Here is a 72,089-nt window from a genome sequence, read left to right as displayed (position 1 = left end):
AAAAACGACGAGTTGAGACATGTAACACGTGTATACTTCGAGAGTGACATGACCTATGAAGAGCTTCGAAATAAAATTAGGGCTGAAGAATATAAAATCAAGCTAGAACGAAAAAAAACGTCTAACAGGAATAACAGGAACATAACTGTTAAATTGCATCAGACATCAGTAGAGTCACACGAGAAAGAAATGGTGATGAAATGGATGCAACGACTGGAAGACCCAGGTAGAAAACTTTACGAATTAACTAATTTACAGCCTGAGTATGATGCCAGCGAGTAAAGATCTCAAAGAGGTGAAATGCGACAGAACACGAGACATCGAAGTGGTTATAGAAACCGCGGGAGATGCTATTATCAACGTAACAGAATTGAAGAAGAAAGATCACAACCCGACGCTACCAACTCGGAAACCTTTTAACTAGAAAGTGTAACCATTAAGTGTCAAATGCGTCACAACAGTATTAAAGACCCCAAACTAATACCATCCTAATTTGAGAGACCAGTCGGCCATGCAAATGCGCATGAGATTGAATTAATGGTATGTAAACTATGACTCTAATTGACAGTGGAGCCATTCTTTAAAGAGTTAGTACTGCACCAAGTGTTTCATACCATAGAAGAGCTAAATCTCTCCGTTAAAGCGGCATGCAATAAAGAGATTCCTTAAATAGGTTACATCGAAGCCTTTATACGGGTCCCAAAACTAACAAATGAATCATTCCCGGTTCCTGTTCTTGTAGTATGTAATACTGATTTCAATATAGAGACGTAACTGTCATCACAGGGACGAATGTTATACGATATATGTTAGGTGTTGGCAAATCTTATTTGCCGGACGAGTGGAAAGCTGCTCTTATGACAATATCAACACAGGAATCTGTTGGTACGATCAAAAGTACCGGAAAATATGTAAGTATCCAGCCTTTCGCAACAATAACTGTTTCAGGTATAATAAGAGAAACCTCTAACTGTAATAGCACTGTCACAGAACAGTCACCGCTCGCACCGATTAGGCTTTAAATATGCCCTAGGGTAATACATTAAAATATCCCCGATAAAACATTTAGGGTTCCCGCCGCATTTTTAAATATGTCTGCGAAAAACACTAGGCCTACCTTCAAACTCGGTTGTCTGTGAATTGTATGACGTTACAGCATTAAGATCATGGACGCCCGAAAACTCTTAGACAACATAAAATCCACTTCTATCCGATAATAATGAAAATCAGTTAAAGGAAAAATGTCTTCAAATATAAAAGTAAATCTTTATCATCTAGATCCTGGTAAACGGTCGCTTGAGAGAACTTCTTTTGGAAGTGACGAAACATGTTTTCGCTGGGACCACTTGATATAGGCGAGACCAATCTGGTTAAACATTAAACAAAACTGGATAATCCATAGCCATTTAAATAGCCATATCGACGAGTACCCCCAGGCCTTATTGATGAAGTTCGGGAACATTTAAATGAAATGTTGTCAATGGGTGCCATCAAGCATTCTCAGAAATTTTTTTCGTCCTAAGGAGTCATTTTGCGTAAAAAGGACGCTTTTGTATTGACTATAGAAAATTAAGCTCACGAACGAATAAAGATGCATATCCAATACCTAGAATTGACGACACTCTCCTCCTGCTTTCCGGGTCTAAATATGTCAGCAAACTTGACCTGAAACCCGGATACTGACAGGTGGAGATGGTAGAATACGGCTTTTCAAGTGGGTAACTTGGGTTTTTAGCAGAAACCTTTGAAAGGCTGATGGAATGTTGCATTGGTAACTTTAACCTCAAGGAGTGCCTCATCTATTCCGATGAGATTATTTTGTTTTATCACACGTTTTGAACTCATACACAGACTGGAATCTGTGTTTTATCGTTTAACGGTTCATAACATAAAGCGTTAAACTTCTTAATGTGAGTTTTTGTTAGAAGCGATGAGCTGTCTTGGTCACATTTTGTCCAAAGATGGTATCAAAACTGATCCCGCCAAAACAGAAGTAATTAAAAGTGGCCTGTTCCTAAATCAGTAAAAGAAGTTTGGAACTTCTTAAACTTTGTTGGTAACTACCGGAAATTCATTGAACATTTTGCACAGGTTGCACACCCATTAAACAATTTTCTTATTTGCAGTTCTTGATCAAAATCCAAGAAAATAGTCACGTCCACGTTTATGTGGGCAGAACCACAGTAACGTGCATTTAACATTCTTATCGTGAAGTTGAGCAAGACAATGGTGTTAGCCTATGCTGACTACAACAAACTGTTTAATGTGCACACTTATGCCTCCACCGCTGGGCTTGATTCAGTTTTGAACTAAAACCAGGGTTGGGTTGACAGGGTAGTTGCATTCGCGAGATTTAGTCTGAGGATATCCGCGCGGAATAACCATTCAGGTAAACTTGAATTTTAAGCTTTAAAATGGGCGGTCAAGGAGAAATTCCACGATTACTTGCATGGTTTTCCGTTCGATGTCTTTACAAACAATAACCCACTAACCTATGTCTTGACGACTGCGAAACTGGACGCTTGTAGACACAGGTGGTTAGCTGCGCTGGAAAACTACAACTTTAAGATTCAGTATAGGTCTGGAAAATTAAATATCGAAGCCAACGCCCTACCACGACTTAATACATGTTAACATACATCCACCCTGAACAATGTTCTGTACGATAGGACGTTGAGCAGAATGTGTTAGCAGGCAGAACTGATAAAAATCAAGAAGATCAGTATGAAGAAAAAGATGTGTTTCGGGCCGTCTTGGTATTTCACACTGAAAACAAACCAAGCAGCATTCTGTTTACCAGGATGTTGTTGAGGCTCTGTTGACAATCCATTCCGAGACCAAGCCAGAACTCATACAGCATGACATTTATTTGATAATTTTCAAATTGCAGTCATTACGACTAAAGAATTGGGAAATGGGCAAGAATCTGACCCAGTTTATCAAAATTGCGGCAGTTTGTGTCTTTGGGATGTGTACCTAATCCAGCTCAAAAACGATCTCTTAGACCCACATGTTCAGAAGTTCGTCAACATATTCCATAAACTAAAACTGCATGATGGTATACTTTACCGATCATGTGTAGTTAATTGTGATGTTAAAAATCAACTTGCGTCAGCACAATTTACAATATTCAAGGCCTTATATGATGGCCTTGGACATAAGGTCGTGACCGATCATACAGTCTCATTCGAAATAGATTTTATTGGCTAGGAATTGTCGAAGATGTCACACAGTGGTTGAAGGGATGCCATACTTACTTCTGGCGTAAAACTGTACCGCAACGAGCAACAGGTTTAGTTAACATTTGCTAGTCTTCCTCAATGGAATTGGTGTAATTGATGATCTTTCCTAAGAAGGGAGGATTTGAAAAAAAAATGGTTTTGCCGACCATTTTTCTCGGTTCGCACAGGCAATCCCGACGCAATACCGAACCGCCCGAACCACGGAACATGCACTTTTTACAACTGTTTTGTGAATTATGTATTCCCCAAAAAATGTTGCACAGTGATCGTGGTCCAAGTTACCTTTCTACGGTCGTACACCGACTCTGTAAAAATGCAGACGTCCGGCGAACACACACAACACCTTACCACCCGCAGGGTAATGGTCAGTGTGAAGGCTTCAGCCAAACCCTTCTTCTAATGCTTGGAACGCTGCCCAATCAAATAAAGAGTGACTGTCAATCAGTCATTCCTTCCTTAGTGCATGCGTAAACTTGTACAGCGCAAGAATCCACGGGCTTTCTTCCGTGTATGCTCATGTTTGGTAGAATGCCACGTGAAGCTTTAGATGCAGTTTTAGGCCTGAAAAGGCAATCTGTAAGTGACTCTTGTCTAACAGACTATACGCGGCAGATAGACTGATCCCGGAAAAGCACGAGTTTAGAAAAACCCACTAATCACCCCGGTACAAACATTGCTGGTCCATTATATCAACCAATGATAGGTTCCTTTAAATAATAACGGTTGATACGGTGTGTGATTTTGAAAGGATTACAAATGGGTCATGTGTATTTGTACCAGCAGATTAATGGGTATTTCTAAAAAGTTGCTTTTTTCCGGGATACATATATTAAAACAACACTGAAGGAATTGTTGCGTTTGGGTAAACAAACGAAGTTTAACGCATAGCTTCATTGGCTACTTTGTTATTATAGAACGATAGAAGCAATCAATGGCTAACAGCTAACTAACCAAGATCAGAGGTCAACATCCAATTATATAGAACTTGAGGCGGGGCGTTGCTACGCTGGGCGTGGCGTAGAGGCATTTTCTAAATACACAACACTTATCATAACACGGTTCTTACAAAGTCGATTTACGCGGTGACAACAAAGCAAAATATTACTACAACCGTTAAGTGCGGGTAATGAAAATTGGTTAAGCAGACAGAGTCCTAATGAGAAATTTGGGATTGAAAGGGAAACATAAGCTTTCTGATATCTGGAGCGAACATGTGCATCGTATAATCGATCAACATGACATGCTTATACTGTTTTAAGGTGCTCAAATAAGACAAATCCTGGGTAATCAAAACGCTACACCTACACAATTTGTTACCATTGAAAAACCTACATATAACAGATGCAATATTATCTCTTATTAATCTTACATGAATTGCAATATATAAGCAGAATCTGTAATATCGGGAGTATATAAACAATCGCACAGGCGAGCACCTGGCTAAATTGGTGTACTCAAATCGCTCACGAAAACCGCCAGCGTGACAGGTTTCCGACTTTTTGTAACATGGGCATTGTTTTTGCCTTGTGATTTTATTTAGCCATATAGCAAGTGTTTTAAGCATTATTAACTCGTATGTACTGTGTATTTTCCTTGTTTATGGTACATCTATTGTACACATTTGTTGACGTTTATTGATATGTTTTGTTAATATACGTGAGTCCATAATATGAAATAGCATATGTATTGACTCAAATATAAACAAACAAAAAACGTTGAGTGGTGTAAAACTTAATTTTTTTTCATGAGATCTCGAGGACGACATTAATCGGACGAGGAAATTGTGTCACCGGACGGACATACATTTATATAATATATGGTAGATTTACGTGTAGATTTATATTAAATATTTAATAATTACAATTCTTTGTTATGGTAACGGTATTTCAATTAGCAATACTTATCGTATAACTAAACATTTAGTAGTAACTTTAAGTTAGATACAGTTAGATTTAGTAGATAACAAAAATAACTAATACAAATCCCAATGTTTCACTTTAACTAATACTCACAAATTACTCGTGCATCATATTAACCAGTTCTGAGTTGATTTTACAGTTTACCAATCAATTTAAATGAATTATAAATCGAATGTGTCCGTCCGACATGGAAGTGCCAATAGGCGCATTCGGTCATCAGTTTGTGATAAGCTATATAACGAGAACGTTAATAATATATATTTAAACTATATTTGCTTCTTTACGGGGTTGTTTTTTGTTAACACCTTGGTTTTCACGTTTTGGGGATTGTTAGCAACCCAACGCCAATATATAATAACCTAATATGGTGACAAATCCCAGAACGTTTTATTTTGGGTAAACGCCGTCAAATGGTCAATGTTTAAGACTTTCTAAAACCTTTTGCATGTAATCATGAAACGCATAGTTAGTGCAGAATAAATTGATGAACGCATACATTAAAATTTATATTACCATTATTGCATTGACATTGAAATTAAAACTAATTAAATATATTCAACATTAATAAGCATTGCATCATAGTGTATTGTTTTGCGTTTTCAAAAATTCATCTTATAGTGTGTTCATAATTTATATATAATCATGGTATTGTATTGAGTTGTGCATAAGCCGTCGTTCCAGTTGCGCGATTGTGACATCTCTTCAAATGCATTGCCTTCCATCTCGCACTTTATAAAGGTCATTGAACGGCCAGCATGTCTGGACATACTAATGCGAAAATAGAATTCAACCATTAAAACATGTACCGTAATTACTCTATGTTTTCGGACACTACATTTTCGGACACCCCTTTTTTAGCAAAAAAAATTATTTTTCGTGATTCTTAATTTTCGGACACACGAGTTTTCGTCCATAATTAATGTCTCTACATTTTCGGACAGTATATTTTACAGCGCTATTTTTCCAAATTTCGGTCCTGTTTTCGATATCCTATGACATTTCGATCATGGGGGTTTACAACCAGATTAACATCATAAAACATGGCAGATGCATTCCTGAGGGCAACGGACCATTACATTTGCGTTATTGGGTAAATACATACATTATGGGGTTGTTTACCCTCGGGACTTCGGTTAGAAACCATTGCCCGAGCACACTGCTTAACATAAAACTCTACGTTTAAGAAGCCGAAAACGGCTATAATATGGTCAACCCGATTTTACTGGGCTGTACCATTTATAATACAACAATACATTGCAGTGTTGATGCGGTGCTACAATAAAAATCTATTGGTTTAAAATATATATACTTTACTTATTCAAAAAGCTTTAAAAACGCAGTACTCAATAAATTTAATAAGCAATGTCTTGCCTAAAGCTCTTAGAAAGCGGTGTTTTCATTGGTTGACAGTATTTAAAAGCATGGCTCTGATTGGTTATTTCTGTCACGTCCACGCAAATGCAAGTAGGTCAATGCGTTTTAGGATGAAAATTTCACACAAAGAACGACCTTGACATGGCGTCTGCTCTTGCACGGACGTGACAGAGATAACCAATCATAATGTTTGCGTCTGCTCTTTTGCACTTTTAAAATGTAAACAAAGCAGAGTTTCATTAGGAAATGTATGAAACAAGAAGGAATAATTACATCCATTAATACTACTATGTTGATGTTGATTTATTGTTATTATTCTTATTATTATTACTATTATGATATTGTTGTTTTATGCTTTAAAATTAAAGAAAAAGAGAGAGAATAGCCCAATTTTAATAAGTAAGGATGGTGAAAAAACATACTGTTATATGAGCATCATCTTTACTAGACCCATTGTTAAGATATACTGCAATGGGGTTGTTGGAGTCTTTTAGACTTTGTGATCGGTGATTTGATTGTTGTAATTAACATAATTATTCTTTAATTTTATGTTTCTTTGAAAGAAAAGGATTACACGTACGTGTAATATGTATGAAATAGGAGATAATTATTAATATAATAGTATTTTACAGATCACAAAGTGGTTTAAACTTGCCACTATGTAGTAAATTTATGGATGGATGGGAAGTTGTTGTTGGAGTTATATGCTATACAAGGAACTCTTAGTTATAGGAGGATATAAAGATTTATGAACATTAACTAATAGAAAAAGAAGAGCCTGATTTAATAGCTCTGGCAAGAGAAGGCGGATTTGCATGTAAACATGCAATTATATATAACTATAACAAAAAAATTGTAATTGGTAATTGTACTTTAGTTTTAGTTTATATATATTTTGTATTGTAACTAGTATGTATTAGTATATGTGGCACAATGTTGAACACTTGCAGACAGGGAATATAGCCGTAATGCTCCAACATAAGACCCTGTCTGTAGGAACTTAAAGAGTATTGGGCTATGAAGAAGAAATGTCCCCAAGAGTGGCGTTAAGACAATATTTAAAAGAAAGTCAATAGTAATATTAAAATATTACAATTAATAACTTACTTGTCGCCAAAAACGGTAACCTTTATAGGGCCACTTAAGAATTATGAGGTAAAACAATGTATTTTACAGTTAAAAATTAAACAAAGCAAAGAGGTTTCTATATAACTAAGATAGCAAGTATGTACAATATGTACAAAAACTGCAAGCATTTATTAATAAGTAAAATATATGATGCCACCCTGGGGGGTTTAAAATAAGGAGAGTATTGGAAGCGTAGGCTGGTGTGGACGGTATGAGCCAGCATGGGTACAAATGAATAAATGAATACATGGGAGGTAATTGTGTTGGAGAAGTTGTACGAAGGTTGTATTAATGTTGTATCCCCGAGACCAGGGGGAGTGCACGGTAAATAGAATTTATAAATGGTGAAACATAGCTAAAAATTTAAAACAATACGATAATGTAATACTGAAGTTATCCTGTAAAAGGAATTGGTAAAAGGGGTACCAAGTCACATAAGAATGCAGAGAAAACCCACAAGATGCCCTTATCCAACCTATAATAGTGTAATACCCTGTATCCGAATACTATATACGTCCGAAATATGTACACTTAAGAATGCCTTACCTGTTTAATTTTAATAATCCAAATTTTCCTTGTTGTTATCTGGTTTAACAACCATTATCAAATGTTTGTTAAATCCAGTTAATGCTTTCTCCATTATTGAATATCCATTACTTGTAATTTGAATCGCCAGCATTGAATCGAACGCGGGTTAAATGTTCCAAAATGTCCGCCATTTGCAATGTCGAAGGTTATGACATAGCAAGTTAATTCTACGCGAATAAGTTATATCTTATCGAAGAAATGTGTTTTCCCAATGTTTATGTGTAGTATTATGACCTGTTAACTGTTTTATTGTTACAATGTTACTTATACAGTTAGTAGTCCTGTCAGATATTAATGCTGGTGGGGAACTATTTCAAGTATTTTCGCGCAATGCTTTCGCATTGCTTTCACTATGTGTTAGATGAAATATTATTATTATGATTGAGAAATGTAATGAAAGCATTGTATAGTTATGCATAATATTTTCTGAGCTTTTTATTGATGTAATGCTTTCTTGTTAGACTTGCAATGCTGTTAATGCAAATGTTGTTAATGTTGCTTAAACCGTTTTACATAGTTAAATACTTTCATGAAAGTCTGGCTCTGATTGGTCGCCAGCAACGCCCAGCCTCAGCAACTGCTTATAAATAGAGCTGTGGTTGATGATGAAGTCAGTCGTAACTCACTAGTCAGTAGTGACTTGACCCAGAATAGTCGCTCATTACTTAACAACCCATTTAAGATGTCGAAAGCCAACAAAGGTAAACACTAACATATACGACTCACTTACCTACGTTTAATCTACATCTGTACGTCATAGTTCTGACTAGTTCTAACTGACATTTTGCATCTGCATTAAATACTATTTAGAATAACTATAAAGAGTGACGACTGATTTCATCGCTTTATTTAATCTGAACTGCTGTTCAAATAGTTAATATCATACTTGTTGTTTAATTAACCACTCATAGTACTGTTTATATGGCAAACGTTAAGCTTCTGCCCTAATAAATAAATAGTTACAGAAACCATCCCGACTTCTTTTTAATGCGTTTGAGTTCTGAATAAATAAAATGCAACATCATCGATACCGCTCGGCTTACAATTTTGGTGTCAGAAGTGGGATACGGATAGATTTTTAGCATCTGTCCACGGCTCACACCTTGTATTTTTTTTTTTCACTGTCATATAATAAGTGAACAACAGTAATTAAATAATAGTTTATTGACAATAAGATTAATAACCTTCTGGTCTCTCAAGACACAATACAATTTTTTTATCATGGCCTCTTCGCCAGATCCCGATATATCTTTTGATATTCAACGCACACATGGGTCCGCACACGAGGAGTCTTTACTAAGGGAAAATGATATTAATGAATGTAGACCGATATTTCGACGTGAATGCAGGGGTGATCAACCAATAATCACGGGCATCGTGCATGAAAGCACTCCGTATACCGGAAGTGTAGAGACCCGCGACGCGTCAAATAACAACAGGCACGCAGCGCAACAGAACGCCCCCTATACCAGAGACACTCCCGTCACATATCAAAATGATAGACGATTTGGGCACGGCGACAATGTTCCACACGCCTACATGTCATCACCACACCACATGCACGTTAAACCAGACACTTACGAAGGCTCTGGCCCCTTTGAGTCTTACGTGTCACACTTTGAGGACTGCGCTGAATTGAGTGGGTGGGACATGCGAACTAAAGTGTTGATGCTTTCCTCCAGTTTACGTGGCACTGCCAGAACGTATTACATGTCTCTCCCAGAACAGGAACGCCGCGATTACCGCATATTGTCTTCACGACTTAACAATAGATTTGGCACCGCAGGAAAACATCAATATATGTGGTTAACAAAATTCGAGGAACGCAGGCGTGTGAAGGACGAGAGCATTTCGTCGCTAGCACATGATATACGTCAGCTCGCACAAAAAGCATACAGTGAATTTGATCACCGCTCACAAGAGCAGTTAGCGTTACACCAACTGTACAAGCTGATCCCCAATGACATGAAATGCAGATGCATTGACCGTAACTGCAATAACATATTTGAGGCCGTAGCCGTCATTGAGCGCTACGAGTCCATCCTCGGAACGTCAACAACTAATATTAGGGCATGCAATGTTGACACTAGTGTCGAATCGGCGTTAAAACAAATAACCGATAGACTTAGCAACCTCGAGTCCCGCAACTCTCCACAATCAGTACCAAAGAAGTGTTATGGGTGCAATTCTACTGAACACTTCTGGAAATCGTGCCCACAAAACATGAATCACACAAGACGCCAAAGCCCACGTTTTAGACACCCATCTGGTCGACCACAGCCGCAGTCTAGACCACAGAACAATCATATGAACATGTCATATAACACCAACCGATCGCACTACGGGGGTCCATATCCGCATGTTCATCAACACGGACGGCAACAGAATGCCCAACCGCCACAAGAATACGTGAATGAGCGACTGCTACATGCAAATCGTTCACGCAATGAAGACCGACAAGACTCCAACGTCCCGAGCACCAACACCATTGATACCCACACTTACACAAGGAATGCCACTCCCAACGACCAGGAAAACTAGTTGCCGTCGGCTCCACGGGCCAGGAGTCGACGAAGTCATTTCAACGGCCTAAAGATAATATTCCTTCCAATAATGTGCACACTGCAAGATCGGGATCTCAATTCAACAAACTTGACAACGGATTTTACCTGACGACTCATGTTGGGTCGGTGGAAATCAACTTTTTAATAGATTGTGGTGCTACAACTTCTCTCTTGTCTGAGAAAAGCTTAAAGAAATTTGATCCTAAGAACATTTTTCACGTCCGTCCCCAATTAAACGTGCTTAAGACAGTAAACGGTGAGGCCATGAGAGTTGTTGGAAATGTTGATCTATTAGTTCCTATAGGAAACGAGTGTTTTGATGTGTCATTTGTGGTCTGTGACATAGAGGCTGATGGGATATTAGGTCAAGATTTTCTGAGGGCTAATGTTGATAGCATCAACTACAAACGTCCATGTCTCATGATGGGTGGTGATGTAGTACCATTGTGGACTGGTGGTCAGGCTTTGCATATCTGTAGAGTGGAATTACAGCAAACAGTTGAGATTCCTGCGAACAGCACGATGATGGTTCCTATTAAAATTCCACAAAAAGAGCATTTATCCGAGCTTGGTTTGGTTGAACCATCTTTTCATTTGATGGCTACAAAAGAGATAAGCTTGATGGGTGGTGTTGTGAGCATCTCTTCTGATCCAGTAATGACTGTACTTAACTATGGCAATTCATCTGTCAGACTGTATAAAAATACAAACCTGGGGACATGTGAGTCTTATTTTGAACCTCCTATGCAGCCTATTGAGAGGGTTGCCTGTGTCCAAGAACAACATAATGAAGAATTTTTGCCAGACCATCTTGTTGACCTCTATGAGAGGAGCTCTCAGCACTTAAATGATCAGGAAAAATCCGAAGTTGTTGATCTTCTGTGTAAATATCAAAACGTATTTTCTCAGTCATCAGAGGATATTGGCCTCACTAATCTGGTCAAGCATAGAATTAACACAGGTGATGCCGTCCCAATCAGACAACCACCTAGGCGTCTTCCTTTTGGCAAGAGGGCCATAGAAAAACAAGAAATTGAGACAATGCTTGACAGAGGCGTCATTGAACAATCCTCTAGCCCATGGGCATCGCCTATCGTATTGGTCACAAAGAAAGATGGCAGTTGTAGGTTCTGTGTTGACTATCGCAAACTCAATGAAGTCACCATAAAGGATGCCTATCCTCTACCTCGTGTTGACGACTGCATTGATGCCCTCTCTGGTTCTCGTTTCTTCTCCTCATTAGATCTTAACTCAGGATATTGGCAGGTGGCTATGGATGAGAAAGATAAAGAGAAAACTGCTTTCACAACCACAATGGGATTGTATCAATTTACATTAATGTCGTTTGGTCTGGTAAATGCCCCGGCTACTTTTGAGCGCCTCATGGAAAATGTTCTGAGGGGTTTGCAATGGGTTGAATGCTTATTGTATATGGACGATATCATTGTCCCATCCAAGTCAGTCCATCAGGGCCTTGAGCGACTGGAAAAAATCTTTCAACGGCTCAAAAATGCAGGCTTGAAATGTAAACCCTCAAAATGTATCTTTTTTCAGAAGCAAGTTAAATTTCTTGGGCACTTAGTTTCGGAAGAAGGTGTTGCCACCGATCCAGCAAAGATATCAGCTGTGAGAGATTGGTCAACTCCAAGAAATGTCAAGGAGGTCAAATCTTTTCTTGGACTATGCTCATACTACCGTCGATTTGTGTCTGGTTTTGCACAAATTGCAAGGCCCCTGCATAAAATATCTGACAAGGGTACTGCTTTTCATTGGACTGAGGAATGCGAGCGTGCTTTTCGGCACCTCAAAACCTCACTGACGACATCACCCATTCTCGGATATCCAGTCCATGACGCCCCGTTTGTCCTCGACACTGACGCAAGCGACTTTGCAACGGGTGCTGTCTTGTCACAACTGCAAAATGACAAGGAGGTTGTGATTGCCTATCACAGCAAAAGCCTCAACATACATGAGCAACAGTACTGTGTGACTCGAAAAGAACTTCTCGCTGTATTAAACGCCTTCAACGCCTTTCATCATTTTCTCTATGGGCAGTCTGTTCTTGTAAGGACTGACAATGCAGCTGTGTCTTGGATGCGCAACCTAAAACAGCCAACAGGTCAGGTCGCCAGATGGTTACAGATCTTGGGAACATACGATTTCACTGTTGTACATCGGCCAGGGACACAACATAGGAATGCAGATGCCTTGTCACGAGCTCCATGCAGTAGGTGTGCCAAACAACAAGGGATCACGGAGACTTTCACACATGAAAACTTGATAAATGACGACACTCCATGTGGAGAAGAAACATCTCCAGTGGTTAACACTGACATTGTGCGAATGATCACAAGAAGTCAGAATGATCCATTGATTGTCTTCAAACAGACATCCTACCCAGTTCAACAGTGGTCCTTGGGTGATATCAATTCACAACAAAAGTTAGATCCTTCGCTGCTCTTCATAATACAGTCACTAGAAAGGTCATCTATCCGCCCTTCTTGGCAACAAATCTCAACTCAGAGTGAGTGTGTCAAAAGTCTCTGGCGAATGTGGGACCGGCTTTCTATCACTGATGGATGTCTAATGCGTTCTTGGTTTGAGAAGAACAAATCTTCACGCCAGGTCATTGTACCTGCAATAAGGCGCCAGGAGTTGATGAGGTACATGCACGACATTCCTTCCTCAGCACATTTGGGTACTGACAAGATGCTTGATAAACTCCGTCAGACTTTTTATTGGCCTGGTATGACTACCGATGTGGAAAAATATTGCAGTCAATGTCACAGCTGTGGCGCCCGAAAACCACCTAAGCCAAAGAAGGCTCCACTTGGTTCTCAGCCTGTCCTCGCCCCTCTAGAAAGAGTCGCTCTTGACATTCTAGGTCCTCTGCCTCGCAGCGAAAAAGGCAACACGTATGTTCTAGTGATCTCTGATTTGTTCACTCATTGGACAGAGGCCATAGCCATCCCGGATCAGCTTGCTGAAACAGTAGCAAAAACGTTTGTGAATAATTATGTCAGCAGATTTGGTGTCCCATTACAAATTCACACAGACAGAGGCACAAACTTTGTGTCCAAATTATTTGCAGAAATGTGCAAGTTACTTCAAATGCATCACACTTTTTCAACTCCTATGCATCCACAGTCAAATGCTTCAGTGGAAAGATTCAATCGCACACTAGGGACCATGCTTAGCATGTATTGTCAAACAAATCAAAAACTATGGGATGAGTATTTGCCTCAAGTTATGATGGCTTACAGATCAAGTACCCATAAAACAACTGGTCAAACCCCAAACAAAATGGTTTATGGAAGGGATGTCGTATTACCTGTTCAGGCATTCATCGGTCTTCCACCGCAAGACTCGGGCAACACTGACTTGGAGGCCACAGATGACTACGTGAAAGAGCTTCGTGAACCGCTTGAAGAAATCCACTCGCTTGCTCGGGTCAGCCTGAAACAGAAACAAGAGTATCGGAAACGCCATTATGACCTTACAGCCAAGAGTAGAGCTTTCAAAACAGGTGATGCTGTATGGGTTCATGACACCTCTCGGAAACCTGGAGTCTGTACTAAACTGGGAGCTAATTGGAAGGGCCCATACATGATAGTCAAAAGGATAGATGACCTCGTTTATCTAATCAAGTCTTCTGCCAACGGACCAATTAAGTCAATTCACATTGACCGTCTAACGGCATACAAGTGCACAAACCTACCAAGTTGGTTAATTGACCAAAGAAAAACACAATAGATGTTCACATGACAACCAAGAATTATTATAATATTATTTATTAGCACAATCAGGCCTCTTTAACAGTTTTAAACCACAATATTTTTTTTTTAATCCATAATCCATGTTTACAAATGACTGATGTTCATCATAGATGCATACAACATATCCTTATATCCAGGAACTCTTTAAAGTTGTTAGAGATGAGTCGATCTAAACTCTAATGTATTTTCATTGAATATTGTGTGTTGTTGATTCCTGTAGGAGAATAATTTTTTTATGCTTGTGTAAAGTTACCTGATAGTCCGGACGACAATTCAGTGGCCTGATCAACCACAGGAGATTTGTCTTAAGTTTTGTACGAGGCTTTTCATTTTTGCAATGAGATTGCGTAGACGTGAGGTCCGCAATGCGTTTTATTTCCTGGAATCAACAATAGATAGAAAACAATGTTAATACAAGATCTGGGGTTTAAGAACAGATTTTTTTTATTATAAGGAAAGAGTCCTCTGGATGGATACAATAAAGCTAGGAAAGCTTTTAAAACAGGGATAGTTGTACATAACAGCATTCATATTTAATGGCGATGGATTCAGTTGTTTTTGTTTAATACAACCAATTTAGGATTAAAATTTGGTAGTCTATTATTTACATATAAATATATAACAATGTTATGTTGGTATCATATATCACACTACAGGCAACACCATATTAGAAACCTTGAATGTTTTGTATATTGCAGGCAAGACCATCCACAAATGTAGTTACTGCTACGAAATATTTACTTGTCACCGGGATGTGGTGCACCACACCATCAAAGCGCACCAGTCCTGCGAATTGCTGTGTCCATGGTGCATTAAGGCTGAGCATCTCTTCCGTTATCCCGCGGATCTCAGCAGGCATACCCAACATCAGCATCTTGAAGTCTACCACTCCTTGCCCCCACGAACCCTGACAGCAGCCAACTGTTTCTACTTCTCCAAGGTGCCAGCACAGTACATGGAACTTTTTGTTGCTGTGTCTGTATTCACGTCCCTAGAAGCCCAGTTCGCCATGAAGAGTGTTGCCCATTGGTGCACTGGTCGCACTCCTGGGGCCTCACATTGGATGACAGGTTGGCAGCTTGCCAAGTCCACCTCCACCAATCCCCAGATTTCATCATCATCAGTGATCGCCTCTTCATCTCAGAAAACCACTGACCACTCCAAGACTCCTTCATCCACCACTTTACCACCGTCCTTCCCCCTCATCTTGAAATCTATCGACATTTCGAATGGGGCCGTCAAGATTTTCGTTTCATCGGAAACCCACCTCTATCAGGTCAGGCTGCTTCAGCAGGCTCGTAGTAGACCCGAGGTGATAGGGAGAATTGTGACCCTCTCCGCTACAACCGTAGAACTGTTTATCGCCCCACCTGCTGCAAAGTTTGAATTGTGTCCTGATGACGAAGCACGGAAACACATCTCCAAACTGCTTGCCATCGACGCAAATGATCTAACCACAGTCCGTCAGATGCCCTACACATTGAAGAGGTCCCTCCCAATCCATACAACCCACATAGCCAAGAAGATTTGTGCCAGTCCACTGCCGCCTTCTCACCCACCTACACATCCATCGAAGACCCCATCCATCACCCCTATTCCGCAACCTGTCTCACCTGTTTCAGATCGTAGTCAATCATCAACATCATCCTTGCATGATCTGAAAACACCATCACCTTGTTCTCTAGGATCTCCTTCACCAATCGACCTTGAGAATACTACCCCTTCAACAAATGTCCATGCAGCCTCCAGCACTCACACAACTACAACAGACTCCAGTACAACTGCTGCTGCGACCATTCCCCAAGTATCTCCGTTGTTTTACAGACCACCTCCAGACTGCAGTACTCCCTTACTCTACGTCCCATCATCATGTGCAACGCCAAGTTATCATCCTACAACGATGACATCCTTCAGGCCCGTACAAGCAAGAGTCCGCTTCGCACCACCAACTGTTCCTTCCTCTCCTTCAGCCCCCATCTACATCCCCACTCCTAAAAATAACGACCTGCAACAAATGGCTCGAAGCCTCTTGTCTACTGGAAATATGCCAGTCCTCCCTCCAGCACCCAGAGAATGGAGTCTGGTCCCTGATGAAAGCATTCATCTGACCCCCTGTCTATCGTGGCCACCAAAGAATTGGACATCATTTTCACCAGAAGAAAAGGGTGTCCTCACTGAGTATGCTGCTGGTGCGCTGGAAATGGCAAGCGGAATTCACCCGATCCAGCGCCAAGTCCTTTTGTATAAATACAGCTATCTTTCACTGACTGGAGCCATGATTCCTCCAAACAAGGACACACAAATGATTTTCTTCAACTTCAAAACAGTTCGGGACATTGCTCTTGGGATAAGTACCTTCCCAAAGGAATTCCAGAAGCAGTTTCTTGAATGTCTTCAACCTTTAAGTCCTGTGGACATGGTGAAGTTTGCTGCCGTCCCATTGAGGCTAACGTCTGAATAAAACCATTATGTTACCTTGCTGCCCTGATTCCGATGTCCTGCTACCTTGCTGCCCTGATTCCGATGTCCTGTTACCTTGCTGCCCTGATTTTGATGTCCTGCTACCTTGCTGCCCTGATTCCGATGTCCTGTTACCTTGCTGCCCTGATTTTGATGTCCTGCTACCTTGCTGCCCTGATTCCGATGTCCTGTTGCCTTGCTGCCCTGACAGTTAACCGACGCCCTGCCAAAGACCCTGATGCCCTGTTGCTGTCCTGATGCTCTGTTCCTGCCTTCTGACGTTTCGTTCCAATCCTGCCTGTGATCTCTGATGCCATGTGCCAGTTTGCTGATGCCTCGCGAACTGACATTTCAAAATTGATTAATTATTTGCATAGACATTATTGTGTGTGAGTTTAAAGTATGAGCTCATACTATATTGTAAGTATGGTAATTGATTAAATGTTTATGTGTAATTAAGTGTTTTAAAATAATATTTTGAGATATTCTGTTTTCAATAAATAACTTTTATTGACTTTTTTTTTTTTTTTTTTTTGTTAAAGAACGTAACCTTTAATTGGGTAAAACAAATACATTTACGTGATACTAGTTCTTGCATAATTGTTCTTGAGTCTGCAAACTAGGGTGAGCTTCATAAACTGTGTCTGAAATCAAAGCACTGAGAAGACTTGATTGTACCTGAAACAGAAATGTAGTGTTATTTATGCATTGTTATTAATGTGTTAATTGTTCAGTAATTGTTATTCTTTCATTTCAAATTTGTATATATCTGTAAGTTTAAATTTTTACTTCAAACTTCAGGAGAAGTTTATGTCTTTAAGGTGGGGGAAGTGTAATACCCTGTATCCGAATACTATATACGTCCGAAATATGTACACTTAAGAATGCCTTACCTGTTTAACTTTAATAATCCAAATTTTCCTTGTTGTTATCTGGTTTAACAACCATTATCAAATGTTTGTTAAATCCAGTTAATGCTTTCTCCATTATTGAATATCCATTACTTGTAATTTGAATCGCCAGCATTGAATCGAACGCGGGTTAAATGTTCCAAAATGTCCGCCATTTGCAATGTCGAAGGTTATGACATGGCAAGTTAATTCTACGCGAATAAGTTATATCTTATCGAAGAAATGTGTTTTCCCAATGTTTATGTGTAGTATTATGACCTGTTAACTGTTTTATTGTTACAATGTTACTTATACAGTTAGTAGTCCTGTCAGATATTAATGCTGGTGGGGAACTATTTCAAGTATTTTCGCGCAATGCTTTCGCATTGCTTTCACTATGTGTTAGATGAAATATTATTATTATGATTGAGAAATGTAATGAAAGCATTGTATAGTTATGCATAATATTTTCTGAGCTTTTTATTGATGTAATGCTTTCTTGTTAGACTTGCAATGCTGTTAATGCAAATGTTGTTAATGTTGCTTAAACCGTTTTACATAGTTAAATACTTTCATGAAAGTCTGGCTCTGATTGGTCGCCAGCAACGCCCAGCCTCAGCAACTGCTTATAAATAGAGCTGTGGTTGATGATGAAGTCAGTCGTAACTCACTAGTCAGTAGTGACTTGACCCAGAATAGTCGCTCATTACTTAACAACCCATTTAAGATGTCGAAAGCCAACAAAGGTAAACACTAACATATACGACTCACTTACCTACGTTTAATCTACATCTGTACGTCATAGTTCTGACTAGTTCTAACTGACATTTTGCATCTGCATTAAATACTATTTAGAATAACTATAAAGAGTGACGACTGATTTCATCGCTTTATTTAATCTGAACTGCTGTTCAAATAGTTAATATCATACTTGTTGTTTAATTAACCACTCATAGTACTGTTTATATGGCAAACGTTAAGCTTCTGCCCTAATAAATAAATAGTTACAGAAACCATCCCGACTTCTTTTTAATGCGTTTGAGTTCTGAATAAATAAAATGCAACATCATCGATACCGCTCGGCTTACAATACTAAATATATAAGGGATAAACAGGGTAAAAATGGTACAAAAGTACCTCTTTTGCTGTATAAGCAAAGAAATAATTTCAATGGAAGTTAAGAAATCAAACAAACAAATAAATATACATATGTACATTATATATTATAACCCTATATATGGCTATTTTAAAATTAACTATAGTACCACAGAGTTGGTAATACCCTTGAAAGGGCTAAAATGGGTTTGCAAGGTGTATGACCCTGCACCGTACACTCCTGTCTGACATGGTTCTTTGAGTTTGAAGGAGAAGGGGGGAGGAGTGTTAGAGGGGAAAGGAGGGGGTGCAATGCAGCCAACATACCAAGGTTACTGTACAGCCTCGTCCTTTCTTTTTAAATAAAAACTGCTATAAAATATGAATATATTAAGAATCTGAAGAATGTAAATGGTGGACTAACGTCATACTCTCATAAAAATATTTTAAAATAAAGAATACCAGGTCAATACCATTGGCCTGATTTAGAAAGGGCAGGGTGGAACAATAATCCCATTAAAAACTAAAACAAAGTTGTGTCAAAGTGACACAAATCCGACACAATTGCAATAACTATGTCATATTTGTGTAAAGATTACAATGTTTAAAACTAGTCAGTCACATGAATTGGATGGGTGTTGGCTGCTCTCCCTCCCCAAATGACCTTGATCCTGTCAGTTATTTGACAGTCTAGAAGGTATTTGGCGAGGGCAGAGAAGACCGGGTCCCTAGCTGCTCCCTTGGGGTCTAGCACGTTGGAAAGGTTTAAAACTAGTCCATGGGAGTGCAATGCAGCTTCGAGATGGTCCCTCTGCGCCTTACGGTTTTGACAGTGTAGCAGCATGTGGGGCGCAGTGAGGGGTTCCTGACACCTAGGACATGCAGGGTCCACACCGAGGACATACTTTCCCGCGCCACCGGGTAAAAGGGTGGTTCCCATCCTCAGGCGCGTGATGGCTCTGTCAAGCACAATGCTTGCTGAGTATCTGTCAGGCGGCCTGAGGATGTTCGCGGGTCTGGTAAAAGTATGTCGACGGGAAGTAAATTGTCGGTCCGGAGATTCCACTCACCCACGACAAATTTCTTTGTCAGTGAGAAGATCTCAGTAGGTGCTAGGGGTTCCCCAGCATCTACGGCCCCCCTCAAGCGGCCCTCCTTAGCCCCCCTGTCGGCCTGCTCATTCCCACTGATGTTGACATGTGCTGGACACCATACTAATGTGGCCTTTAAAGATTTATCTAGGCACTGTTGACGAAGTTCCAAAATGCTAGCTAAAAAATCAGGCCTAGATCTGCTATTTCTGTTTTTATAGACTCAAGAGATGACATTGAGTCTGATAAAATAGCAGTTTTAGTAGGTTTATTGACCAATATCCAGCACAAAGAGTATTTAATTGCTTAAAGTTCTGCTGTAAAAATAGAGAGATTGTTACTGAGCCTGTGCGTTTTGGTAATATTTTTTTAAGGAATTACAAAAGAGTTGGCTACCAAACCAGAGTTAGGGTATTTGGAGCCGTCAGTGTAGATTTTTAGATGCTCAGCATACATATAATCTATAAGGGAGAGAGCTTCTGACTTGATGAGTTGTGGCAAGTCAGTTTTCGTTATTTTAGTAGAGAGTGATAGGTCAACATCAATGGGTCCAAGCGTCCAGGGGGGGGCTTGGAGGGCCTCAGGTCTGCTACAGGTACCTTGTCGAGGCCGGCATCTTCAACAAGGGCCCTAATACTCGCACCAAATGGTAGGGCGACATGCTTACGCTTAAGTATTTTCCCCTTGATGAAGGTGCCAGTCCCGACAAGTTTGTTAACGGGGTTTGAACCATGCCGAGACATAGCCCTTACCCAGAAGTTAAGGGACTGTTGTTTTCTGCGCAAGTCAAGAGGCAGCATACCGGCCTCCTCCTCAAGCAGTGCACCCGATGTACAGTTTAGGGCTCTCAGAGCTATCCTAAGGGCCTTGTGTTGAATGGCATCAACCATTTTAGGGCGTTTGGCTTTGCACATGCATAGATTTGAGCTCCATAATCTAGCTTTGGACGTATAAGGGACTTGTAGAGAGGTAAGAGGCTATTTTTATCTGATCCGAAACCTGTGCCTCTTGACATTCTCATTAAATTTAGGTCCCTTTCGCACCTTTCTGCCAATTATTTGAAGTGGTGAGTAAAAGTTAACTGTTTATCTAGGTACATACCTAGAAATTTTACCACTTTTTCAAAGATAATTTTGGTGCCGCCTAAATTTAAGTCCAAAGAGTGCTGACTTTGGTCGCCAAATAGTACTCCTACTGTTTTGGTTGGAGAAATTTTGAATCCCCATTCAATTGCCAATTTCCATATGTAGTCTAAGCCTGCTTGAGCCCTCTTTTGCAGCCGTAACATGTTAGACCCCTTTAACCAAGTGCCTGAGTCATCGGCAAACTGGGAGATAACCATTCCTGAGTCTTTTACCGCATCAGGTAGACCGTTTATGATGAGGGAGAACAGAGTCGGGGATAATACGGACCCCTGGGATTTCCGCGGTCAGTTATGGCTACCTCTGATAACTCCCCATCGACCCTGACCTGGAATTTACGGCCCTCTAGGAAAGCTCTGAGGTAGTGGAAACAGTATCCAGTGATTCCATAGTCAGCTAGCTTTTTTAATATGCCAAAGGTCCATTTTAATCAAAGGCGGCCTGAAGGTCCAAAAAAATTGCTAATACTTATTGCCCTAGATTTTTTGCAGAAAGAATGTCATGTTGTAATCTACCTAGCTGATCTAGAGTGGATCTAAAGCCAGACTGGAGGAGTTTAGTATGTTATTAGATTCCAATAAGTGTTCTGACCATTATTTCTAATAATTTACCTGCGTGTGATGTTAAACTGATTGGACGATATGAGTTTGGATCATTGTTGTCCTTACCGGGTTTAGGAATTGGAATCACTGTGGCCTGCTTCCACTCGGGAAATATTAAATATGCTATTTTGTAAGGCCCCGTGGCGGTGTTGCTCCTGGTGTTAATGGCACTTAATAATTCTGTTATAGTAAATGGTAAATTGAGAGGCGTGATGTTGTCCCCAGGCTCAATTAAAATATTTTGGTGCTCAGTCTCAAACCGCTTTTGATAATTCGAACGGGAAGGTTTGGGTCACTGGAGACAGATTGGAAGTGTCGTACCAAAAATTGAGCCTTTTCCCTTGGGGTAGTGGCAATTTCGCCTTTGTATTTAAGTAGCGGTATAGGGCTAAATGATTTTCCTAGTATTTTTCTTAATAATAACTGCTGAATCACAGAATTCTTTCCAATTTTGAGTTTTTGCGTCCAAAATAATCCGCTTTGCCTGATTTTCGAGGGACCTATAATTTAGAAGATTATGCTCAGCGGGGTTCTTTTTAAGAATTTTTAAAGCTTTTTTACGGGCCTGTACCGCCTTGAAGCACGCCTCATTTCACCTCGGGACCCTATTTCTGGCCTTAACCTTGCTGGGGAGACCGGTATGCTACATTCCGCTATGGACAGTATCTTACTAGTTAAGATGTAACAAAACAGATTAGAGTCCTGAGAGTGAACATCTGCAAGGGAGAGATCTGAGCAGAGGTCCCTAAACTGAGCCCAATTAGCTTTTTCCAATAAAAACTTTTGCTCTCCTGAGCATTGAGCCTCAGTTCCCTGTGCAATATAGTTGAGCAGGGTAACCTGTTGTGGGAGGTGATCAGATCCCATGGTATCATTAACGGTTGCCCATGCAGACGCACTTGCTATCCTGGCATTAACAGCAGTAAGGTCAATGTGGGAGTTTAAACCAGCGGGGTTAAGTCTGGTTGGAGAACCGTCATTGAGCAATATAAGATCTTGCTCGTCCAACCATTCTATTACCGCCCGACTTTCTGCGTCTGAATTGATGGAACCCCAAGCATGGTGATGTGCATTAAAGTCGCCTGTGAATATTACATCAAAGGGTCCTTTATGGTCCTTAATTCCTTAAAGAGGCCGTTCAGAGTTTCAAGATCACATCCTCTTGAATATAAATTGACCAGGATAAGAGGCCGGTTCTTGTCACTAACCAATTTAATTGCTAATGCCTCAATAGCAATGCTACCATCAGTTTTAAATTGGTTGTTCACTCCCAGGAGTTCATTATTAATTGAGTTTTTAATATATATGCCAAGGCCACCAGCAATATTATGGTTTAAAATACCAAAATTTTTAAATTCACAGTTGTACCCAGGTATATGTTTTACTGTACTATTGGAAAAATTGGTTTCCTGTAAGCATAGGATATGGGTATTAGGGTTATTATCAATAAAATACGTTAACTCTGTAAGTTTGTTGGCTGTAAGGCCACCGACATTGAAAGAAATGATTTGCAGATTACTGTCCATAGTGGCGTGAAATTAACTTGCGTTTAAACTGATTAATTTTATGATGTGGAGATTTAACTCCTAGTTTATGGCCAGCACAGACCCCTTTGCATTTCGCGGGGGTCCTGGCAAGCCGAACAGGTTTCTTGTTTACGGAGAGGGGACCGCCGGCCGGGGGGCATCCTGGATCTGCTATTATTGGAGGATCCCCAGTTCCAGAATGGATTTTATTAGTTAGGGATTTATCAGGGGGAATGACCTTTGTTAGTGATTATCTGCAATTTTTGAACCGAGAATCAATTTTTGGGTAAATAACCTTGTCAACCGGTATTAAACAATGGTTTCGCACGATAGCATAAGCGTTATGACAATTACTAGGGGTAGTGCCAATTAACAGTTCAATTATCAACTGTAATGGTACTACCCCCTCTCAGTAAAATAACAGTGACAAATACTAAACACTTCAAAGAGTGATGCACCATATTGCAAGTTTTACGAACAATGGAAGGTGTTAAACAACAACTATTGGAAATGAACAAACAAAGAATTCATAGTTTGCTTTTTTATTGCGTTAATTACAGGTTCATACTAGCGAGTATCGGTTAACCAATGAAAACACCGCTTTCTAACAGCTTTAGGCAAGACATTGCGTATTAATTTTATTGAGTACTGCGTTTTTTTTAACGCTTTTTGAATACGTAAAGTATAGATATTTTTAAACCAATAGATTGTTATTGAAGCACCGCATCAACACTGCAATGTTTTGTTGTATTATAAATGGTACAGCCCAGTAAAATCGGGCTGACCATATTATAGCCGTTTTCGGCTTCTTAAACGTAGAGTTTTATGTTAAGTAGTGTGCTCGGGCAACGGTTTCTAATCGAAGTCCCGATGGTAAACAACCCCATAATGATGATAAGTATCGTAAGTTACTCGGTTACTCACATGCTCAACTTTGAACTCGTTGGTCAAAGTAAAACCTTGTAGTTACTTTCTGTCGATTAAATAAAGCATTAAAAAAAATGCAGTGCAAACATACATAACTGTAATTTATACTATACGGAATGGTATTTTACAAGCGCGTGCTGTAACCGGTAATCGTTGATACAACTGACGCTATATTCGGACACTTCAAATTTCGACTCCAGTTTTCGGACACCTGTATTTTGTGAATATTTTTCGTATCTAAGTTTTCGGACACGAAAAAAAAATTAAGTTTCCGAAAGCATAGAGTAATTACGGGTATTTTAAACGACAATATTTGGTGTATACAATTATAACTATGCACCCCTGAAATGTAAAGAATATATATATATATATATATATATACCTCTTTTATTGACTTACCAATAATAATTTCATCGTTTTGACAAGTATATTTAATATTATAATGATGAATAACGAAAGGTTAAATAACCGTGTGAAAAGCAGTATGCAGAAAACCTCTCAAACATATCATGAAGGAACGCGTGTATAAATATTTGAAATATACATTAAGGATTTGCGTTTTATTTTCTGCCCAAATAGAATTCACATGTTTTGTCTATAGATGCATTTACAAAAAGTATCAAACAAGTATCTACAAATGAAAAATAAGTCCCCCAAACCGACGCAATCATTGATGTTGATGTGACGCATCGAAGGACTGCACAATCTAATTGGTATAACTGATTAAATTTAACCAACACAAAGAAGCACATTTTTTAAAAGATAGTTATTTTTCTCTTGTGCCTGTTTTGTTGTGATTTTACTATGTTTACGTAACATGAAGATCTGAACGTATAATCATATGCCTATTAGATTATCACATGCACCAAATTGAAACAGTATATAATCTTAATTACTTAATGTAAGCTCCTCAAATGGTTTTATAACTTTAAGGGTTTATTTATACCGACGACTATCGTTCAGCGCGTTTAATGTTGTAGAGTATTGTAGTAGTGATTGCTTGTCTTGCCGCGATAACCGAATAATACTACGCCCCAGAAAATAACCGCGACAGACATGGTAAACTAGGTCATGTTTACACAGTTTAAGAATGAAGTATATCGACTTTCATTTACACAATATTTTTATTAATCCTGCAGGCAAAATGCATGAGCATATCTAAGCAGTTTCATTTGATAAAACGGAATTACTACCCCATTTTTTGTGGTGAATTGAATCTATAAGCAGTCATTTGCATGGATTAATTCTTAAAATACTACATTGTTGCATTTGAATTTTTGATTTAATAATAAAGACTTAAGGCGCCGTCAATAAAGTATGCCACAATGTTTTCGACAATTTAACCCCTCCCCCTCTAACAAATCTCGGACCCCCACCCGCTTAGGTGCGTCACATTATCCAACTTTTTGTATAATCTCACCTAACTAAAATTAAATGTTAAACAAACGTCACTATTTTACTGTATTAAAATATATTATATCCACCAAAAATTAATAAATGGCTTTAATTATAGAATAGTTAATTATCAACAGTTGTCATAGTTATTTATTGAAGCAGTCACTCAATCTTAATTGAATTTGAAAACAACATATTGCAAAACTTAGAATTGACAATTATATAATACTCATAATTTATCTGCTGCTTTTTTATTTACAATAAGTGAGTCAAGTTAAAGTTAATATATTGGTTATGCAATCTTTTTACACAGGATACGAAGTAGATTTGTGAACCTTTATAAGATTTTATATTATACCAATAGCTATTACATCTAAAAAATAAAGTCCAAATTTCTCGCTCAGTGGCAGAATTAAGCAGCGGACAACATAGAAATAGTAATATCCTACGAGTACTGTCTACCAAAGGGTACCATCTACCGATGCTATCACAAACATGTCATATATCGTACCCGAGGTACATTTATACTTTAAGTAGTAACCGAGATGACAATGACCAATCGAGCAAAACGTTCAGCATACTAAAGCGTCCGCAGTCTAATGGTTTTTGTTATAAACGTTCTGGTTAAAATTCATAATTTTCATTATTTGTATTTTTTGCAATTTACATAAGTTAGTCTTTCTACAAAATACGTAAATGTTGTTTAATATCTTTTTATTAAAATATAATTATCGGCGGAATTTGTTAAGGTTAACATTTATAATTATATTGTCTCAAATACAGAACATTGTGTGATGACAGACAAATGTGGACTTTTTATTTAGGTACATTCATGTAGTTTCAAAACTTCGTATCGGTGTATCGCATACACGTGTATGCATAATTCTACATTTAATTTACTAAACTTGACCCAGTAATTTGCCAAGTAGTCAGTTCGCATGCATGGGAAATCCCAACTGTTAACGAAAGCAGTCAACTGGTAAGAATTATAAAAGTTACCGTTATCGACTACATAAACATTTAGTCGATTTGCAAACAATAATACAAAGTGACCACAAAATCCAGAGTGTTGAGCTATTTTCACTTTCACTTAAACAGGTGTGTTAAAAAAAATTTAAATGCATTTTTCCATCGTATAATAGTTATTGTTTGATGAAGAATAATAGGCAAAGTTTTTCTATCAATAGTGTTAAAATGTCCGAATGGGCCGCAATTAAATTGTTTCTATTGATACACATTTAATTATTGAGAGCCTTAGTCACATATGTTAGCACATGTCACTTTAAAAAAATATTTACTTACTTACTTACTCACACAAAAACCCGTTCAAAACTCCAATGGATTTTCCGTACCTATTTATAGAACAGGTTATCATTAGCCTGAACGGAATAAACTATGCAGGTAATATTATTGTGTGAGTTTTATTTGACATTTGTTTTCCATCAGTTAAAATTGCGTCAAAAATACTCTAAAGTTTACATTTAAATTACATTATACTTCTACTATAAATATATTGTATTTATGTAATAAATGCTCGAAATAAATTATTAAATGTTGTATAATTTCTCATTTAAAAAGGCTTGTTGCATTTACTATTGGCCAACTTGTACAATTTGGAATACATAAAAACAACTTATAAGTAGAAATATTATAATGAAAAATCATACAATGAAAACTCGTGTTGGACATATACACATCTTAATGTCAGTCGGGACCGCAAAGCTCCGTCTGCTGTAAAGTCCACACACTCAAAATAGTAATTGAACTAAATCAAAGCAATTATGATGTCTAGTTAAATGAGCATTTAGCAAGAAAATGCATATCAACTTATGCCAACAATAGTACCTGCTTACGTCATACGTGTAAGGTTTGTATGTTCTTCAAAGTAAAACTATTCGAGCTATTTAAATATAGAAAACGAACGAGTAATACTTAAAACATATGTTTTAAATTCCGGTTCTGGGCTATTTTAATCAGAATAATAATTATGTTTTTTTCTTATAAAAACGTATTAACATACACACACGATTGCATAAACATAAAGAACTTCAGTGCAAGAAGTGGCAAGTTAATACAAAATCGTCGTGTTTCATTGTTTCTCTATTATTTTTCTTGTCATATTATTACTTTTGAGGTTTTATTCATTATTAATTTATTCATTTATAGATAAGTGTTGAATGTATCTACCCTTTGAATAAAAATATTGATTTAATATGCAACTATATAACACTATTCAATTTGAAAAGTTATAAAACAATTTATTATAAAACCTTAGTTGTTTTATAACAATGTTTTACGAAGAATATAAGATCCTCAGAGATATTCTCGTTTTTCAATTATAATTTTTTATTTGTACCTAACAAATAGCTCATTACAGCAACACACTGTACAACGTTATTTCGATTCAAGTTATCTACATAATATCTGTTTGTCATAATTGCATAAATGTTTAACAGAAAGATTAGGCAGAAAGCGTAACAACGCGTTGACATCATAGTTTATTATAGTACAGGACATGACTTCTACACACTAACACTATATTTAACTTTGCGAAACTTTAAATTTACTTTATGCGTCTGAGGACACTAATGTCTATCTTCTTCGTTCTTACATAATATTAAGCGATTACTTACACAATAAAAACTCAATCTAAAGTTAGGAAGGATATGCACTACCTTAAGTTGAATAAATACAAAGCTATATACATATACAAGGTCAAGTTAGCAACACTTCACATAAAATTATTGTCATAAAACAACAAATGAGTTTTTATTCAACTGCCTATTTTGGATAAATATCCTAAAAAAAGTTCTAAAAATAACTTAAACGTAACTACTTTTTTAAAATCCAGGTATGGTGGATAATAAGAGTCACAATTCTTTTTCAAAGGCTTAACAATTTTGTTATTTACTTCTCAACCAAATTGCAAATTTTAAACCATCTCAAATTGAAATAGATTGCAGACGACATATAAAATTGTAAAGATTAACAGAAATTGGCAAAACGATTGATTTTATATTTCGATTCCTTCTACCCATTTTGAAAGCGTGGCCATCGCTGTGATCCGTAGAAAAACGTGCAAATAAAATCGGTCGAAACCACGTGCAGTGGTGAGAAAACCGGGTATGTGTATACACATACCTGAGAAAACACATACTTAGTTTGACAGTTGGGTGGCAACTAGTAAAACAACTATTAACATTAATCAGCAAGAGATCGCACTAAATAATAGAAATGACCACGTAGAGATATCATCACTTACCTTATTACAAATATTTTCCAGCTGAAAATTGTCCCCCACACGTCTTTTTTAGTTTATTTGTATTGTTTTTCTGGGGCCGAAGTGCATCTCACAGAATATCCATCCAACTTTCGTTGTTTTCACTTTCGTTATTAAAAACTCCGTTTAAAAGAATTATTTCTACTTTTAGATTGTTAAAGCGATGTATTATTATATATTATCGATAGAATAGTATACCGTGATGAATTGAACAGAGTTACGTTTCGATCTTTCTATCAGTCTGTAAGCGTACTATTTTATGCGCAATTATATATGTCGTTTGATTCGACAACGATTGTAAACATTGGTGAAATGCTTCTTACATAGTTATTCTTTTGAGTGTTTATGAGGTCTGATCGTGCAGTTTGCAAACATCAACGGAAAGATTACAATCCAATGCATTTGTCATCGTCAACCGTTTGGAATGTCAATTAGGCGATGAGTGAGTTTTTAGCATGTTTCTTTCTATTTTATTAATTTAAAAATGGCTGCCCCCATGGTGATGAAATGACATGTGTTCGAGTTTTGATATTTCTAGATATGTAAACTTTTTTTACTATTTAAGCGTAACTTGCCCTCGTCAATGTCGATATTATTCACTTATTATATAATTTTCCGCCGATATACGTGGAATAAACATGATTCAGATTTTTGAAAATAATGTATATTTTAGTGTTAAAATCGCTTTGTATTTTGATTGATTTTGTTGATGTTATGATACGTTGATGCACAAAATTGATAGCAGTTTGAAGGAAAAACATCCTTTAAAGCATATATGTATACATTTTCAATGTGGCACTCTTCCTTTAGTCAAACTTGAGTTCAATGCTAGGGGTCCCACATTTTTCAAAATGAAGCCTCTACATGAACCTTAAATGGATGAAAACTTAACACATTTATCTTGGAAAATCTCCGTGGCTAGTCAAAATGTACTTACGTATGCTATCTCCAAGCTTGTATCCTGCACGTGGAACACACTACTCGATTGTTTCTCTAAATATAGACAAAGCAAAACAATTGCGTCTACAATGTATAATTCAATTATGTTTGCGCGAAACTCTTTTTTTTTCTACGCGTGTTTATAACATATTGGATTCAAAGCGGTGTTCAAACACTAGCAGTACATGTTGTATCAATCCAAATATACATCCAAATATAACTTAACATGCACGCTGGTCGTGCTTGTATACGTATTTTAACGAGAGGCTGATTTTGTTCAGCTTATAAATAGATCAATAAACTTCTTGTATTGGAGGGCCAAGACAGTTTTTGTATAAATAAAACGGGATGAAATAATTATTCAGGGCGGCTTTTTTTTACATAAGCCCCGTTTTATAAGTCACTGTTTATTTCTTTAGTATAATGCACACATTAGCACACCCTATCGCCCCTGTTGACATAACCATGCCCATCACTTACGCTCTTATAGTAACCTTTAAAAACGAACGAATAACATTGCGCGCCTTTATGTGGAGCGCACAGCTAAATATCTAGGCGGCGCAACCTTGTTATTATCGATATTAGTCTGAAACAGTAATGTTCCTCTACGAATATACATTTGTTAAACATACGCTTACGGTCAAAGAAAGGCAACTGTTAGCAAAAACGAAGTATAAATTACGGGAGCTTGTGGTGATATGTGATCGTCATTACGAATTTATTGACAGTTAATTTGCGGAAATGCAATACATACAGCAAAATTTACAGTATTTTATAAAAATTTGTTAAATAAACATGGATTAGTTTTGATTTAGTAAGCGTTTCACGTGTTATCGCGAAGTTAAAAAACGTTGATTTTTTATGATGCGCTTTATATTTTGTTTTCAGATATACAATTCTAGACAGAACCACCATGAGCAAGATAAATGGCGATTCCAACTTTGCACTGGACAGAACCGTAGGTTTACATTTATACCTCACACACGATGCTCGCGTCGTAATTTTATATAACAATTTATCAATTTGATTAAGCTTTTCAAAGTATTCGAATGTTTTTTATTTGTTTTATTGTTATATTTCCAGGATTGGTGTATGAGGATTGTGTGTCTGATCATATTTTATGAAGCAGGTACTGACTTGTAAATATTATTATTATTATTATTATTATTATTATTATTATTATTATTATTATTATTATTATTATTATTATTATTATTATTATTATTATTATTATTATATCATTGTTATTATTATTATTAGTAGTAGTAGAAGTAGTAGTAGTAGTTGAAGTAGTAGTAGTAGTAGTAGTAGTAGTAGTAGTAGTAGTAGTAGTAGTAGTAGTAGTAGTAGTAGTAGTAGTAGTAGTAGTAGTAGTAGTAGTAGTAGTAGTAATAGTAGTAGTAGTGGTAGTAGTGGTAGTAGTAGTAGTGGTAGTAGTGGTAGTAGTAGTAGTGGTAGCGGTAGTAGTGGTAGTAGTGGTAGTGGTAGTGGTGGTGGTGGTGGTGGTGGGTGGTGGTGGTGTGTGGTGGTGGTGGTGGTGGTGGTGGTGGGGTGGTGGTGGTTGGTGGTAGTGGGTGGGTGGTGGTGGTGGTGGTGGTGGTGGTGGTGGTGGTGGTGGTGGTGGTATAGGTGGTGGTGGTGGTATAGGTGGTGGTGGTATAGGTGGTGGTGAAGGTGGTGGTGGATCGTGGTGGTGGTGGTAGTAGTAGTAGTAGTAGTAGTAGTAGTAGTAGTAATAGTAGTAGTAGTGGTAGTAGTGGTAGTAGTAGTAGTGGTAGCAGTAGTAGTGGTAGCGGTAGTAGTGGTAGTGGTATTGGTGGTGGTGGTGGTGGTGGTGGTTGTGGTGGTGGTGGTGGTGGTGGTGGTGGTGGTGTTGGTGGTGGTGGTGGTGGTGGTGGTGATGGTGGTGGTGGTGGTGGTGGTGGTGGTGGTGGTGGTGGTGGTGGTGGTGGTGGTGGTGGTGGTGGTGGTGGTGGTGGTGGTATAGGTGGTATAGGTGGTATAGGTTGTATAGGTGGTGGTGGTGGTATAGGTGGTGGTGGTATAGGTGGTGGTGAAGGTGGTGGTGGATCGTGGTGGTGCAGGTAGTAGTAGTAGTAGTATACACATAATTTCGATACCTTTAATAACTCTGTTCAATTTCCCAAAAGCAAACATTAAACAGTCATATAAATAAATAAATAAAATATTCGTATTATGTTCGTAATAATAATTTTAACAGTATATATTGACTTTTGTTTTATTTAGCGTGTTCACAATTCAGGTGTTTCAGCCATACAAATAGACGGTCCATTGGAGCCCGCAGATGGAAGTAACGTAACTCTTACATGCATTGTCAAGGGAAGTTTTCGATTCATGTTTCTAAATTCCGATAATGTTCGGACCGCTATCGGGGAATGTACAGCATTTGATGACTGCTACTTATATAGCTCTGCGCTGAGAGACCAATATGAGATCACCAAAACGGATGAAGGAGCAACACTAACAATAATCAATATTGACGGATACAGATTTGGCGTGTATTCCTGTTCTGCATTGTTCAATGCCACCTTGTCTGACAGCATACGTTTACAACAAAAGCCACAGTCAATGGATTTTACAAATACGTGTACAGATTCCCGCCGGCATTCACTGTTGTTATCGGTGATTTTGTTGTTTTTATATTGTGATTATACTTGTTTATGAACGTCGAAGGGGTTCGTGGTCACTCTGGTTGTAACGATACATTTTAACACATGAATGGGTTCACTTCATGTCCAATAATTTATTCTAACGCAATGCATGCCGATTATAAATATATGAATAATAAAGATCTTGTGATATGGATGTGACATAATATCGTTTTCGCGTAAGAAAGATTGAGTTCACGTTAAATAGAATAAGCATGTACAACTTTAGCGAACAATCGAAAGCACGTCCCTATTTTTGTAACAGAACTCTTGAAACGACACGAGTATACATGTAGTATCTGGATCTATGTTGACGCGAGGCTTGCCAATGATGCCCTAGTACATCTGGTGGAGTTTCTAATCAGTTATAGATAGAACACAAATCGTTATACTAAACAGCAATCTCATGCTGACATACTTTCCCTTCCACTTCCATATTAGTGCGTTTTTTTCTGTCAACAAACAGTGTCTTCATGCAACGGGCTATTGCAGCAATATAACATTTATTTGCAATGTAATCCCTTAAGGAATTATTTTCATTTCTGTCCATGGCGTTTCTTTGTATACATCTGTTTAGGTGTGCACATAGTTCAATTTAAATGAAGCTGGACAGTTGGCATACTACAGTTACATTGACACCCAAGATGGCGTCCAAAATATTGATTGTTTTTATTTAAATATCACATTGTCTTGTTGTAACAAATACGCGAAATTTATACCAATAGCTAAATATTAAATTTATATCATGACCAAAAGACAAGTTAATTTTAGCTACAGAAGTTCAAAATGCATTAAGGATTGTTCCATTAAATTTCCTCTTAATGTTTTCATATCCACTTGTATGGTCACTTGCCAGTATTGTGAGCATGGAAGTGAATTATATCGGCACAGATGTTTGCATATGTTTCAGTATCACAATATATTTATTTTTAATTCAAAATTAGAGCTCAACTTAGATCCATGTTTTACAATTGAAAGCACATATTTAACATTTGTTTGTGATATATCAATAACAAAAGGATGTTTACGAGCGGATATTTAAAGTTAAGCAAACTACAGCTGATTTACATCATCAGTTCTGTTCAACTCGGATGTCTGTTTGGTAAGTAATTTGTTATGGTGACAACCTATTCAATTAAAACTTAATATAATAAATCTAAACATATTTATCTGAAAAATCCAATACACTGCAATCTTATGTAGAAATACGCTGTTCACGAATTAATTCCCAGTCGCCAATCTAGTAACGGTTATGGATTTCTGTCAAAAGGCCGTTTAACTATAGTTTAAATCAGTTCTCGGTTGCGAGTGTTTTAGAAACATTTTTGTTAATTTTTTAACATATAAAAGACATTTCACCTTTGTTGAAAAAAAACACAGATCATTACATTTATACACTTATATTGGCCTTTACCAACACTTATAGTCGTGTTAACATTTTATGTAAACATCATCTAGTAGGACAGTGGGATGCATTAAGAACGAGCTGAGGGCATACCTTCAGGCTTTTCTGTTAAATTACCGATACGTTTATATGTTGTTCAATATCTATAGATAATCTGACCCACATAATGGGGTATTCACTATACACTTCATGACACACGGTAGGAATTCCGTGATACATCATTTGATGCGGTGGCGACATGAAATGTTGTATTGATAAAAAAGATATGTTTTTATTAAGTATATATTTTATGAAAGTTGCTTCACAATAGTAGGTAGTATTTCAAGAATACAAACATAAGTATTTTATTTTTTGTGATATATCACAGAATGGATTTTGAGGACGAACGGTTGGCATATTTATTGAAAACTTAATATAAATAAACATGTATACGTCATACTGCAGCTCAAAAACCAATGATAACCAGTAATACAGGAGTTTTTGAGACGGACATTATATGTAGCATTACTGGTCTGGATACGGTAACACTAAGTTTTTATGAAGAGGACCGACTGGTAGTTCTAATAAAGACCAGCAGCGGGAAATGCCAACAAGATCCACCAAACCTACCGAATAACGTTAGATGTTCTTGCTTGGGAGTAAACGCTTCATGTACTGTTTCCAATGGTGCGTATGGAGATAATTGTCCAAGGTGGAAATGCGCAGTACCAATCAAAGGTGTTCTACAGTACAGCAAGTTTGAGAACGTGTGCAAATTTAGTATGTTTGCTTTTAATGGACAATTGTTTCTGAAACAAAGTTTTAATAGATTTCGACTAAACATATTTCCATATTGAATATCTGAAATTTAAAGTAAAAGATTCTTATTGATTTAATTTTGATAGATTTAATACACTTCGGTTTCTAACAAACTACATAGTATTTACGCAGTTACATTTATGACTTTTATTGCAGAACACACAAGTCTCACAAGAAAGATCATCGATGCAGACAATTGCTCCAACAATTTACCTAATCGATTGATATGGTCCATTAACGGTTTGAACATTAACTATAATATGATATTGTCTATATTGAAGACATATAATGCAGCCAATTTGAGTTCTTTCTTGCATAAATACCAGACACAGACTCGTGCGTCGATTGCTATATGTGGATTCCAAAAACAACCGTATGAAGAAAAGGCCCTTGATATTTTGGGTATGTAAATTTCATTATATACGTATTTACACCGTTAATATTGCTAGAAATATATATAAAAAAACATCATTCGTTTACGAATACTAAATGACTGCTTTCAGATCCATCAGAATTGTGCGTGCTTAATAGCACAATGACCCTTTATAAACCATGTAACATCACAGATGTGAACCCGACAGTATCCGTAATCAGAGACCCAACTATCGTTTCCAAATGCACATCAAGCCCGAGAACACAAATACCTGAAGTGTTGACGCTCTGTGATGCTGTTAACAGGGTAGATGTAGGATTAGAAATTTTCGTGGGCAACAAAGTCGGTTATTTCAAATTGGAGATTCTTTGTGAGTGAAGTTTTCTATTTGAAAGTAAGAATGTATCCATTACATCTGTCTGTATTTAATAATAAGTGCATGTCCATTTTGTCTTTATTTAATTGTATTTTTATTCATAAAACGTTTACTAAAAAGAAAATATCATGTGTTTAGCGTTGAGCTTCTGTTATACTAACAAACATTTGAATGTTCAAAACAATACAATTAATGCATCAAATGTGTATTTAACATATTTTCGGTTATTATACAATTATTCCACTTTTGCAGTAAGAGCGTCAGTGGGAGATTTCTTTATAGAAGGTTTCAGCAATCAGACACACATAACGTTTTATGATACTAATCAAGTAACGATATGGTGCCGCGGTGATGGTAACCCAGCTCCGGAAATTCTATTATTAAAAAACGGCTTTCAATACAGTCGTGGGAAATCGCCGATTCGATATACAATGACACCAAGTGGCTCCCAGGATACCGGAATTTACACATGCATAGCTTCTAATGCACTTGGAAAAGACAGCAAGGAAATTGAAATCAACTTTGATATTGACACAGAGTTTCATCGAGGTTAGACGTTTATTTAATTTCAACGTGCTAGTATGTCTTACCTCTTAAGCAGCTAATTTACAGTAACGTTAAATTAAGGTGAAATGATACCCGATTAAGTAATATTGGAGAAGCATTCATTTTAAAACAAAACGTTCGCACATACATATGTTTACATAAAATGTGAAGAACGTCTGAACATTATAACATAAAACTGGTATAAATAACAGATGAAAAGATTATACAAATTATACATGTATGCATTAAATATTTAGTATGGTTAACACGCGTATTGCGCAATTACACGCAAACACGTTTGTTAAACAGGTGAAACGGAGAATACAAATAAAAAAGATGCTAAACAATCAACAGTCTTTATCGTTGCGGTCTGTTGCACTGTTTCTGGCAGTTTATTTTTGTTGACACTTAGTGCGTGTATTCTCAAGAGAGGTTACAAATGCGCGTCGCTAGTAAGGATTATTCGTTCTACTGGTAAGTATCAACAAACATGCAAAAAGTTGAAATGCAAAATGATCAGCATATTTGTATTGTGTGGATATCAACTACACATACTGACATTTCAAACCAGTAATAATAGCTGCCTTATTTCTTTTCAGCGGTACGAGAGAGCAATAATGACATGTAAGATGTGCTTGCTTAGTAACCATGTAATTATGAATGGAAGCACTTTATAAATGAAAGATCAACGAAAAAGTTTGGTGCTTATATTATCGTATTTAAATAAAATGAATTTGATATATGTGCGATCTCATAACATTTAACGAAATACGTCATGCAATTGCATATATAATGTGTATGTTCTACAATAATGCACATTACACGCAAAAACATTTAAGTTTTGTTTCCAGCATTGAACATCTTGCATAAGGATATGCCGTCAGTTTTTTATGCAATATTTTATCTCTTCTTTTGCACAGAAATACAAACTCTGGACATTCAGATTTGAATACAGGAACCAACTACGCATTTTTTGACGGTAATACATGAATTGTAACTGATACTGTTATACGTAATTTCTTCTTGCAATTAACATTTTCCTGATGTTGACATCGCATCTGTACGATCTTGTTGATAATGTATGGTTTCTTCATTACGTACAAAAGAGGCAGTGTTTGCAATGATCCTTTTTAATTACTTGAATCACATTTTCTTTTAAATGCAAGTTAAGCTGTTGTCTATCATCTGTGCCGAAGGTTAAGACGCACATAATTTAGAAAATTGATCGGATAAATAAACATGGTTTGTGTCTCCGATTTTCATACCTTCGCTAAACTTGTAACACATAGGCCGGTTTCCAGATGACGAAACACAAAGTTCCGGCATTGTGCATGCGCATGCATCGTCAATAGAGATTGCGGAAATGTCACATGCGTTCGACAATGAAACTTACGCCGAAAGTATCAAAATATTGGAGGAAGGAACGGTAAACAACCATTGGTCAGATAAAATAAATGCGGATACTATTCATTTAGTTAAAAATGTAATCTTTTTTTCTGTTTAAACTAAAATGAGATGCAATTAATTAATCTTTAAAGTTTTAAAAAGTTGGGTATTTTTCAGGTCCAGATCAGGCGCCTGGGTTTTGTCGACTGAAATGGTTCTATGAAAACTTTGTTTAATCCAATAGTTTATTTTGTTTTTAATGTAGTTTGTAGTACTATACTCTCGATATTCAATTTTGAAGGCTTAGTTGTTTCACTTAACTAAAGGTGCATTTGCGTGTTTCTTTGGTAAACATTAATAATTTATCAACATTTCTTTGTATCAACACTGCAGATTGCATGTACTGCTTATATACGTACATATTTCATTTTATTGGTTGCTTTACATAGCTCCACGGATAATCCTAAACATTCCTGCGAAATGGGAGCAATTGAAGCAATTGATGACGACCCTCCGTACAATGGCGTTATAGCTGCTGATTTTGCGTTATCAGGTACACATATGGCCAGAATATTTGCAGTCAGCATGCGTTTAAATTATGATCTGTTTTCGTCATCTTTATACGTTGCGTTGTGATGATTAACGAATACGATATTGATGTTAATTATGATAAAATTGTTAAAACGTTGTTGCATCCTATATAATAATATCATAAAATTCATGTTTTGTATACACAATGTAGAATTTAGAAGTCAAGACCAAGTATAGATATTGGGAATAATTTAAAGGCATCTTTATCAATAGGGAAGATTAGAATATGAAATTAAATAAGATTAGGCTAATTTCTCGAGTTGATTTGCAATCGCACTATATAGTAAATCAAACAACATTTATTAACATCATCCCACGTGTTTATTCATTGCAAAATCCTGTTCCATTTAATATCTTCAGCAAAAACATGCACTGCAAAACCTGTTCCGTGAGTATTAAATCTTACACTATTTTGTTTGCAAATGCAGGTTTATAACAATGTGCCAATCAATCAATCTTATGTTGATATAGGAAACATTCAAATTCTAACGTTTTTCTTTGCATAGTGTTGTTCGTAAAACCCTTCTACATTAGTGTAAATAAAACGCAAATGCTTTTTATCATGATTTAGTCACACACTCAATATCTTGTTTATTAGAATCATGTTAAAATGAAATGACTTAAAAGCTTGCAACGCGTGTTGTCATAAAAATGTTAATAGTTTGATAGCATGTTCAATATAGGACGCATGTTGATAACCGTCATTGTAGTTCAGAAGACGCCAAATGCAGTGTTGTCTCTAAGAAGAAACGACTATACGACGCCTCAAAGAACGGCACAGCTACAAAGGCAGAACCAAACGATTGCATTGCCAATGTTGTCAATTCACCATCGATGCCAGATGGGGGTATCTACAGTGTTGTTAAGAAGAAGAAAGCTACTGACGGCGCAATATTTGGCGTTTGTTATAACAACGAAATACCAGATGATAACAATGAAACTGGGGTCCTAAAAAACCCATAAGACTTAATGACTTCACTTACAGCGTTGTAGAAAAGAAACGACGACCATACGACATAATAGTTAGCGTTGGTAATTCAGAGACAATCCTGGACGAAGGTTCTGAAAATACTGCAGATTATACGAAGGATAACCGCGCATATATGAATGGGCTGTAGAGCGGATTATGTCGACGACGATGATAATATGCTAGTCCACTACACCTTTTGTCCGTGCCATTGACATCCGTGCCATGGGAGAGATTTTTCTCGAAAACAGGTCTCCTTGTTACAAAGGCTCGCAACCGCATCAGCCACAAGCTAGTGGACACAGTCATTTGCTTGACCAATTGAACGCTGTTGTTTTGTGTATGTTCTGCATATACATGTATGTTTGCTGATTTGTTTAAAATGTGAGATAGTGTTGCAATCGTTGAACAATAATTATAACCATGTATATATTACGTTAATTTTAGTTTACAAAATAAAACAAGACATAACAAAGAATCACAATAGTATTGTGAGCTATACGACGCGAACGTAATATAAGCGACCCAAGCAAAACTAAATTGATGACACGTCAAAATAAGCATTGTGTAGTTATTATAACTTTTAACATATATGCTTTTACGCAGGAGAAAATAAATACAAAAAAGCATACATTTTCAAAATTATTACAATAATGTCATAATACATTTAATAAGGAACTGTTATGTTATCAACGCAAGCGACCTCAAATTACGTTCGTTACGATAGAGAACATGTACGAGCGGTATGACATGTTTAACGCATATTTAAATATTTTTACTTCTAAAGCGTTTTCGGGTAACCGGTTAATGACCGGTAACGGCAAAAGGTTAATATATAAATTATAAAGTAGTCGAAATGATTGTTTCAGCAGTCTATGTTAATCTGTATTATTGTTTAAAATAGCACAAGTATTGTTAAAATCTACAGTGAATTTGACTATTATTTATGATTGTCTTTGGTGTTTTGGTTGGGCTATATCTTGTTTGAATCAGTAATCGTGCATGTATGAAAATGTACTTCCTTTTCTTTCAAATGACGTTGTGTTTGTTGTTGTTGTTTTTCTAGATAGTAGACTGGGTTTAAATCTCTTGAGCAGTAACACGCTGTTTGGTATACCAGACCACAGGTGGAAGTAACGTACCCAGGATAGTATTTTTCATATATATATATTTTAGGAGCCCAATATATTCAAATTAATATATAAAATCATGTTTAATGAGAAAAAATTGACAAAGAGCCATGAAAAAAAATCCCCACCCTCTGATATTGGAATCATAACAAGGTCATTAACTAGACTTTATTATAGACCTGTCTTCGCGGGCCGCAAAAATGTCAAAAATAGCTTTAATCCAAAGCATCCCTTGATCCTACTATGGGCAATTGGACAACCTTTCAAAAAAAGTTAACTTCAAAAATATCTGTCCAGCCGTTAACTCACAGTCGGTCGAAAACCGAGCAATATTTCGAGTCCGTTTGTCAACACGAATAAATCTTCTACAGACTTTCAAACAATATTTTTTAGTTTTTGCCCCTTAATCGATAGCTCCCGTCCTATTCCTTTGAAACAACGAAGCGTGTCAAATAATGCATGCATATGCAACCACACACCCCTAAAAACTTATTCCAATACAATCAGAATGTAAAGTAATTTCCATTTATTTACATTTATTAAAACATCGTTGTTGTTGTTGATTGGATATTTATGTGCCTGGCTCTGTCAGTGTAATTCACTGCTAAGCCGGGTTCAAGAGCGATGGCTACTTTCGTTTTCAAGTAAATCAAATTTAGAGTTAAAACAGTTGTTGCAAAGAAAATATAACATTTTGGAATTAGTTTTTAGGGGTAAGTGGTTGCATATGCATGCATTATTTGACACGCTTCGTTGTTTCAAAGGAATAGGACGCGAGCTATCGATTAAGGGGCAAAAACTCAAAAATATTGTTTGAAAGTCTGTAGAAGATTTATTCGGGTTGACAAACGCACTCGAAATATTGCTCGTTTTTTGACCGACTGTGCGTTAACGGCTGGACAGATATTTTTGAAGTTAACTTTTTTTGAAAGGTTGTCCAATTGCCCATAGAGAATCAATAGATGCTTTTGATTAAAGCTACTTTTGACATTTTTGCGGCCAGCGAAGACAGGTCTATGATAAATTCTAGTTAATGACCTTGTTATGATTCCAATATCAGAGGGTGGGGATTTTTTTTTCATGGCTCTTTGTCATTTTTTTTCTCATTAAACATGATTTTATATATTTATTTGAATAAATTGGGCTCCAAAAAAAAAAAAATACTATCCAGGGTACGTTACTTCCACCTGTGTACCAGACTATCTAGTTATACGAGTTGAACTTTAAAACTTACTATAACAAATGAGCCGAGTGGTGACATGTAAATATGCATGCAAATAACGTAAATTATTTTAGTTTGTTCAAGAAATGAAATGTGCATTTTGCACTGATTACATTTGTTTAATTTGTTAAAACATTTGTGTTCAGTTGTCTTAATTAACGGTTGATGGGTGAAGTACAATTTGAAAAATATGTTTATTTCCAACATAGCGTTCACACAATATTTCAAAAGCAACACTGTGGCCGTGGTTATATTTTGCCTACAAAAGTCCCGTAATCGAATTCAAAAAGCTCTTGAACTTCAACTTTTGCTTCGTAATTGGTTATTATCTTGGCTTGTTTCAAGAGGTTTATATTTGTTAGTAAATACATGCAATGACATTTTTCAAAATACGAAAATGTGTAAATAAAGTTATTTCAATTGCCATACGCTGTTTGTATTATTAGTAAAACTATTTTTTCAGCGAACAATATATGCGTACATTCCGTGGTTTCCTGTGATTTTCGCTTTTTGCATCATGCAGCATGTAACCACTGCACTATAAATTTCACACGTTTACAAATATAGCATGAACTTTTTCTCTTACGCTTTATAAAAAGTTTACAGTAGACATATCAGCGATTTCTATTGTACAGGTTTTGCACGAGGAGATTGAAATACAGTTGTCCAGGTCGCTCAAGTGCATATTAAATAGTGTGTATCCACATTTTATATATTTTTTATGTATTTTGCTCACGCGTGTCACGCTGTTGTATTCTCGCATATGTGTCGTGGCTGCACTACTACTCGTCTGGCATTGCGAAGACATTATTGTTTTTTAGTATAGTAAACGGGTATTAAGCATTAACTTGATATAATCTTAGTACAACGTGTGGTGAGCAAAATCGGAACATTCGGAGTAGAATATCTTATAGTATATCGCCCAAAATTAATAGTAATACATCGTTCTATAAATCATTATTCTAGTACCTAGTTGTGTTGTTTCTTCGCTTTTCAGTCCCGATTTTGTTACTATTTCGTGTCATCTTCAAACTTAATAAACTGTTATGGGTAATGGGGATCTGCAATCTGCTACCATTTATATGCCGATTAAGCAGACCAATAACTCATTTTGCCCTGTTAAGTACTCAGCAATTTAAATGTAAAACGCGTAAAATGTGTACTTTTTTAAGTGCATGGCACATACTTGGACGACCTAGACGTTGTGTAAATTATGACCTTCGATATGTAGGTGAAACTTACATTTTACATAGAGATCTGATATTATTCAGATTGGCGATACTCCCATTAGAGGAAAGGTCTATAGTTTCTGATATCGGACTTATATTGACGATAAAATATAACACCAGTACTTAAATTGCGTTTCTCAGTGAATGTTAATTATCCCAAGTAAATGTTAAGAGCCTACAAGTGTGCACCAAAATAACTTACTAATACAATATAAATTAAAAGCATCACATCAAACGCTACACCAGAGTATTTTTTGGAGTACTAAATTGCAATTTTGCTTTTTTGAAAAATAAGACATATGCAATAACTCTGTTATCAAAATTGTCTTTAATATAACGATGATTTAAAAATGACCGGTATATTCAGATTATTCATCATATTGAAAACCTGGTTCATGCTTAACATTGTTAACATCATATATGGAATGGTTCAAGTACCAGGACATAAATGTATGCATTGTTGCATTGAAAGCGGACAATATAGTTTAATGATAATACAATGACTAATTGCTGAGAAGTCATCTTCTGCCATATAAGGAACGCGTGAATATGTTAACATTTACGTCCTGTCAGATGGAATCTTTCGAAATGTCGGAAAGTAATTGAAAGATTTAAATACATATTGTCACACATTGGCAATTGGTTTTCTTAATTCGTCATGATATTATCTCAAATAAAACAACTACGGTATATGCATATAAAATCACTTTCGTTGGCAAAACATACGTGTATATGGGACAGACTCTATCTTTAAAAAAAACGATGTTCAATTTAAAAACACACACTATTAAACATGATGCAGTGCAAAACATACGATAAACTATACTTGCTAATGTGGTCAAACCTTAACATTAAGGGAGTTATGCTCCAACACGTAACCATGATGGGCGGGCATACGATGCTAGTTCTATACGCATCCTATTAAATTAATTAATAAATACAAAACACTCTCGTCCTGACAACGGAAATTCAAACAGGATAAGTGGGAGTCGCGCATGGACGACTTGCCACTTAAGTAGAAAACGTCGTCGACATTGAGATCCCAGCAAAACGCCGGAAGTTGGACTTCCTGGGCTTCGGCTCGCGAGAGAGTACGTTGGTGGACGAGCTGCAGTATTATATCAACAAGAAGTTGATACATGACATTTATCCTCTGCAGTGGTGGCGGGAGAACGAATCACGGTTCCCGAAGGTTGCAGTGATAGCCCGACGTGTAATCTCGGTACCCGCGACGTCAGTGCCATCCGAAAAGGTGTTCGGCTCTACCGGCTTTAAATGCTAAGAAATAGACTCTCTAGTGGAATTGGGGATGCTATCGTATTCCTTAACACAAATCGTGCAAACGCCTTTGACGTTGACAAGAATGAGGCGTTAATGAATGTAATGATTTGTATTCATTGTTGAAGAGACGAAATGAATGTAAATATCTTTTACAGCGTTAAACGTGTGTTAGTGTGTGTACAAACTGCATATACATAATACTTAATTAAGTGCTTATGTACTAGTGCATATATGCATGTTGTCTGAATGGTGTATCGGTATGCTGTTGCTACGTTTTCTTCGTGTAAATAAAAACAACTTGTGCACTGAGGTTATTGTTTGTATTTATTTAAAAGTATAAAGGAGGACTATAATTCATAAATTTTCAAAATTCTATTAAAGTGTTCATATCGTCGTAGTTCTGGAGTCCGTACAAACAAAATGCGAAAAGAAAAGAACACATAATATCTAATGGATGTAATCTAGAATTGTACTGACATAAATCCGAATTACGGTATTTTGTTTATCGGCAACATGTCAAATATGTTATGAACATTAAAGGGATCTTTTCACGCTTTGGTAAATTGACAAAATTGAAAAAAGTTGTTTCAGATTCGCAAATTTTCGTTTTAGTTATGATATTTGTGAGGAAACAGTAATACTGAACATTTACAATGGTCTAATATAGCCACTATATGCATCTTTTGACGATTTTAAAACCTAAAAATTATAAAGCGTTGCAACGCGAAACGATTGAATAATTTGGAGAGTTCTGTTTTTGTCGTTAAATTTTGTGAAACTACGAAGATTGCTTATATAAGGTATAAAATACTTTAAGTATATGCACTCGGCGGAATAGCTCAGTAGGCTAAAGCGTTTTTACTTCAGGACTCTGGCAGGACTCCAGGGGTCACTGGTTCGAAACCTGGTCCGGGCAATGTTCTTTTCCTTTTTTAAATTTTATTCTTGATTTTTTACTGGAGCTTTTACGATCCAATGTTTACATTTATCGATATAAAGCATTTAATGAATAAGTTAAAAAATGCCAAAATCTGTGAAAAGGCCCCTTTAAAAGTATAAACGAATATATAGGACACAATAATCATCTATGGTTCTAAAAAATTCTAACTCTATTCCATGTTGCAACGCTGCATATACAAAACGATTATAATTGGTTTGCGTGACAATCAGGAACAGTACTTTACTACGGACGGGCGTAAGTTCGGACATTTTAATATAAGGCTTACAATCGAATATTCAAAAATGACAAATGAATATTCGAATATCATTTTAAGTATTCGCTCCCATCCCTACAAAACGTACAAAATATTCCTTAAATTATTTATATATACTTGCTGTAGGTCATCACCTTCAAACAATCACTGTACAATTAAGTTGGTGCTTATAACGTATACTACACTTTGCTGAGTCACCTTTTCAAAAACAAAGTATATTGACTGAACCGGTTTACTACAATTATTACGAATTTGTTTGGACATTATCTAGTCAGGAATGCATATTAAAGATAATGTTAAATAGTTGACATAGTAAGTATCTGCTAGAGTCTTTGTAATGCAGGCAAGAATTTATGATTTTACATATTAAGTCGTGTTAAAGGCTTTGGGACAAGTTATTGAAATTCATAGTATACAAAGAACAAAGTTTTTTATTACTGAAAGAAGACAGAAAAAAGTAAAATGCTTCCATAATTAACGAAGATACAAATTATAAGTGTCTACTAAATAAATATGAACATGTTTGTTTATTTGCGATAACGTAATTCGAAGTACATAAACTAAGGAAATATTGTTTGTTTAAAAAAAGTCTATGGTTCTGAAACTTATTGCAAAATGATCCTGCCTTTAAATCATCGTGCAGCGTTTAGTAAATTCAGGTGTGGTGTAGCACCTCTTAGGATTGAAACCGGGCGGTATGAAAATTTAATGATCGCAAATGTTCATTCTGTGACTCGTTTTAAGATGAGTCTCATGTTCAGTTTCAGTGTTCTGTATACAGCCATATTTCACATGATCTTACCCAGAAAGCAAGCATGTATAGTTAATCCAAACTTTGAAAATATGCCATTGGTAGAGAAGACTAATATGTTGTTCTCCGACCCACTTTTGATACGAATAACTGCCAAATCATGTTTTTAAATTTTAAAATTGCACTCATATTATCTATTTAAATAACTAGATAAAGGATTTTTAACAACCTGGTCAACTGGTATTGTATTCAGTTTATTTCATTGGTTTGATTGTACAGACAATGTGTTGATATGTATGTTTATTAACGTCCCTTTTTAAGGCTTTTGTATAGTGATCATATGAAATGTATCAATTTTATGAATCGTAAAAGACATATCCTACAATAATCCTACAATAGTGCACTAAACTTGCTTCTGAGCGCATTTGAACGTAAATAAAGGAAAGGTGACTCTTCAGGGCTTAAAAAGTAGATATTTTAACGATAGGGTTTGAAGAGTTACTCCCCTTCAATAGAGCAATTGTCTTCATTCTGATTAACTGATTGTAAATTTATAATAGGTTAGAAGTATATATTATCACCACTAATCATCTTATCATGGTATGCCATGATGGTTGAATGTTCAACCTAGTTGGTTAATTGTTTGTGCAGTAATGTCACAATTAACAATGTTGGGTAATATACGCAACAAATTTGTATGACAATGGGCAAGTTTGGTGGTAGCAATATAGCCTTTTATCCCATCATCAGACGTGCATTGTCGAACTAAACCACTGTGGAATAAATTTCCCTCTATTTCAGCAGTGCTGAAATATAGCTGTCACGCGCGGCGAAGAATGTTCATATTACTCGGAATCAACTATAAAGTTATCATTTTTAGTAAAATCGAATCAGATTCAACAAAACAAACAATTTGATACCAAGATGTAATATATTTTTAACACATAATGCAACTCAAAAAGCAAATAAACATTATTTACAAATATTAAGTGCGTGTACTCGTGACGTCATTATTAACACGTCATACGACACAATGCTTGTTGTTTCACGCTAAAGATGCTGTTGTTTAGTGTCTTCTTTTTCATTATTTCTTAACAATCGGGGACGTAGAGGTATGATAAACAGAAAAACAGGTTAGTTACTGATCTTTTTGTAATGTATTAGGCTAGACACGATTAAAATAATGAAACAATGTTTGCTTAAAATATGGGATTTTCCGTCTAGTTCGATTTTCCTATTCTATTTTTAAAGAAATAATTTACGACTAAGAAAATTGATGGGATAAATCGAATACTAGGTCGGTGCTTAATAAAGCAAAGTTTATCTTGCTCGGCACGAAAATCTGAACCACTCGCCAAGGCTCGTGGTTCAGATTTCCTAAGCCTCGCAAAATAAACTTTGCTTTATTCGGCACCGACCTAGTATTCTCTATTAACATGTATATTGATTGCCATGTAAAGTACATTGAGGCACATAATAAGTCTCTTATAATTCATTTTATGAATTGCCGATGTTTTATCTTAATGTTTTAAATATGCAAAATTGTGAAAATTGTAAATATTGGATGAGGTTATAACTAAATTAATATATTGGGGCTAGATAAGATAACTTACAATTCACTTATGTTGTCATATGACGTGTTAAAACTCTGCCAATATATACATATATACATAAGTTTTCATCCCTGTTTTTCCAAATATAATCAGTTCATTAGATGTATACAATTGACTACATTCTTCCAATGAAGTCGGTTGCGCCAGCACGCGATCGAGGTCTTCTTCATTTCCTGAAAACAAACTTTTCAATATTGAATTGACGCATCGTCGTCGCGTTTTCTTGTGAAAATTGTTGCCATCAATCGGATTATACTTATTTGTGTTGTTGTTGTTTGTTTGTGTTAACATGGTTTTGAACATGGAATATTTAATTTACCCACTAGGAAATAGTGAGTAATTATTAATATTGTACAGAAACAAGTAACGTGGGATAAGATGGGTTTTCCTAAATAAATTTTGAGCCACAAACTAATTGCTTACTTATTATTCAACAGCAATACCCGTACGACATGCATGGAGGCATAAACAGGAAGGAAAAAGTGACTTTTGTGTATTTTAATTTAATTAAAACAAGAAATATATTTTTTTACAGATAAACGGCGTTGATTGTGGTTGGAGTTGGTGAAAGGTAAAGAGTTCAATCAAAGATAGCGAATGTCTTTTTCTGTGCAGTTCTTAGCTGCATCACACGCAGTACGGGATGTTACGCGGAGTTTTCACGGCTTATTTTACATAATTACATATTGCTAGTCATAAACATATAGATACAAAACAGGAAACCAAAAGAAGAATGGAAGTGAAATTAAAACATATGAGTCGACCGGCCACACGCGAAGTATCCGTACATATTTTTAATATTTATACGTGCGTTCTTCAAACAAACCTGTTTTAGTGGTTTGTCGGGCATTGCTATTTGATTCGATTATTAACAGTATCGAGAATCATCGTGCTCATACTTAATACATTAGTCATTATGGTGGAATAATTCTTGTTAAATTAATCAAAAATAATATGTATCATGGTATTGTTGAAAACACATTAAGCATCTATTATTGACATACCGTAATTATATCGCTGAATATCTTCATTTACCATATTTCTGGTCGAAAGAAAATTCCAGTTCACCTAGTTCACGCGATAGCGTCTATATTATTTAACGATAACTTTACTGGCCGCAAACTGACCCTGATACCTTGCGGGTTGGAATGCAGATCATTACAGTGAGGCCACGCTTCCACTGCTTGAACGACGGTTTGTTTAAAACTTAATACTTTTACATGTTAAATGGTCAATTTCGAAAACAATTTAAAATGGTTTGGCCAAAACGAATATCAGGATAGGGAAAAACGATACTTTTATGAACTTAAATATACTAGTACACAGACAGGAATATGGAAATAATTACTAAATATGAGAACATAGCCTTGAAGTACAAACGCTCTGGCGCTGGCAATCCTCTGAAAATAAAAGGTGCACGCACAAACTGTATTGATGTCAAGAGTTGAGTGTACAATTGTTTCATGCTGAACACGCAATAAAACAGTGTTACAAAGACGCGGTCATGTTTCCAAAGTTCTGGTGGTATGCTCAACTCAGCCAATGGAATAAATGAAATGTATTCATTCGTGTCTAGCCGCGGGAAATTTTATTTGAATTTTATTGGACACTTACAAAGGTCACGTAAGGTCAAAATTGACGTTAAACAGCTCTGCCGAAAAATTAGCGGTCAGATAAATATCCGACAAGCATCCCCGAAGTGACTGACTATGTATGTACGGCGTTCTTTATTGGGCTTTGCTCAAAGATATTATACGAACCACGCGGTATCGTATTCTTATGTAAACATTTCGGTCAACCTTTCTTGTTCGTAAATATACAACACGAAATGAAAATAAATATGTTTTGCTTTTAAGGACTATTATCCTATGCCGTTTACGGCCGCCGCCGCAGTTTTAAAAGGAGAGACATTTGTTCTCCTGTATTCGTTTATAGTCCGAACACACTTATGCATATGCATAAGTGATTTTGTTTGATAAAATAAATTTTACGGCGTGTGTTTAAACTGAATGATTTATGAGCGAAACATCTGTTGCGAATGTTTACTACTCACAATGTTGAAGCGAACTAGGTCACCTTTAAAATAAGATCAAGGTAAACTACACGTTGAAACAACTTGACTTAAAGGGATAATGCATCTTATGAAAATTATGTGCACGCTTTTATGCATATATAAAGAACGTTCAAACACTATGATTTAAAGTTGCATATTGTGATCTAGATACGCGTTTTCATGGTATTTACCATTCAAACACGCATATTAAAATTCAAGTCATGGAACAATCTTTGTGATGTTCTTTAACTAGTTATAAACCAACAGATTTAGTGCAGTAATTATACCGTAATGTTTTATTGCGTTAAATGGTGTGTTAATTTGGTCTTGGTTTCGTTTCTAATGAAGTTAGGCATTTTAATCTTTAATAGTTACGCCAAAAAATAGTTCATTTAAATACATGTAATGCGCCCAGTTTACAAAAATGCAAATGTATTACAAGTTATGATCTTAATAACCCAGCAATACAGTTAATGAACTAATAGCGAAATACAACTGACGACATAAGGGAATTCACTTCTTTTACTTGTACGCATATGCATGTTAACCACCGACATAAGCGAATTCACTTCTTTTACTTGTACGCATCTGCGTGTTAACCACGCACTCGTTGTACCAATAACATGCATTTAACAGTCACATCACGCGATAGTTCGACTATGTTTTCAGTCCATGCGTGTTTAGACAAAGATAAACAAGTGGGTTTTGCTTTTTTATTTTTAGTTCTTACATGTTTATGCTTAAATTGTTTAATTCCTGTATTAATTTCCCATCCGACATATCGTGTTATTTAAAAAGATTTGTTTATAGATTTACAAACAGACAATAGTCTCACTTTTAAAGCAAATCAAAAATTCATCCTGATGAGCGAAAGAACACAACTGACTTAGACATATTCTAAAAACGTATTATCACTTACTTGTAGCAATCATTTAAAATTGATAATATACAGAGGGCTAGACGAAAGAAAAGAGAATATGTAAATAAATAACATTTTTCTTACAACAAGTAAATTACAAATCGTGAACGATTCCCGTTTAAATAGTCGAGTGGGTACTTATTACCCGTGTACGAATCTTTCTAAAGACCGTTCAACGTATCCTTAAACATACAAATATCTGATTGTAAAATAGAAAGAAAACAAGAGCACCGCATAACGGGGGCCAACGCTCGGCCGCGGGTGCAGTTTTAAATATATGAAAGCTTGTCAGAATTTATTTCTTTAGAGGTCACAGTGACCTTGACCTTTGACCTAGTGACCCAAAAATGGGTGTGGTGTGTAGAACTCCTCAAGGCGCATCTACATATGAAGTTTCAAAGTTGTATGTGGAAGCACTTTGATTTTAGAGCCAATGTTAAAGTTTTATCACGGCGGACGCCGGACGGCAGACGCCGGACGACGAGTGGCTATGACAATACCTCGGGTTTTCTCCGAAAACAGCCGAGCTAAAAATAAATGCTGCGTCCTTTAAACACCAATGGCACTATACATGTCCGCTTATTAATTACTACTAATATTAATAATTAATGTTATTGTACACTTCTTGTTGTGCTGCTTTCCTTTTTATTATTTTATTTTATGAAGCAGCGTTAGCAAAAACATGTTATTTAGGCATATAATAATAAATATGTTGCCGGTATGGGCGTTAAGGGTTCTTTCGACCAACACGTTGAAGTTTCTAAATATATTATTTTTACGATTAAACACCATAAAAAAACATGTAAACAGCATGCATCATATGCAAGGAATTGCACATTTCTTATAATAAGTAGCAATTTCAATTACATTTCAAATAATGTGTTCCGACGATAAAATGCAAACAGAATTTATTCAAAAATACAACTACAGTTCGTGAATCAGTTCCGGTTAATGAAATTATCCGAGTGTGAAACAAACACACGGTGCATAAAAAGATTTTACTTTATTATTGATTTATTTGATAAATGTCTTGACTGCAATAATTTGTTATCAATTGATTCCAGGATGTATTTTACTTTTCGAAAATTTCATTTTTTATTTACCCTTCAATCAAGCATTTCCGGTTAATCCAAGGTGTTCCGAATAATACGCAGTACCTGTACTGGGGGGCATCTCAAACGGTGTTTTAACTGTCAGATTTGACAGCTGATTGTTTCCTTACATGAAACAACCATAACACAACATTTATGATTCATGGTCAAACATTTTTATTGATATATATATACAAAAACTATCAGGCACCATTTTGCAAGTAAACTTTCCATATAACAACACTTCAAATATCATGTGACATCCCAAGTTCCATAGCTGATCCTTCGGGTAATGAATTTAATGCACCTGAAATAACATCAAAATCATTTCTACATGGTGTAAATATAATGTTATCACAAGGCAGCACGACTCCACCCCCTTCTTCGTGTTGGGCTGGCCATGGGGGATAACTAGGTACAGGTGCATCAGTGACCTCAGACAACACTTTACCTCCATTGTCAATAATGTTTCTGAAATAGGGTGCTAAAGATCTAGGCACACGACCAATTGGCAAACCAGCCACATCTGTCAGTTATCATCATCTTTTATCATCAGTTATCATTCCGTGTATATCAGGTGCAAAGAAATCCAACTCTGGGATCCAAACCAAACAGGCGCATACATCCTTTATATTTGTGTACTCTGGCTCCCCATTAAGCAGACAACGAGGTAAAATCATAGGGGGTCTAATCTCAAAGGCATGGTAACCCTTTATGACAGAGTTCTTTAAAGTCATTTTATATATAGAACCACTATCATCTGTCTTGGAGGAGCCAGCACCAACATCACCATCTGGCTTCTAAAAGGAATAACATACAGTATGAATAAATAATACTATATTGTTTACCTTTTTTTCAAGATAATCAATAGCATTATGGAGTCTTATACCTTTAAAGATGACAAAGAATGAAGAACAGAATAAAACAAGAATAGGTCAGTTTAATGGCTTTAACAATAACAAACGAACTTAAATGTTTTTCCCAAACAGACATGTATGATCTATATAACTGACCAAACAATTTTAATAACTTTTTATGAAAATCTCAATTAACATTCAAACTTCTGCAATGATTGTACAATGTTCTTACAGTAATATAACACTTAAAACATAATGGTATGTACACAAGTGATCCAGCAACTATATTATTATGAAGTTTAATCTTGTTAACTGTACTAAAACATTAATATACACATAAGTCACTACATTCCAACCATTGTATATGAAGTTTGATCTTATAAACAGTACCACATATTCATACACATAAAACATCCTCTCTTTATATGCTTTTGTAAGAAGTCTTTTTTAATTTGGTGAAACTGTTATGTGCCTTTTTAATTGTCTTTTTTGCATTTATGGCAAAGGAACTTCTCTTCTGTGGTATCATACACAAATCCTATTGGTAAGCAGTCTTCATGTAACCATGATGTGCAATCATCACACTGAATCCATGTGGTGCCAAGCATTCATTTCTGATCTTCCGCCCATGACATTTAACAAACAACCCAAAAGCTTTGTCATTATTGTTAGAGTCCGGGTCCAAGCTTGGTTCAGCTATCTGTTTTCGATTGCGTTTAACTGATTTTGCAGCTGCTTTCCCTTTTGATGTATTAATAGAGGATTTCCCTTTAACAGCTGTGTTCTTCACAACACTACTAACAGTTGAATTCTCATTATTTTTTAAACAAGCTTGTTTCGCTTTCTTCTCTTTCCGAGCAAACTTACGTATGTTATCAAGGTTTTTGTTTTCAAGCTTTCTGATACATTCGGGTGTGGTCAAGTGGTCTGGCAACTCATTTAAAGTGCTCTTGCGTATCTTTTTTATTGTTGTGGCTTTAGGTAATACCAATGCCTCTATCAATACAGATGACACATTACTGCTGGGTGTTTCACAAACAGGATCAGACTCTTGGATGAGATCAGTGGCCACATTCGCTAAGAGGTCTAGTGCACTGCATTCACCTTGGTCTTTGTACACAGAAGATGAGGTCCATGCCTGTACAGTTTCGTCAGGAATAGATTGAGATGTCACTTTTGATTTCAATATTACATATGTGTCGTAACCAGGTGATATTCCTTTGACATTGTATCCCTCATGCAGCCTGTTTTCATACTTCTGCTTTACCGGTGTAGATAACACACTTTCATTAGCACTTAATACTTGTTCATGTACACTTATTTGAACCTCAGACAAGGACCTGCTTTCTGTTTTCTTCTCATATACACTTAGTATGGATTCCTTTTCAGATTCACTGAATGTCAAATTTGTCTTTAGCTGTTCATCTGTGATGACTTCACGATTGACAGGATAGATACCAGATGAACGAAAGCTACTTACAATTGTACATGGCTTGTAAAAGTCATTAAAGCACTCCTTCTACTTCTTTGCAAAGTTTGTTTTGTTAATCACAATACCTGGTTATTCTCTGTTGTGTTTCCTGACAGTTGTATACCATTGTTTCTTCAAGGGTCCATAAACACCTTTGTCCAGTGGCTGCATTAGGTGCGTTGCGTTCGGCACTATTCTATACAGTTCAATACCTTTTGACTGCGCTTTTGTAAAAATGTTACGATTGATGTGCGATCCAACAGAGTCTATCAACAATACAACAGGTTTTTCTGTAACTATGTGCTTGTCGAAGTGATCCAAGAATTTCTCTAATGTTACAAAGTCCATCCATCCTTTCTCTGTATATGCCACGGATCCACCTGGTAATGAGCAGTTCAAAGGATTAACTCCTTTTGGTGGCGGTTCAGGGTACACATAGAACGGTGGCATCATAGAACCACTAGCACTAGCTGAGAACATAACTGTCAAACGCGCTTTGGTTGACGATCCTGACATGTGCGGAACTTGTGTTGGAAATTTCTCCTTGGATGGTCCTATTACATATCCAGCCTTACTTCCCATCTGAAAGCCTGTTTCGTCGGCATTCCAGATTCTTTCTGGCTTGTTAAGGAGATCCCTTTCTGCGAGAAAATCCCTGAAGATTAAATACCACTTATCCATTCTTTCACTAGTTAGTCTGCTTCGTGAAGCTTCAAGCAAAACTTCTCTTCTTAACCCAACAATGTCTTTGTTTCTCTCCATGAATCGCTTATACCATTCATAAGACGGTCTATTGTTTGTGAACGGAATCTTTCTCTTTTCAGTCACTACAATATTCTGGACTAGATCCATGAACTCACCAGCTCTCAGACCCATACCCCTTTTGGCCATTTCACTAAGAAATTCAGCTAGTTCTTTCTCTTCTTGAGTAGAAAACACTGTTCCTGGTCCATTCTTAGAATCTATTGCAGTCTCACCCGAAACTCTTCTGTACAGGTAACTATAACTGAGATCATGTTTTACTGAAGCCTTATGTATAGATACCTTTTTGACTTGAACATCATATAAAGCACGCCTTGTTCTGATTTTCGTGTCTTTTCTGGGTAATACATGCTTTCTGTATTTCTTTTTAACCTTTTCTGCTGACCGCACCACTGGACTGGTCCCAAGGTTAGCCTACAATAGCAAAAAAACATATTGAGTGAAAGTTTAATTTAACCCATTCATGCCTAGCGTCCTGAAAAAAGGACATTGCAAACATCGAAGACCCAGATGAGACGCCGCATAATGCGGCGTCTCATCTGGGTCTGCGCTGTTTCTTTAAAGGAATTTCAGTAAGTAATATTCTAAATATAGAAATAAATATACTAGACATCCCTAATTTTGGAAATAAATTGATCCAATTTAGAAGGATGGGAGAGTCCACTAGAAATAAATGGGTTAATTGGACCATTCAGAAAATCAGTTTTAAATTGTATAGATCTACCTTATAGAAAATGTATGAATAACTATGAATAAATGGCTGTTAAACAACTAAACCACCCTTTATAAATCACAGTATTCTTACAATACATGCAAACAAGACAAAACACATCATTTTATTACATATTCAATGATATAATTGAAAATAATAATTTTGAGCCGACCCCTACACTTCATAAATGGCTGATGCGCAACTGATTGAAAGACATGCGTCATAAAAAACATCGATAAAAATAGATCTCATGAACAAATGCATAATATTTTTTCTGTGTTCATACAGCAATAATAGATGTTCATTATGCATATTACCTTTTTTCTTTTTGGGGCCATTTAGGGTTCTTAATTATGAGTATTTGATTACGTGATCGTCAACTGCCGGCAAAATTTACACGTGAGCGTCTGCAGTGATCTTCTTCAACAGGCGCTTGTCCGGATGTAAACAATGGCAAAAAGTTAAAATTTAGCAAATTTGTTTTCAAACAAGATTATCCTACTAAAGCAAGTAAAGAAAATCCTATATTGTTTCGATTGTTTTGAAACACTGGGGTATAATTAATAGTTAACCGGAACTGCTTAATAATCGGAACTGATTGACAAACTGTATTATAACAAAAACATTACAATAATACAACCGACGTACATCAAAGGAGAAAAGATGTATAAAATGAATATTTACCTAAATATATTATATTTACGATTAAACATCATAAATATACATGTTAACAGCATGAGTCATATGCAAGGAATGACATTTGAAATAGTCATTCATGCACTCGGATGTGGTTGAGTGAATAAACTCATGCGTGACAAGTCAATTAACGTATATAAGTGTTAGTAAAAAGAGTTCAACTTTCTCCTCAGTCTCTACATACTGGCAACTTATCAAATACTACAACAGAACGTTACTAATCCTATTTACAGTTAAAATCTACTCTGTCAAATCATTGAACAATGAGAGCAATGTTTCGTTTAAAAATAATTTACTTCCAAGCCTGTTCAATATCATTCAGAATAAATATTTTTATGAAATAAAATATTTAATCCAACGACAATATAAATACGTCTATAACACATACATTGTTTTTTTATTTATAACTGATAGTAATAAATAGTGTTAGCATTATGCGTGAAAGTAGTAGTAGCATTGGTACATGAATACTTCAGCTTATCGACTAAATACTTCCTGCGAACACAAACAACGCTTAACTATGTTAATCATTCATGACATAATTCTTCGATATATAATCCTGCACTAGTCAGCGTGGAAAACCGGGCTTTTAGTATCGGGAATGTTGATCTATTTTTAGAACATTGACTATATACACAAATAATTCAGCAAATAATTCGGTTGGTGTGCTTGTGAAACATTGGAGTACACATTACAGAGAAGTATTTATTTTATGTTTGTTTTCGATAATATTTGTAACCAATATATAACTCTTCTATCACGTGTGTGATTTATATGGCAGTTAACGACGTATTGATCTTAGTACTTATTTTTAGATCTAATACTAAATATTACAATAAAGAATAATTCTTCAAAAGAGAAAAAAAAAGAGGGAATTATGTTTGAAAATATGCTTGTGAAACATCAATCCATCAAATGTATTAACGCAACTATAATATATTTACACTAGTATTGTTTGTTTTATATAATATTACGTTTGTTATTTACGCTGCATATCTCATTACGATTTGAACGCCCTTATTGAGTGTTGTCAATCGATTATGTTTTTCATAGTTGACGTCATTGTAATAGAATATTCAATGGTAAAAGGCATATACAACGACAGCTGGCCTCAATATAAAGAGCGAGAACTAGTGGTAAATCATGTGTATATTACGTATTTATAAGTTCCGATCTTCGTTGGCGATCATATTAAATATATTTTATCGCGGTTAAAGGAACATGTATATTAAGATTATGCGTTTATTGTTAACTTCTTGTAAAGATAATATATAGACGCAATCGTTGCAAAAGAGACCTAGAACAAAGACACAATTCTGAACTTAATATGCGCAGTTTGATTTTAAAATACACCCACAGTATGCATGATGGTTTGATATAAACGTTTTGTACATTCAATGGATTTTGGCAAACAGCTGCCCAAACTTACTCGCGATACGCTATATTACAATTTGTTCATTCATGTAATTGAGTTAATAATTTAATCTGCATTATTGTATAAATGTTGTACGAATATATGTGTTTAATTGATTAAATTTATAATAGCTACTTACCGTATGTTTGCTTACAAAAATAGGATGCAACAAGTGTACGTCTTAAGGTTCACGACGGCAACACGACCATTTACCATGCTCTTCAATATCCATTATATGCATCTTTTGACGATTTGAAAACCTGAAAAATATAACGCGTCGTGCGACGCGAAACGATTGAATAATTTGGAAAGTTATGTTGTTGTAGTTATATTTTGGGAAACTACGAGTATTGCTTATATAGGTAAAACATACATCCGCTTTAAGCATGAGCATGGATGGTCGACTGGTCTAGGCGGGAGACTTTTTACTCCAGCACTCCAGGGTCAGTGGTTCGAGCCCTGTTGAGGGTTACTTTTTTCTTATTTTTTTAAATGGTATTCTTATTTACTGGAGATTTTTAGGTCAAATGTTTAAATTTATCAATATAAAGGATGTAATGACATGCTTCAATACATGCCAAAATCTGTTGGACGACCCCTTTAATAAAAAAAAGAAAACAAACTTGTTGCAAAAACTTTTTAGAAGCGCGTTGTGTTTCTTGTATTCTATTGTCTATGATATTGTCATAGTAAAATTGTATGTATTTTACACGGGCAATGTATCGTTTTGAGCGTTTTAAGTAGTAGTGGAGTTTAAAATCAATTACACATCACAAGTTAAGGTACGTTTACAGATTTGACTCTTAAAACCATCATGTTTAAGCCCGTGTTTTAACGGTCGTTGAAAAGTATATCAACTGAATATGATATACATTCTTTGATGCTTTATATATTCCGTTACAAACCTATTAGATACACATACAATTCGTCAGTGGTTCCATAATGTACTCTTAAATCTAGTTTCACCTTTACATCTTAATGACTTAAGATATAATTTAAAGCAACTAGTGGGATTACTTCGAGTTTTCACTCAAAGGGACACAACCTTTCATATTTTACCTCTGAATAGAGTTGCAATAGTAATCTTCCATTTAGGTTTAACGTGTTCTAGCAGTTTTCGTTTACATGGAAGGAAGATCATTTATGTTTAAGATTAGTTTTTCAGTATGACACTTAGGATCGCTGAATATTCACAATGTGTATGTTATTTATTTTCAGGTGTTAATCGCGTTCAAAGACATTACTCAAACACATATTTCAGAAGAAATGGCCGTCAAAACATTGGTTGGTATCACTATTTCGAAACTGAACTCTGCGGTGCTTATCGTGCAATATAATATGTTTTAACCAAAATAATTTTGCTTGAAAACATGGCTGCCAAGGGGCGGGGCATTTTTCCTTATATGGCTATAGTAAAATCTTGTTAACACTCTAGAGGCCACATTTATTGTCTGATCGTCATGAAACTTTGTCAGAAGATTCATCTCAATAATATCTTGGACGAGTTCGAAAATGATGCCGGTTGGTTAAAAAACATGGTCGCCAGGGGGCGGGGCATTTTTCTTTATATGGCTATAGTAAAACCTTGTTAACACTCTAGAGACCACATTTATTTTTCGATCTTCATGAAACTTCGTCAGAAGATTTGTCCCAATGATATCTTGGATGAGTTTGAAAATGGTAACCTTTGCTTGAAAAACATGGCTGCCAAGGGGCGGGGCATTTTTCCTTATATGGCTCTTTATGGCTATAGTAAAATCTTGTTAACACTAGAGGCAACATTTATTGTCCAATCGTCATGAAACATGGTCAGAAGATTCAGTCCAGTAATATCTTGGACGAGTTTGAAAATGATGCCGGTTGGTTGAAAAACTTGGCCGCCAGGAGGCGGGGCATTTTTCCTTATATGGCTATAGTTACATGTAAATCTTGTTAACACTATAGAGGCCACATTTATTTTCCGATCTTCATGAAACTTGTTCAGAAGATTTGTCCCAATGATATCTTTTATGAGTTTGAAAATGGTAACCTTTGGTTGAAAAACATGGCTGCCAAGGGGCGGGGCATTTTTCCTAATATGACTATATATGGCTATAGTAAAATCTTGTTAACACTCTAGAGGCCACATTTATTGTCCAATCTTTATGGAACTTGATCAAAAGATTCATCCCAATAATATCTTGGACGAGTTGAAAAATGATGCCCTTTGGTTGAAAAACATGGCCGCCAGGGGGCGGGGCATTTTTCATTATATGGCTATAAAGTAAAACCTTGTTAACACTCTAGAGGCCACATGTATTTTCCAATCTTCATGAACTATTTTCAGAAGATTTGTCTTATTGATGAAACTCGGTCAGAAGATTCATCCCAATAATATCTTGGACGAGTTCAAAAATGATGTCGGCTGGTTGAAAAACATGGCCACCACGGGGCCGTGCATTTTTCCTTATATGGTTATAGTAAAACCTTGCTAACACTCTAGAGGTGACATTTACTTTCCGATCATCATGAAACTTGGTCAGAAAATTTGTTCTAATGATATCTTGGATGAGTTCGAAAATCGTTTTGGTAGCTTTAAAAACATGGCCATCAGGGGCGGGGCATTTTTCCTTATATGGCTATTTATGGCTTTAGTAAAACCTTGTTAACACTCTAGAGGCCACATTTATTGTCCAATCTTAATGAAATTTTGTCAGAAGATTGGTCTCAATAATATCTTGGATGAGTTCGAAAATAATTATGTTTGCTTGAAAAACATGGCTTCCAAGGGGCGGGGCATTTGTCCTTATATGGCTATAGTAAAAAAGGCCACATTTACTGTCCGATCTTCATGAAACTGGGTCAGAAGATTTATCCCAATAATATATTGGAAGAATTCAAAAATAATGCCGCTTGGTTGAAAAACATGGCTTTCAGGGGCCAGGATATTTTTCCTTATATGGCTATAGTAAAGCCTTGTTAACACTCTAGAGGTCACATTTATTTTCCGATCTTCATGGAACTTGTTCAGAAGATTTGTCCCAATAATATCTTGTTATCACAGGTGAGCGATTTTTGCCTTTCAGTCCCTCTTGTTTAAATCAAAGTTTAATCAGTGACTTAGATCTACTCACATAATATGCATCTGTATAAGAAAAGTTGTTTGTACGAAAGTAACCGAAAATCGAGCGCCATAAAACATTAAAGCTGATGTTCTTTTATTGAACTAAGATGATCATAACGAATCAAAATACGTAAGACCTTAAATATTCAAACTGATATTACGTTTAGTAGGGTCATACTTCATGCTGTTCTTGAAATGGCGTGAAATCTTTCTGTGTCCATAATTATTTAATGAATTAATTATGGAACTTTCTCGCACGATTTATATAGGATTTGTTTATTATTTATATAACGTTCATTAAAGCTACCGTATACCTGATTGTGTACGCTTTACATGTAACCCATTAGAATAACGAACATTAGAATCGATAGCGATCTAGAGGTTAAATATGATGTAAGCATATAAAAAAATTGATTTAAATAGTCAGATTTTGTTTTTGCCCTGTCTGTTTGTTTGTTTGTTGGTTTGTTTGAGTCACACTTTAACATTGGGCATATTTTTTGCAATATTGAAGATAGCAACTTGATATTTAGCATGCATGTGTATCTCATGGATCTGCACATTTTGAGTTGTGAAAAATCAAAGTCAATGTCATCCTTCAAGGTCAAAGGTAAAATATAGCGGGGGGGGGGAAGACATAGTGTTTCACAAACACATCTCGTTAATAGTAATTCAGTTGTAGTTTGAAAGTTATGACACAAACACAGTTTATAACGAGTTTAACATGGTATCTCTTTTTATAAAACTATTACAAGCTTGTTTTGAAACAAAGAACTGATACAATTTAGGGCATTATTTTGACTGACCAAAAGCTTTACCATATTTTGGCGAAATGTGTCGTGAACGTCACATCAGTAAACAACTTTTAAAATTAATCAATATTTTATATCTTAACCTCTGTGTCATTTAATAGTGTTTTTTAGTAAATTCATGGCTGGAATTTGCTGATTAAATTTCTAAACACTCACTATTTAACTAATTGGCTTAACTATTTATATTAAGTATTGTATAAAACCACAAATCGACTTAAATCGTATATATCCTCCAATTACCTTGAGTCGAGCGGTTAAAGAAAACAAGTAAAAGAATATCTGAAAGAATTTAATTAATGCCGCAAAAAAGATGTACCTTCAAAGATTTATTTCATTCCCGTTTAATCCATGTCAAAATTGTTTATTCACAGCGTGTTTAACCATGTAAAGCCGATAGTTCCATATACACCCGCAAATTACATACACTACGCGCGTTGTTTACCTTGAGTCGAGACGTCACATCCGAAAGCGAGAGTACTCGGTTGCAATAAGCATGAGGTCAACAAAAATTCGATTCACTGAACACATTTATAGAAACGTAAAGAATAATTTAACTTTTGTATAACTTCTATTTACAATTTAACATGTTTCGTTTTATCGGGCGATCTTCTATTGAGCAACATTAACACGAAAAAGTGTTGAAGAATTGAAAAAAAACCGTTTGCAATTTGTTCAAATAGACTACAATGTCGGCATGTATGTAAGTAATAAAAGATTTGATAAAATTATCCTCCAATCGAGACAGGGTTTACCCACTGAACGTGTGTGTATATCGTCATGTCACCTATTTTCGCGATGTGCGCGCACAAATTGTTCCTTGCAGCATTTTCTGGGTATCGTGATAAAGTAAAATAATTTTCTTTAAAATAAATAAAATACATGAATGTGTTGTGTTTACACTAGCGCAGTGCTCTGCAATTTATGTGCAAGTTTAATGAAGAGTACCGAAAAATGCACGGAAAAGGCACACATTTGGATTATTTCAGTTGAAGTAAGATATTTAAATGCAATTAAACTGTTTTTCCCTTATTTTAGTCGTGTCAGTAATTATTTTCAAGCGTAGAAATGTTAGTGAAACAAACTTCTCTACGCGCATGCGTGTGACGTCATTTCGAGAGCCGCGTTCTTAATGTAAACAAACTGATCGAAATTAGGTTATGCTCGAAATAAGGGAATCGTACGATACTCTATTCAACGAAACTCATATGCACTAATACGTTACACATTTATCATGAAAAATTCTCAAAAACGGCTAAAGACATCGAGTTGCAATTTCGCCAATCGATATTTGATTAACAAAACATATCTGTACAACTATTTGTTATACTGTATAAGACCGTTTGTGTGCAACAAGACACGTGCACACTGGTTGTTTTTTAACGCAGACATTTAGTTGAAAACAACATTGTACAACACGTTAAACCGATGCATTACACAAGAATTGCATCATATATAACATATGTTTTCTCTGACATGAAACTGTTTCCAGGACCATTAAAAATATACGCGCCGAGTTGAACATGGGTTAACATATACATAATACACGGCCTTCAACTCTTTGCAGCCTTCGGGAACGATTTAATCGGATGTAAGCTCTTTCGACATTCAGCTGATATATATATATTTGTTTGTTTTATGAGATACATTTGCCCAGTTGTCATCCAGTTGTACTTACTCAAACGATTTAAAATAAAAAACGATAGTGCATTTAAATGTCGAATCTAGTTAAGACTTTATTTTGTTTTATACATGTATTCATTAGAAAAAAACTGTTTTCTGTTGTAAATATGCCTAGCTAAAGCTTTGTTTGTTTTTGTAATCTCATATAAACTTTTTTTCAGATGAATCTAACATTCCTGTTTACGATGACAATATTGTGTGGTAAGTGCGTGGGCTTAAATACACTTTTTATTTGTCATGGTTGCTTTTCTTATAAATATTCGTTAAGAAAAAAGTTTAAGATTAATGCAAATGATAATGATCATACTACTGTTAAGGGAAATTCAACAATCTTTGAATTTACAAGACCAAGAGGTGCACTATTTGGTATGTTATATCGTGTATCGGTCTTCCGCAGCATTTGTTTAAATTATGCCCGTGGGGTAAACAATGGCAACATTATTTATATACACTTATTTAGCACAATAATGTAAAATCTCTATAACAACATAACCCAGAGGTGTGATATTTTTTGTATGTAATATCGCATGGTGGTCTTCATTGTTTCACTTATTAGTTCACCTGAGCAGAAAGACGCGTGATGATCTATGAGCTAGCTTTGTCCGGCTTAGTTTGTCGTATATCTTCCGTCGTCAACAGTTTAGTTCAATCGACAATCATTCTTTACTGCTTGGCGAATGTTCATGAATCGTCCCAGGAGCTTTTCTTAGGTGACCCTCTTATAAAGTTATTCAAATCGTTCCGGTCCGCTGCATGTGAATGTCAACAGAGTTAAAACAGGTTTTTAAATTGATCACGTAAGGCTCTATTGTTCAGTTTTAGTTGTATAACATCGCATTTTGGTCCTCCATAAAGATTGTAAAAAACAGGCCTCTGTGGTAAAAGCTCTCCACGCCCCGAATGACATGATTTATATAGACTTTTATGAATAACTTTAATTCAATCTTCTTAACCGAAACTGCAAAAGTCGGGGATTTAATATTTATTAAATTAAAAAAATAAACTGACCACTCTAAGGTGTCTATTGATTTAACCTAACTTGTATAGTAAATACATTAAATGTGCATTGTTAAAGATTTCAATATTTTCTGTTTTACACTGCATAGTGATTCACCTTTTTTTTAATCACGCTAGTATGATACAAACTGACCACACCGTATAGTTCTCAATATCTATTTATTCTGCGACCTCAAGGGTCATAAGTTCATTATTGGATGTGTACATTCACATGGTGGTCTTTAATCCATGTCAACGTTATCACAATTGGCCCAGAACTTTTTTATTATTACTGTGTGTATGTATTAAGGGGGAAAGAAAAATCCATTCAGATACCAAAATGCCTAGAGGTATGGTATTGTGCGTTCAACACCCTTAAATAGTCCTCTACCAACATTGTTCAAATCGTACAAGTATGGTAAGCATTTGCCCCGTCAATGATTTCCGTATATGTATATAGGGATACATTTAAAACTCTTATTCACTCATGCCGCATGACCCACAGGTTTGGTATTTCGGTTGTAATCCGTTATGGTGTACATATGGTTTACAATTTGGTTTGCATCATCCGATAGGGTTTCCCCGCTAAATTTGTTTTAATCTTGCCCCTGGCGTCAAAAATGCCTATCTACTGGTCAGATAATATATACATACTCTTAAAGTTTTTAACTTTTCTGTCTGAACCTGCAAATTTTACGGGTTAAATATTTGGATTTAATATCCTAACGTGGTTATCTACACGATGTGTTCTAATAATGAGCCGGGGGCAACATTTGGCCACATATCGGCGGTTAACTTTTTACATACTTATAACTTACACATTATTATCTAACCACAAGTCACAATGCGTCGATATACATGTACATCATATACCATCAAAAAGCTGTCATTTTCAATTTTTAGATTAAATCATGCACGTGGATTTAAAACTGGTCAATTGATTTATATATAAAGTAAATGATTGAAGGAACTCTTCTCTTTGGGATTGAATAGGATAATATGGTACTTTACGCAGTTGTTTTTAAATCATGTCCGTGGGTTCAAAATTGGCCTGTAATATGTTAATTTGGCAATAATGTTCTTTATTTTTGGAAGTAATGCTTATTTAGCCCATGCAATGCTCACATATTAATGTAGTACTCCGTACGTGAATTGTCATAAACTTGCTTTATTGTTGTTATCAAAACGAAGCAGACATGCGTATTTGTATTTATTTGTAATGACTTTATGACAACTAAATGGATTTAAATGTTTATATGATAACCATATTGTTCCTCTTTCAGTACGTAACTGTGAAGCATTTCAAGGAGATAAGGAAATTCTAGCAACCGAAGGGGAAAATATTCATCTTGAATGTGACGCGATTGGTGGTTTTCAGATACATTTTACACAAATCAATAAGGAAAAGGTTACGATTGGTGGTTGTACTATATATGGCGGCTGCTATTTGACGAATGAAACCCTAAAAGCAAAATACAGTCTGACAAGAGCAAAGAATGGCGGAGAATTAATCCTGAAAAACATTGGACATGGTCACTATGGAAATTACACATGCACAGAGGTGTTTGATAAAACAAAGTCGAAGTCAGTTTCGGTGTCGCGAAAAGAAAATATGGCAGGAAATGGGTGTAGTTTCCACGGGCTATTCTATTCTGCGCTGACAGTTCTTTTTATCTTGGTTACTTATTATATAGGATTGTAATGTTTCGTTTGTTAACCTTTCCTTTTCCGCATACATTGAACTATCTGAAGGCAATTGATTTAAAATCACAAACTTTTTCACAACTTTATCATTTGCATAAATATTCACAGTTTTTATTTAAGACTGAAAGAAACAATATAGTGTATAGACCGTTATATTAATATCATAAAACATCACGTCCATCATAGTGTTGACAGCACTAACATGACGTGGTAGAGTAAAACAATGTTCTAGCTGAAAATGCCTCGAAGTTTAGTTATTCGTGTATATGTCTCGGATTCAGACTCTAAATGTTTGTGAAATGGGACGCAGGACTAAGAAAAACTGATTTTCATTTTTTTGGCAACCGACCACTGAGGACAGTGTAACCCACTTCTGAGGACAGTGTGACCCACAGCTGAGGACAGTGTGACTTGTCTGCATATATCTTGGCGGTCATGAGTGCGCCGTGCTTAGGCAGATATGCTGAAACTGGGATGTAATGGTTCAGCGACATTTAGTGATATTTAATTAGCAATACTTATAACGTGCGTACGCGATAGTTATCACGTGCACACATAATAGTTATGTGCGTTACGCCATTATTGCTTTAAGTTATTGAGCTGATTTTAGGTATATGAGTCTAACTACATGACTTACAGATGAAGTGTGAGTTTCATGGTCATGGTCCATTGATTTTTTATGAAGTTATGGGCCTCGGACTTAAAAATTGTCTCTATAATAACGGTTTTCCGAAAGTCTTTTACGAACGCTTTTAGATATTTAGCTGAAATTTTTGGTTTATGAGTCTACCTACATGACTTACAGATGAAGTGTGAGTTTCGTTGTGGTCCATTGATTTTTGGCGAGTTTATGAGCCTTTGCCATAGAAATTGTCTCTATATTAACCGTTTTCATAAGGTTTATTACCCAACTTCGTATATTGAGCTAAATTTTGGTATGTGAGTCTACCAACATGACTTACAGATAAAGTGTGATTTTCGTTCCAGTCCATTGATTTTTGGAAAAGTTATGGGCCTTGGACTTAGAACTGTTATCTATAAAAACCATTTTCTGAAAAAAAAAATCTGAAACACTTTCAGATATTGAGCTAATTTTTGGTATGTGAGTCTACCTACATGCCTTACAGATGAAGTGTGAGTTTTGTATCGGCCCATTGATTTTTGGCGAAGTTATGTGCCTTGAACTTAACACTTTCTAAAGTAGCTGTTGTGCGGCTTCAAAGCGCAGTAGGGGGCATTGTGTTTCACAAACACAGGTCTTGTTTATAATTACTCCTTTGATTGTGTAAATGATATCTATGCTGTACATAAATGATGATGAGTATTGATCAATATACTGGGCATCTATGATCTATAGTGTTTCATAACGCTTAACTTTTTAAATGCATCGATTGAAAGTAAACTATATACAGCATCTATGTGTTATATTGTAGAAATTTATAATTTGACTGATTTTTTGGTTAGATATATTAATATTTTAATGCTGTCGAACCAGGTTAGGGTTGATTACGTTTTTTTACGTCTGTAAACCATGCATATAAGCTTGCATTGAGTTTTAGCATGGGGTTGTTAACAGAGTTAGTCGGGGGCCATGTTAATGTTATTGTTTCTAAATTTAAAAAAGTTTGCAGCTCAATTATATGAGGTTAAATAATTTTGTTGCAATTGATATTTTTGTGTAGGTAGCTAACATGAAGGCCTAGCTTGAGTTTGCGAAAGTATTTAAATTAAAGAAAACTTAGTGGTTAACATCGAAAACTTGTTTCTTGGCTTCACTATAATTCTTTTTACTTGACTAATAGGTGTTATGGAAATTAAAGACTCTAGCCATCATGTTTGATAAATTTGTTTTGTAAACTTTGACAGAATATCTGCAGCCTTTTGTATTAATAAACTTTGTTCATTGATAAAGTGGTTTATTTGATTTATTTGCTACGTTATTTTAATGATATGTATGTAGTGTGAGGCAATTACAGCGTATTATATGTGGGCCTTGCTCCGGGGTGCTTAATGCATGCTCGTTAAGAGTCGTCACAGATTAGCCTGTGCATTTTGCAATCAGGGACAACACATTCTGCCTTAACTGGATTTTTGCCAAGAAGAGACTTATACAAAAATCCAAAGCGGAAAGTGATTTCCCTGATAAGCTTGTTTGGACTGCACATACATTCTGCCCCATTTAGCAAGAGTGAGGCTAATATGCAATTGTATGCATAAGGAAAGCAAAACATTTTTTTCCTGAGATGTGGTTTTAGCTGACCTATATGTAGCATCACTTTTAATGAATTAACTATGTAACTTTCTAATGAATTTTCATGATATATACAACAATTGCAAGTATTTAATATTGTAAGCAGTACATGTACATATAATTTTATTGAATAAGATCACCATGGAATATCAAGAAAAAGAATACCCTCAAAACAGAGGAAGTATTTTCATCATTTTTAACTGAAAGAACAATGGGAAACTATGATAATTTATAACAAAAAAGATAGACTTTAATCTGCAGTGTGAGAAATATCATGCCTGTTCATGAAAACAATAAATACTGGTAATCAATATGTTATAACAATACACAATTATTAGATACCCCAGGCTTGATTGGGCCAGAGAAGAGACACACAGTCGGCTTTTTGAGGTCCCGGGTTCAATCCCCATTGTGGTCAGGAATTTTTCTGGCTGGGTTACACACATTCTACAATTAATATAATCAAGCATAATATTTTTTATTCAAAACGTGTGCATGTGAACATCTCTACTATTTACAGATAAAAATAAAAAAAAACAATTGTTTACCCGAAACTGATAACACACATGAAAACGCACTGTGTGCATCGTTCAGTGGGTAAAATTGTATTCAAGCAATCGTATTGGAACAAAATCGAATTGATTTTGTAATTCACTTGTTATGGATAATATATCGATACACGTGAAATTTAACCAACATAAAACTATTAAGCGATCATATGCGGTTTTACAGTAGGTGTAACTACACTAAAATATACAAAATATATAAAAACAATTTACATCATACGTATACGAGCTAGTATCGTTAGGAACAAATAATCACAAGGTCCGTTTTTTCGATACACGTCTACAGTTGACCTTGAATTTATACTTACAAAAACCTTGCACGTCAATGAAAACTAAGCAACAACAGAACCGTTGAATTGATGATATTTTCTTCTTTATTTCATTCATAACGATTTACTACTGCAAACGTTTTTGTAGTGCACACTAAGTGGCAAGTGGACAATTCTTAACAATAATTAAATTAAATGTTTTTAGATTATTAAATCGTTACCTATGTGATAAGCAATCATTTTATAATTACTCCCTGTGCTTTAGTAAAAATTGACCAAGAATAAAACACATGTTCGCATTAATCACCTATCGCGTGCGCATGTTACAGCTATCGTGCGCAATGCGCACGTAATCCCTCTCGCGTGCACACGTTATAGTTATCGCGTGCGCACGTAATAGTTATCTCGTTCGCACGAAGTAACTGTAGCGTGCGCTCATAACTTTATTGCGAACATGCGTAATACTATCGCCTGCGCAAGTATTATTATTGCGAGCGCAAGTTATAATATCGACGCCGCACATAAACATTATTGCATGTGCTCGTGATAACTATCGCGTGCGCATGTAATAACTATCACTAATAAAATATTTATCTTAACCATTAAATCTTAGTTTCAGCATGTCGGCCACCGCGATATATAACGCTTATGTGCTCGCTGTGTAGTGACTAGGCATAAAAAACATGTCGCCGCGATTATTTCGACCTTATTCAAATACATGTATATCGACTAGAACTGCTGCAAGAGGCACTATAGAGAGCTCATTGGGAACGCGTAGCAACATATCATTGGTGTCATCTTTATCTCTGCATGTTATGTTATATTATTATCATTAAACATCACGGCCATCATAGTGTTGACAGCACTAACATGACGTGGTATAGTAAAACAATGTTCTAGCTGAAAATGTCTCGAAGTTTAGTTATTCGTGTTTATGTCTCGGATTCAGACTCTAAATGTTTGTGAAAAGGGACGCAGGACTAAGAAAAACTTATTTTCATTTTTTAGCAACCGACCACTGAGGACAGTGTAACCCACTTCTGAGGACAGTGTGACCCACAACTGAGGACAGTGTGACTTGTCTGCATATATCTTGGAGGTCATGAGTGCGCCGTGCTAAGGCAGATATGCTGAAACTGGGATGTAATGGTTCAGCGACATTTAGTGATATTTGATTAGCAATACTTATAACGTGAGTACGCGATAGTTATCACGTGCACACATAATAGTTATGTGCGTTACGCTTTTATAATGTGCGCTCTCGATAGTATTACATACGCAGGCAAAATTATTAATCATGTTCGCAATAAAATAATGTGCGCACGCTTTAGTTACTAATTGGGAACGATATAGCTATTACATGCGCATGCTATAGCTATTATGTGTTCACGCAAGAGTTGGAACGTGCGCAATAATATTACCCACCTCTATTAAATGCATACAAGAATTAATAAGAGATGTGATGTAATGTGCTTGCTAGGAGTTCTTTTAAACTAACAGCAGTGACGCATACCACTGGGGCCGCCTTAGCAGACGCCATATCTTGTCCGCATAGATTGTACTATATGAAGGCAATATGATTTAAAATCAAGAAATATTTCACAACTTAATAATTTCCATAAATATTCAGATTTTTTATTTAAGAATCAAATAAAAAATATAGCGTATATACCGTTATATTATTGTCATTAAACATAACGTCCATCATAGTGTTGACAACACTAACATGACGTGGTAGAGTAAAGCAATTTTCTAGCTGAAAATGTCTTGAAGTTTACTTATTCGTGTTTAAGTCTCGGATTCAGACTCTAAATGTGTGTTAAAAGGGACGCAGGACTAAGAAAAATTGATTTTCATTTTTTTGCCAACCAACCACTGAGGACAGTATAACCCACTTCTGAGGACAGTGTGACCCACAACTGAGGACACTGTGGCCTGTCTGCATATATCTTGGAGGTCATGAGTGCGCCGTGCGAAGGCAGATATGCTGAAAATGGGATGTAATGGTTCAGCGACATTAAGAGAGATATTTCATTAGCGATACTAATAACGTGAGTACACGATACTTATCACGTGCACACACGATAGTGATTATGTGCATTACGCTATTATAAAGTGCGTTCTTAGTAGTATTACATATTGCGCAGGCGATAGTATTAATCATGTTCGCATTAAAATTACAAGCACACGCTTTAGTTACTATGTGGGAACGATATAGCTATTTCAGGCGTATGCGATGGCTATTGTGTGCACGCAAAAGTTGAAATGTGCGCAATAATATTACCCACCGCTATTAAATGCATACACACATTAATAAAGATGTGATGTAATGTGCTTGCTAGGAGTTCTTTCATACTAACAGCAGTGACGCATACCACTGGGGCCGCCTTAGCAGACGCCGTACCTTTTCCGCATGGATTGCACTATATGAAGGCAATACAATTTAAAATCAAGAATTATTTCACAACTTCATAATTTTCATAAATATTCAGATTCAGATAGCGTATATACCGTTATATTATTGTCATTAAACATCACGTGTATCATAGTGTTGACAACATTAACATGACCTGGTAGATTAAAACTAGTTTCTAGCTGAAGATTTTATTTTAATGTGGTGTGATACCTGCCAGTATGAACAGATCGGAACCGGCATACATCGTAAAAAAAACAAGAGCTGTGTTTGTGAAAACACAATGCCCCCTATTGCGCTTTGAAGCCGTGCGGCAGCTATTTCGGGAACAAGGTTATACTTTGAATGTAAAGGTCAGAGTGACATTGACCTTTGACCTAGTGACCTAAAACCATGTTTGATGGTACATCTCAATGAGATGCATGCACATGTGAAGTTTAAAGAACATAGGCCCAAGAGTTTTCATTTTATGAGCAAGGCTAACGTTTTGGGACAAAATGACAGACAGACAGGCCAAAAACAATATACCCCTGATCATTCAATCCAGAGGGCATACAAAGAAGAATTCAGACATAACGCAGTAAATTTGGCTACAGATAATTTTTATCCAGAGGGAACTTTGAGGTCACAAAAAAAACTTCACTTTTAAAAACATACAGCAAAGTTTTAAAAAAATATTTTTTTTATATATTTCATAATTGAGTGATATGATATGGGGTATGCAGGCGGCATGCCAAGAGGCCTGGGGGAGTCCTTCTTATTCTTGCCCTTCTTCTTGCAATGAGGCTTTTCCTCAACTGGACCCGCTAGCATCACCCGTCTGTACACCAC

General features: G+C 36.1%; 4 protein-coding genes and 1 long non-coding RNA gene across 5 annotated transcripts; 4 read left to right on the top strand and 1 right to left on the bottom strand.

Annotated features, from left to right (window-relative positions):
• Window positions 1-27,110: 27,110 nt before the first annotated feature.
• LOC127858874 (uncharacterized) lies at window positions 27,111-32,743 on the top strand. The gene is made up of 4 exons (XM_052396211.1): window positions 27,111-27,133; window positions 30,827-30,896; window positions 31,022-31,067; window positions 32,202-32,743. The coding sequence occupies exons 2-4, from the start codon at window positions 30,852-30,854 to the stop codon at window positions 32,621-32,623; spliced, it is 513 nt and encodes a 170-aa protein (XP_052252171.1). The 5' UTR covers window positions 27,111-27,133; window positions 30,827-30,851; the 3' UTR covers window positions 32,624-32,743.
• Window positions 32,744-33,474: 731 nt separating this feature from the next.
• On the top strand, window positions 33,475-37,609 carry LOC127857421 (uncharacterized). Its single transcript, XM_052393817.1, has 9 exons — window positions 33,475-33,709; window positions 34,457-34,771; window positions 34,967-35,212; window positions 35,314-35,553; window positions 35,812-36,108; window positions 36,415-36,579; window positions 36,705-36,729; window positions 37,026-37,084; window positions 37,407-37,609. Exons 1-9 carry the CDS (start codon window positions 33,628-33,630, stop codon window positions 37,607-37,609), a joined length of 1,632 nt encoding a protein of 543 aa, XP_052249777.1. The 5' UTR covers window positions 33,475-33,627.
• Window positions 37,610-37,665: 56 nt separating this feature from the next.
• Window positions 37,666-40,672, top strand: LOC127858877 (uncharacterized). Its single transcript, XM_052396217.1, has 4 exons — window positions 37,666-37,705; window positions 37,941-38,044; window positions 38,443-38,470; window positions 38,793-40,672. The coding sequence occupies exons 2-4, from the start codon at window positions 37,972-37,974 to the stop codon at window positions 39,043-39,045; spliced, it is 354 nt and encodes a 117-aa protein (XP_052252177.1). The 5' UTR covers window positions 37,666-37,705; window positions 37,941-37,971; the 3' UTR covers window positions 39,046-40,672.
• Window positions 40,673-51,918: 11,246 nt separating this feature from the next.
• LOC127858876 (uncharacterized) lies at window positions 51,919-55,886 on the bottom strand. Its single transcript, XM_052396216.1, has 3 exons — window positions 55,672-55,886; window positions 54,925-55,056; window positions 51,919-52,352 (listed from the first exon to the last, which is right to left on the bottom strand). The coding sequence occupies exons 1-3, from the start codon at window positions 55,690-55,692 to the stop codon at window positions 52,092-52,094; spliced, it is 414 nt and encodes a 137-aa protein (XP_052252176.1). The 5' UTR covers window positions 55,693-55,886; the 3' UTR covers window positions 51,919-52,091.
• Window positions 55,887-56,543: 657 nt separating this feature from the next.
• LOC127858882 (uncharacterized) lies at window positions 56,544-67,670 on the top strand. The gene is made up of 4 exons (XR_008039168.1): window positions 56,544-56,751; window positions 58,683-58,748; window positions 63,221-63,260; window positions 65,339-67,670. It is a non-coding gene; the product is annotated as an uncharacterized LOC127858882 (long non-coding RNA).
• The last annotated feature ends 4,419 nt before the right edge of the window (window positions 67,671-72,089 follow it).

The sequence above is a fragment of the Dreissena polymorpha genome, chromosome 14, assembly GCF_020536995.1.
Source record: "Dreissena polymorpha isolate Duluth1 chromosome 14, UMN_Dpol_1.0, whole genome shotgun sequence".
NCBI classification, from domain to species: Eukaryota; Metazoa; Mollusca; class Bivalvia; order Myida; family Dreissenidae; genus Dreissena; species Dreissena polymorpha.
This window is presented reverse-complemented; position numbering and strand designations above follow the sequence as displayed.

Excerpts from the sequence above, each read along its gene's own strand:
- LOC127858874 (XM_052396211.1), top strand. The coding sequence starts at position 30,852 with ATGAGCAAGATAAATGGCGATTCCAACTTTGCACTGGACAGAACC. Across the intron at positions 30,897-31,021 it reads ACTTTGCACTGGACAGAACC|GATTGGTGTATGAGGATTGT; the intron begins GTAGGTTTACAT and ends TTATATTTCCAG. Across the intron at positions 31,068-32,201 it reads GATCATATTTTATGAAGCAG|GTGTTTCAGCCATACAAATA; the intron begins GTACTGACTTGT and ends TTCACAATTCAG.
- LOC127857421 (XM_052393817.1), top strand. The coding sequence starts at position 33,628 with ATGTTTACGAGCGGATATTTAAAGTTAAGCAAACTACAGCTGATTTAC. Across the intron at positions 34,772-34,966 it reads TGAGAACGTGTGCAAATTTA|AACACACAAGTCTCACAAGA; the intron begins GTATGTTTGCTT and ends CTTTTATTGCAG. Across the intron at positions 36,109-36,414 it reads TGACACAGAGTTTCATCGAG|GTGAAACGGAGAATACAAAT; the intron begins GTTAGACGTTTA and ends TTTGTTAAACAG.
- LOC127858877 (XM_052396217.1), top strand. The coding sequence starts at position 37,972 with ATGGGAGCAATTGAAGCAATTGATGACGACCCTCCGTACAATGGCGTT. Across the intron at positions 38,045-38,442 it reads TGCTGATTTTGCGTTATCAG|CAAAAACATGCACTGCAAAA; the intron begins GTACACATATGG and ends TAATATCTTCAG. Across the intron at positions 38,471-38,792 it reads TGCACTGCAAAACCTGTTCC|TTCAGAAGACGCCAAATGCA; the intron begins GTGAGTATTAAA and ends CCGTCATTGTAG.
- LOC127858876 (XM_052396216.1), bottom strand. The coding sequence starts at position 55,692 with ATGGCCCCAAAAAGAAAAAAG. Across the intron at positions 55,057-55,671 it reads TGGCCCCAAAAAGAAAAAAG|GCTAACCTTGGGACCAGTCC; the intron begins GTAATATGCATA and ends TTGCTATTGTAG. Across the intron at positions 52,353-54,924 it reads ATGATGTTCAAGTCAAAAAG|AAGCCAGATGGTGATGTTGG; the intron begins GTATCTATACAT and ends TATTCCTTTTAG.